The following is a 72,089-nucleotide window of genomic DNA, read 5'->3' as shown; positions in this document are numbered from 1 at the left end:
TCATTGATAGTTTCTCGTCGAGACAAGCATGTGGTGCGGCTGGACTATTGTCAGTACAAGGCCAAGTACAGGAAAAGAACGAGGCTGATGACCAACAACCCGTTCGTCGGACTGATGTGCAACAAGAACTGCCCGAGTATTGTGAAGGGCAAACACATAGAGGTAGCTCAGAGAGGCCCTCGAGCCTACACCAAAGCATCAACCCGGGACACTGGCGCAAGATATCACACTTTGGATCAACTTCACGCGTATCCGCCGGATTTGGTCGATGTTATATTCGAGCATGTGGCTTCTTCCCCTGCGCAGGGGAGAGATGGTGTACACTCTGCTCAAGCGGAACCTGTGTTGACGAACGTACATGTGTAGTGACTTGGGTGTATTTGGGTTTTTTTTTGTTTTTTTAGTGAATGTACCCATAGGAAAAATGAAACAATAAATGCCAAGACAAACTTTAAACTGTGTGTAGAGTATATTTATTCTTTCCACATTCGGATAACTTGAAGATGGGGTGTGAACAACAGCATATGCACTTTCATTCGTATTGCTACACAGCAGTAGTGTCAAGGTACAAAGCATTTATATTTGGTGTGCGTAGCAAACACAAGAGCACTAAGTTTACACGTAGAATGTACTCTATTGTGTATCGGACAAGGATACGTTGTCGATTTATCAGTGGCCTGCACACAACACAACCCGGCTCCAGTTTTCTTTACAGTCACAGGCACACCCCACAAAAGCATAAGTCTTTTCGCTTCCTCCTGCACCCGTGCGTTATCGGGGGTCTCCTCAGAGTTTAATTCCATTGCAGGCTTAGAATACCTGTACTCTTCCAACATACCTAGGAATCGTTTACCCAGGAACGTAACATCATCCGATATAGGATTAGATGAAAGTCCCACCGAAAGAGAAAGATGATCGTCGAACCCGGAAGCTGGTAGCTTCACCTGATCGTTAAACGTCTCCACGTATTCGAATCCGGTGCCCTCTTTGTAACAGTTGGGTAATCTGACCGACTTTCTCAAAGAATAGGGCGCCTTGTCGATGGCCGAGCGCCTGTTTTTACAAAGCTCAGCGCTCAACCGTAGACACTGAATGTTCGAAGCGGTCCGCAATATGGCCTTGCTCAGATCGCAGAGGCCGCAGGACCGCGAGTCCTCTGGGTATGACAGCAAGACGTAACGAAGAGATATCTTCTCCATTTCCTGAAGCAGAGGCCTGTACACTTCTATCCCGCGAACACTGCACAACTCAACGGGTAGATACCATAACATCCTAAGGCTCAACTTCGACTTAGCTGGTGACGATCTGACATACACGGATATCTTTCCGATGGCTCCGATTAACTCTCTGAGGTCCGCGTCATCCGAGCTATCGGCTGGTTTTGACATGCGGAGCAACGATTCTGCTATCACTAGCAACAGGCTAGAAGCCATCGCCTGGCTCACTTTACGTTTTGTGACGTCGTCGGCTTTCACGGCGAACCTTTCATGACAAAGTGTGCAACACTTCGTGTCCACATCCAGATTCAGCCGACTCACAGGTCTTCCCGGTAGGAACACCTCGTTGTAACAACGCACGCGGTCCCGCTGGGTTGTCATCGTACTGAGATGACCTCTCGATGTTATAGTGTATGAATGGACCGATTTCCCCGTGACGGGGTCCTGCGTGTCCTCCATCAGCAACACCGGATTCACAGAGCCCCATTCCCTGCGAGGTGGTAGCGACCCGATCTGTTTCTCCGGTCGTCGCGTTACACAGTAGTCCACCAGGTCATTGAATGTGACGCCCTGTCCGGTGTGCACGTTAAAGTTGTAGGGAAAGGCTACGGGTCTATCGGTCAAAGTTCCTGGGTGGTTGTTGAATGAGCGTATCGCGAAAACAGCGTTGTCGTCCAGCGGACGAGCCGAAGTGTCCGAAATGTGCGGCTTCTTGCCCGTCTGGCGTATCAGTCCGCCAGTGCGTTTGGGGTTTTTGTATGCACGTGTCAACTGCTCATTCACAGTGGTGAAATCATCATAGTCACGGGGCTGGACCTCACGTTTCGAGTGAGGTTTCACAGAATCCACCTGGGCTCGGTCGCTTATGTTGCTCATTAGACCGAGCGTCGCTTCATCCTTGACATGAGGGTAGTTCCACTTTGTGAAGGTTAGGTGGTCCATACCGGTGACGGAAAGCCCATGTACGGACTCATGCTCGCGAACACTCCTGTCCAGCAGCCCTCTCAAATCCCTCACATCATGGAGCGAGGGAAGACTGGGGGTGTCATTCTCTGAATAGTACATGCTGACCACCCGGTTGAATAATGGGTAGTGATGCATTATATCGTATTTTCTGAGAAGCATTTCCTTTATCACACTAACGAAGAGCGAATGCATTTGTCGACCGAGATCCAGTTCGTCATTGCTCTCGGATTTCACGTACTGCTCGAGGAATGTAGCACACTTGATTCCCTTTGACATGCACCTGCTTACCAGCTCAGTGTCCACAGCGATCGCAGATATGTCGATTGTAGGGTCCAAAAGCTCTATGTCGTGTCCAGTGATACACTGTTGATTCAGCCCAGAAACCGTGATGTCCCTAGTGATACGAACGCGACACCGTGTAGTGCTTTCCATGTCCAAAATCACCAAATGGACACAGATGAGCTCGTCTTTGTGCAATGACAACGCTACACTAGATGTATTCCACACATGCCACTGGGTTAAAGTTGCTCCTCTGGTCAAGAAACAGTGTTCGTTTGGCGCAGGTGTTTCACCCACACTCTTTTCTACATGTGCGTCTTTGGTGTCAGGGTCCATGTTGAGCGGAGTTCACACAGCGCAGTGAAGCTGTCATACATTACCATGTAGATGATCACTTACCTGGACACATATATACTGTGCGTGTGCGTGCATCTGCGAACACTACACAGTGTCATCAAATGTAACAAAACACAAAAGTACACATGAAACAAACAAGATTAAGGACAAAAAAAACCCACGTTAAAATACTTACATCATTACTAGACGATAGGAAATGAACAAAGGAGGTCCCCTTGTATCCTTCTCGGAACTTGTAGATTCTATTCTCGGGACTGCCGTATACTCCAACTGGCCTCTCGGCCTCCGTGAACGACGGTAAACACTGTAATTCGCCCATCGCAGACTCTACGCCTAGTCTCAACGTCGTGCACATGTGGTTATTTTGAGCCTGAACCATGACGTTGATGTCCAAGTGTAGCAACACCGACGCTAGAAGCAGCCTCATCATCAGACTTTTTCCACATTGTCTCGGGGCTAGACAAAGAGTATATGGGTTTGCATAACGCGCAAATTCTCTCTCTACGTGATACCAGTGGCTGTGGGTCGGCTTCACGTAGTCAAATGCCTCGGATCCAAGAGGCGCTAGTCCGAGTTTCGACAATAGCGCGTGCTTATACTTGTAGAGATTATCACCTAACTGAGTGGCTGTTACACCTAACACTACGCCTCGCAGGAGTTCTATCTGAAACGGCTCCAGTCTCATGCCTTTCACTTGGAAATATTCAAACACCCGGTCGATCATACGACTGAACCTGCACATCACAGAATCCGAGTCTTGTTTCCTCGAGGCGTTGTTCAGCCGCAACGTTCGCATCCTCGCTCTGGCCCCTTCTAAACCGATTCTCGCTATCAGCAGGGCTTGCGCAGTGCGATCCGTGAGCAGCTGCGCATACTCGCTGGTTACTTCGTTCTGTTCTCTCTCCCGCTCGCTGTCTCTCGTCATCTTGGAGAGTCTGATTCTGATACAATCGACCGATACTCCAACGGCTGCGCATTTGGATTTATCGATGGGATCCCTAGTTAATTCTTTCAGTAACCACGCTGTGTCATCTGGGTTACGGGATAAAGCTCCTCGGTGCAGCATCGCTCCAGAGCACGAGTCAGAATCGTATTGCGCTGAGGACGACACCCCGGAACTCTGCCCAGTTCGACTTCTCACTGACAGTTACGCGTTATGCCACACAGAACATGAACTAAAGTGTCCGTCGAAGGCCTTCCTCATGGAGTTTGTGCTCCCAACTAAAATATACTTTAGATACTGCTGGTTGTTTTCGGGTATGCCCGTAAAAGACTGCGGCTATTCTGCTAGGGGACACGCCTCGCTAACCGATCGCGAATCGGTTAAATACAACAGGATTTTGATGACAGCTCAGCTACCTGAAAACAATGACTGTGATCTGCGGTTTTTGCCTACCAGTACAATAAAAGCTTTCTGGTTAACCACACAAGGTAAATTGGTCTACGTGAATAGTAGTTCAGAAGACATGAAATTTAGATCCATCAGAGATAGGAACCGTAGCGTGGCACTGTCGATGTGGACCAGTAACCCGGAGCTGTGCATGCAGACGTTGCGCAACGCGTCCTCGGCCTACTCTAACCTCGTACGCATATGCGCCCAGGCCTGCGCAGCTAGCAGCGGGAAGTTCTATAACCTGTATGCCAAGTACCCACTTCCTACCGAAGGAGAATCGGATGAATGCGGGGGTACGAATTTAGATGTGTTTCAGGAAAAGGATGTGTATTCAATTGAGATACGCGACGGAAGGCAGCTGTTAGAACAACTGCATACGATGTACAATGCATATTTCGACTTCATAACAGAAGAAAAAACCTCGGTTGAACTAAGAGATCGAGTGGAGATGCTCGGGGCCTGGTGGTTAGTCGATCAAGATCGAAACGAAGCGATAACCTCCTTACGTGTCAGGTACAGTTGGTTCACAAGGATTTGCATTCGACTGGCGCTTTTATTGTCCGCGTGGTAGTCACAACGACCTGACAATGAGATCGAAATATAAATGTAGCTAAAGGATAAACAGACGAAGCATCTTACTACTAACATTCACGAGACAGTTCACGACAGATGTAAACTCTACGTGACCACACCGTGCGGATGTGCCACGCGAAAACAACATAACCTTTCAGCATGAACACGTGGCCTAACAGAAGAGGAGCTTTGAAGCTCAAGCGATCTGGACGCGACGAGCTTTTGTTCAATTGGCGCCGTGATGCATTAGATTCCGGGGTCGAGTATAACCATAATATGAACGCACAGGAGGCTTTAGCTCGTACTGTTAGCACCGTCCCCGGATACACTTTACTGATACCAGGAGAAAGACTCGATGCATTCCAGTTGTTGATCAGAGGCAAGGGAACCACATTGAAATACGCAATCGGTGCAGACGACACGTACACACGATACATCCTATCGCCTACCACGCAGTCGCCTCACCAGCTTACGTTCCGAGACATGCGATCGCTCGTACGTTATTGTGTGAAGGATGCGAGCAAGCTCTCAGATGGCAAAGAAGACTACGACATGATCAGAGAACTGGAATGTCACGAGACTCAAAGCGCCGATCAGATCGAGATCTGCGATAAGCTCGAAGGCTTAAAACTGAGATCAGATCCGCGCTGCGAGGTAATAGACCGGCGTACAGACCTCAGAGGGCCACCTGTCGTTCACAGGGATCTAAAACATAGAACACGTAATACAGACACAGTGATCCTGAGGCTGGCGTCGGACAATCCGCCTGTTGTTCACAGAAGCGGGGCTGTACAACCTACGGATTTCAGAGGACCACCTGTTGACAGGGATCTAAAACCCAGGAAGTGCAATAAAGACACAGTGTTCTCGAGGTCGGCGTCGAACAATCCGCCTGTCGTTCACAGAAACTTGAAACCGAATAATGACACTCGCACACTCTTCGCCGAAGCGACACCCCGGCCTCTGCCCGTTAGAAACACCAGCTCATCTGAGAAGGACCCTGTCAGATTCGGGGAGGGTTACGCTTCCCTGGCAGCTTATTATAACTACGGGAAAAACGTGGACCGACAGTCCGAAGTGAACCAAGATCCAGTCAAACGCAACCGCCTCCAAGATGGAGCACCTGTAGAATACGGAATCCGTCAGATACGTTACTGGACCCCTAAAGCTAAGGGTAGCGTTAACGATCGTGAGCCCTACGAGTAAGAACACAGCTGTGACACGGACTTTTGATTCTCCCGCACCCATTTTATTAGTGTTTGTGAAGACACGTGAAGATAGAAGTGAAATATTACACTTTTGTCTGTATGATATTGAACGACACAGTGCTGGCAAAGTATTACATTTCTTTATTTAGGTAAAGTTCACAAGTCAAGGTACATCACCATCACATGCAGGCTAGTTCGCTAACCAACAAGCTACGGGTTACCATTATTCCCAATATAAGTCGAGACTGTCCGAATGCAAAAAGTTATCCAGTTCATCAATGGACAGTAGGTTCGAGCACGGCCCGTATTCCACACACTGATTGCACTGTTTTAGGTAATCCAGCACGTCCACTGAAGCCCCATCGCCGCGCAGTCCATGCAGAGGAGACACTGTAGGCGTAATGACATCTGTCGTGTGTGGCCACAAGCCCCGGTCGGCCGAACAGGAATCAGGTTGAAACAAACCGTCATAATCACCAACGTCAGCGCATTCGGTCTGCATCATAATCTCCGTCAGTGTTTGGTGGGGTATACTACCCAGGAACTCCTCGAGGTCCTGGCAAATGGCGTTGGGCAGCACGTCGTCTACCACCTGATCACAGCGGTTCATGTTTGAGCTTAAAGTGGCAACAACGGGTCACCTTGAGGCGTCGTGTTATAAGATGTCGGGCTATACGACTAGGCCACGGTGCAAGGAATCCGCGTCGATAATATGTTGTATTTAGCATATTCAGTCAAAACGAAGCCTCTGTTCATCACATCGACCAACCAGTATGGATCCAACAGGTCTCATCACCGCAGTGATCCTGGTCTATGTGACATCGTGTGCAGCTACTTCAGACTTAACAGAAGAAGACCCATTCTGGATAGCTCTGTACAACCGTAGCTAACGACTACGTGTACATATTGAATGTGCACCCATTTTCAAGTAATAAGAGTGGATGAATTACTCGAATGTAATGTGGCTTATCGTGGTGTGCTACATGTAAAGTGCAACTTATTTCAAATAAACACCTTGTGTATACATGACATATGAGCGTCAATGTGTTTCCTTACACATGCAGCCACAGATTATATAGCTGAAATTCATCTACAAGGTGAGTGTTTCCAAGTGTCCAATGTGATGCACAACACCCCACACGAACATGAAATGTGAACACTTTTATTCAAGCAAGGTTGTTACAAGTATGGAAAAACAGTTTATACCCCCCCCACATCTAGTCATGGGGCCCGAAATAATAATAGGAATAACCATCATCGTCATAAGGAGGGGGACCGAATAACAATAATTCATACTCATCATCGTTGCTGCCGTCACTATTCCATGGTAAACTATAACATGGTGAAGAAGGTGGTCCCAAAGACCAATCCTCTGTTTCCCACGTAGGTTCCTCTGTACATGGCAGGTATTCGTTCGGGTTCCTTTTGTCCACACTATGATCAGTGGTGCTTGCGCCAAGCTCCGGTGGTAGTACCCTGGATGTAGTAGTAGTAGTAGTAGTAGTAGTAGTAGTAGTAGTAGTAGTAGCAGTAGTAGTAGTAGTAAGAGGACACTCCGATACCGGTTCTGTGTCTTTCAAGCTGGTGGTAACAGCGGGTAAATCCGCAGCCAAATCAGGGTTTGATAGTTCCATGGTTTCTTCCTTCTGTAAAGCACCAAGCTTGTTTTTTTTTTTTACAGGATGTTCTCTCCCAGCTTGGAATGTTCACATGAATGTATTCTGTGAGCTGCTCTGTAATCTGTAACCCCAAAAACAAATCTAGCGCCAGTGTGGATAGGTATTCCTCAGATGATAAGGTTTCCTTTTGTAAAGCACCAAGCTTTCTTTGCGATACGTTTTCTCCCAGCTTGCAATGTTCACACGGATGTGCTCTGCGAAGTCCTTGGTGATCTGCTCCAACAGGTTACATGGATTTGTGTGTCCCTCCACAGATATTTCGCCTGTGAATATTATATAATCACCGCGAAAGTTCTTGATCACATCCTCGTACCCGACAGCTCCAAAGCAAGGAAACGTGAACATGAGCCCCGCTGCGTGCTTGTATCGGGAAATGGCATCCGAGCAACATAGCTTTTCGACTAGGTCGTTGCCAGGTTCTATGTCGGTCAGATGTACCGACCTAGCACCAAATATCTTGTGGGCTACATAGTAATCCGTGAGCCCGTCACCGCTTCCAACCGACAATACCTCACGAATGGTGGGGAATGCGATGTATCGTGCGTTGTTGATTAAATCAGACAGACAGCTGTTGCCGTAAGTGAACCGAACTGGAGTAGTGGTCATTAGAGATGATATACTACCACAGATTCTCTTCCAGAGATTTGTAGGATTTGCATTTGGATATGCAGGAGTAATGTTAATTGTATCCTTGCAAAGGGCCACGTGCGTATTAGGATGCTCACACTGTTCACGTAAAACCCAGTAGCTGGCCATTGTAGTTCTTGTGTGAGAATGTGTCTTGAGTGAACTAAAGTACAGCCACCTACAAGCAATGAAATACACATGGTAGCGCTCGGTCGGGGAAATGAACCTCGGTCGGGAAACCGACTGTCAGTCGGGAGTGGGCGACTTACGCTCGGTTGGAAAATGTACCTTGGTTGGTACGCAATGCGCTGCTTTTTGCGTATTGTATCATGTAAGCCACATCCATTCAGTTGTGTATTGTTGATTTCACAAGACCATGAAAAACTGTCCTCTGTTTGCAATCGAATATTATAACATTACTGTACACTGCTGTCTGTGTAAATTTGCACACTTCCTTTTGTATGTATGAAAGAAGCTTCCTTTCGTATTAAAGAAGGTCAGTGACGCGACACACAGAGGCTATATGTGTTGTTTTATTGTTGGATACAAACTGAGCATCGTACATCACAAGGTAACAATTCACTAAAAATAGACACAACAGAACAAATACCGACAAAGAGAGTTGTTCACCATATGCACTAGCGTATAGTCTAACCACTTCTATGTCATCGGGAGTCATATGGGACAGTCTACTCCATTCAGTGTCCTCTAATAACATGCGAGCCGTGAGTCTGTCTTCCGTTTAAACACGACTCTCTTGACAGGTTTGCAACCCATAACGTTGGGCATTACAGTGCTAAGGCCCAAGTTGTCACCGTGTTCTTCGAAACATAGGGTCTTCCAGATGATTTGATGCGTGGAAAATTCTTCGGGTGTCGTTCGGCTAATGAAGGTTGGCGTGGCTTCCACTGCATCTACTATCATGACGCCCAGGCTCCAAATGTCAATAGTGCATGTGTACTCCTTGTACTCCGTGATGCACCTAGTGCTGAATAATTCCGGAGCTCTATAGGGTTCTGTAACAACAGTGGAACTCATCCGTTTCGCAGCATACCTAGAAAGGCCCATGTCAGCTACTACGGTGAATGGGTCTGTCATCGGTCAGGAAAGTGCTCCTGGTCGGGAAACTTCTCTCGGTCGGGAAACTGCTCCCGGTCGGGAAAAGTTGGGATGTCAGTGTAAAGAGAGGTGTACTGTTTCAAGTATTCTGAATAATGCAAATGAAATAAATGAAATGGAGTGCTTCAGTTCATAAATTCAGGGCATCTAGTCATGAGACTTGCATACATGAGGTACAGTGTACAAGGCACTCTGAAAATATGGACAAACCGATTCCGTTCAGCGAATACTTTCCTGAAATCTATCCCCAGCGTAGAACTGTTCATCTTGATCGTGAACCAACATTAGTTGGAGTGTTGCTCAAGTCGGTTTTCTATCACAAAGAATCGCTGCTGTGCAGGGGACTTGTGATCCGCTCGAGATGTGCCACGCCGTTGTACAAAACCGTGAACATCAAGGTCACCGATATAACACCTGTAGTGGGATACGATATCGAGCTAGATGACGACGACACGGAAAATTGGAGTATGGTGAAAGCTACGTGGTCAAAGTATTTTGCTGCGGAGCCAGTCTTCATCAGTGTTTCGCATGAAGACATCAAGCGAAAAGTGAACGCTGCCGTCTTTCCCCTGAAATCAATATCCATAGCCTCTGCGTACATGAAACGTGTCAGGGGAGCGCTTACATTTGGAGACTTTTGCCCCGATAAGGGTTACTACCTTGCCAGAGATGGTAATACTCCGGCGCTGTGTTCAGATGTAATGTTCGGAAGAATGTATTTCGTTCCGTTCCGCAAACTCAACCAAGCTGTGTCACCCAGAGACCTCATATACGACCACGAAGCTTCGCAGCTCGAAGCTAGATCGTTCGACACTGTTCACGTGGATCGTTTCTACAAAGCGGCCTGTTTGGACATCGAAACTGTGTTTGCTGACGCTCATAGGGATGGTTCCGTGAGGTCAGAGTCCTTCGCTTACAGGTTCCCTTATTGCACAGAGGCTACGGTTACAGATATGACTAAATACCGCAATACGTTGACGTCGACTTTGAACGAACAGAGAAAGCGCCTTCCAAAACAAAGCAAACAGGTGTCGATCCCCAGCCTGCCCTCTGACATGCCAGGACAACAGCACGAGATAACGTGCGTGTCCATTGTAATCCTGAATGCACATCTACCCAAACCACACACAGGTCACAGGAAGAAGTTGCTCGTGGCATACAACAAAAACAAATCCGCCCGGCATGGCTATCCTGAAGCGGACCTTGAGTTAGCTAAAGGAGCTGGTATAGACGATGTGGATCGCGTCGAGTTTCACGCTTGCCCCGGGGAACTCTCGTTGCTGGAGAGAACAATTTCCCTTCTGCGAATCCACGAAATCGAACTCCTGTACGTGTACAACGCAGAGTTTGACATACGCGTTCTGGACCAGAGGGTACACTTTTACACCGACCCCAGTTACACAAAACTGTTGGACCCGACTGTCAGAAAGCGAAGCGAAAAGCTCAGGGACTTGTGGACCGGCTTGTTTGTCACAAGAGCTCTCAGTAGAGACGCAGAGCCGATCTTCCAGTTTGAAAACGTGCGTTATTTGGACATGTACAGGGAGATGCTGAAAAACGTGGGTTCCGTGATATCCAACGGCGCGTTGACTGAATACAAACTGACGCAGATATCGACCCACGTAGAAAAGTTCAACAAAGACAAGGCTAAGCTGGGTCACTTCAAAATGAACAGCTGTGGTATGAACGTGATAGATTTGTATAGAATGGCTGAGACAAGAGACATCAAGTACGCGTGCACCAGCATGAAACTCAACGACGTCGCGCCGTACGTCGTCACCAAGTTCAGGGAGATACACAAGAAACCCACGAAAGACCCGAGAAAACTGTATAAGGTGGCAGACGTGAGCTATGACAAAATGGACGACATGATCAGCGCGGGAGGCAAAAGCCTGTTCGCGGTGCTCATATACAACTTGGTCGATGCACAGTTGTGTTGCCGATTAGCTAAGGTCCTCAAACCTGTGTCGGCTCTGTTTCACCGATGCAGGACTACCCTTAATATAGATGTCGTAGTTCACGGCAGAGGGGACATGTTCGGCGGATTCGTCCAAAGTATCCATTCCGTGCAAATACCGCAACTGAAGTTCACGCTCGACACCCTTAGAGTGAAAGCGGGGCCGGTAGGCTCCGAACAGCAACTCAGACTGAGATGGGACCCCAAATTACAATTGCCCGATGGAGACGGTGAAACCTGGAAGGGAGGCGCCGTGTGCGAACCTCTAACCGGTCTGCATTACTCGGGTCCGGGTATGGGATTAGAGCTATCCTTTGACTTTTCCAGCATGTATCCCTCTATCATGTGCGCGCTCAACATATCGCCCGAAACGACCATACCGTGGCCCCCGGTCGATTTCCCTCACGACCTATCGGGTTGGGTTTGCTACAGCTGGGAAGCGGAAGGATTCGAGTACGCGTCCCTGATCCTCAGGTACGACGAGAGCACCGGGTCGTACGTCAGGGCGCCCGGGGTGTTCGCATCGTCGGTTGAGTATTACCTGAATCGACGCTCGGAGTTCAAAGTCAAGCTAAAGGACCCCGCCGCGAGTGACGCCGAGCGAATGTACTACAAGTTACAAGAGGGAGAGTGTAAAGTTTTGGCCAACTCATTCTACGGAACCGCTCCGCATCCTTGTGGACCTCTCACATCTGGCCACGGACGGCAGCAGATCGCAGTCGTAAACAAATGTGTTTCGGACTTTTACCATCACAAATGCCCCGTGATATACGGGGACACGGACAGCGTCATGGTAGCGGTGGGCTACGGGCCCGGTGAGTCAGCAGAGATGGATGTGCCGGACGCTGTTCGCGACAGGCAAATGAACTCTCAGCAAGAAAAGGCCTCGCTTCGACAGTTTGCCTACAAGGCAGGCGAAGCCATAAGGTCGAAGCTCAGGCGAGCTGGACGGCAAGTGCCCGATTTCCTGAAGTACGTGCACGTGGCTCTGGTGGAGGATGTTTTGAGACGAATGTACGTGATCGGTCGCGGTAACAAACACGAAGAGCTCCACCGTGACCCGCAGGGTAGCCTCACGAAAGAAGGTTACCCCGTGTATCTAGCGCGAGTCCCTGATGCGCATGTTTCAGTCCCTGTAACCGAGGCGTTTGTGAAAGACAGACGGGTGAAACTAGAATACGAGAACAGCTGCTCAATATATTGTCACGTTGCAAAGAAAACGTATCTGGCGCTGACCCACACGGTAGATAGTTTGGGTGAGCAACTGTCTTCGGTATCGGTTAAGGTGAGAGGACTGGCCGCGTTCAAGAGCATGCGATCCCCTTGCGACTCAGCAGTTACGGACGCGTTCATATCATGCGTGATGAGAGGCGACTGCGTCAAATTGGAAAGCGATCGAGCGTCATGCTTTTCTACGGTACCCTGGCATCAGCTTCAGACCGGAGATGAAATACTCTACGTGAAAAAAGACCCCACGTTCAACGAATCAAGCAGATGGACTGAACTGCATGAGGCGGCCTCGTTCCTAACGCCTCACAGAGTTCTTTCCGTCATGACGCTCCAGCTAGCGTCGGGGTTCAGCGCGGTGTCGGTCAAGCTGGAAAACGCACAGGCCGAGGGTGCGGGTACTGTATACTCCCTGAGTATGTACAAGGACGGGCTTTACTGTATGAATCACATCTTTTCCAGAAAGGAAAGTCTCCTGAGGGACTTGCTGGCGGTGAGAGCGTCTGAAATCATCGCGTCCAAAATGGGCTTAGGGTTTTTCCCCTGGAGTACCCTGATAAAATCCGCGAAAAACAAACACTTTAGCCAACAGACGCTGGCTCGTCTAAAAGTCAACAATTCTAATGTGAAAACGACGTACGTCGAGCTCACCAGGACCTGGTTACAGCGCATCACCGGCCTTACGGTGAAGCCGGTAGAATGCTACGAGTTTCACAAATGTAACCCGTGCGAAGCCACTTTCTACAGGTACCCGTTGGCTTTGCAGGCCATGTCGGGTTGCGTGACGGCCATGTTCGGAGGGTCGTTATTGTGCGAAATAGCTGACACCTCAATGGATGCGCAGATTGACCCTGACCGAATAGACCTATCCTCATGTCCGCTCACAGTTAGTCCTCTCGGCGAGGGTTTACCAGACAACGACCTGATTGAACACCCGTATCAACCGGGCAACAGGTGCTACGCGAACTCCAGAGTGTTGACGGCCCACCACGCAGATCGCACTTTGGTCAATCGATCTGGGAAACTTGTAGCGCATTGCGTCATAGACTTTTGTCTACCTCGATACATGTACGGCAGTAACTCTGAGAATCGGGCCATCGAAGACTGTAAGCACTGGTTACTCGTATTGATTCGCTCTATCAGAAACAGACTCAAAAGGGCAGACGCTGCCTTCAACTCTATCATGAACACTTGCCCCGAACATATGATACCCGCGTGTGGACAGCACGAGTTGGATTGGATCGCGGCAAACAGAGAAACTGTAAGCCGTCTCCCCGGTGAAAAACTGACCGCTTGCATGAACGTCGTGATCGACGACATGCAACTAAGTCCAGGGGATGTGTACGCTAACCTCGCTCGCACACTGGGAGAGTCTCTAACCAGGCTCATCGAACAAGGGGCAGTTTCAGTTGCTCAGACCCAAACCCGCGACGATAGCAAAATTTCAATAGTGCTACCAACTGTCATGTTAAATCACCCTGGAGTCATATGTGCGGAGGGAAGACTTTTCATTTCCAGCAGCGGACTCCACGAAAAGCCCTCCGTTGACCTAGCGGGTCTTGTTTATCAAACCACACTCATGTTGCAGATGCACAACCCAGACGCGTTCACCCCTTCCACAAACACACTGTACCCAGAAACCGCGCTCTGTATCATGCCCTACTCCACTGCCGACGTGACAGCTATGTCGAGGTGGATAGATGAGTTCAAACAGAAAAAGTGGCTCGTCGTGAAAACCACGGCTTATGACAAAAGAAAGCCTGGTGTGTGTTGTGACACCAAACAGGTTAGGTACCACTGCACAGGCTGTAAAAATTTCTACAGAGATCTTCTCGATAACAACGTGCCCGTTAACGAAGTTGTCGCGCGCGTATACGGTCCTGACAAGAAACGTAGAATTGGACGTTGTGTGAACGAAAAGCCCTGGCTGTACGGTGGCGAACAATTGTGAAACAAGACGCCTGCTGACGTGGGCCTGCAAACAGAATAAAGTGTTTTATATACAGTATAAAGAGGGCGCACCCTCCAGTAAAAGCCACAATGGCGTTTAGTCAAACCGACTTTATTTTCTCTCACACTGTGAAGAAGGCCACCGATTCTAATCAGCCCGTGATATTCTCCTTGGATGTAACGGACCTTATACAGCTCACCGGTCACAGCGCTCTGTTCACGATCGACTCGATGACAGTTACAGCCTATAGGCAGGGAGCGTGGAACAAGGTACCTGTCAAATTCGCAGTTTTGAACGGAAACAAGACAAGGTCCATAACGTACGATCCTAACAAACTTTCATCCAAGTGGTCCGTGGACCTTGGAATGTCTCATGCCGGTTTGGACGAGCGACGCTCAAACAGTGAGCTGACCGTCAAGATAGCCGGCACTGACAGCGAACCCTTCAACCGTTCGCTGTCCGTGTACGACGAAGCGAACAAACAAGCGACTCTGAATGTGTTGCAATTCATGATGTCTGAGAGCCTGTGGGTTGCGGACAGAGCTAGAGGGGCTCTAGATGTCTTAATGTCCTCTGACGATAGCGAGTTCCCTATCGATTGCAAAGGCTGTTCAAAACGGGGTGTTGTTTGTGTCAAGAAAGATTCAAGTGGAGCGTTCACATTCATTTTTCCACAGTGTGAAGAAGATATGTCCGTATGCGTTCCCTCTCACAATCCTGCACACCGACAAGTGGAATATCGCGCTTTGTCTGATATCATGGCTCTTATCCGATGTGCTTGTTTTGACAATCTGGATATCCTGACACATTTCACTAGGATGGTAGGTTCGGGACTACCTGCATATGATGGACTACACTTTGCGGATTTTCCACCTAGAGACCATTTCCGCGGAAAGATTGTCATCCCTCACATGCTCATGAAACAAGTCACGTCTCTGTATCAGACAATGAGCGAATACGCAGACACCTTTGCCATAGTGGATACGGCTACGCCCCACGTTAAGGTGCTGATAGAGAGCCCCTGTGATAACATAGGTTTGGTGACAGGATCTCTAGGTATTACGACGATATACGGATCTAGCGTCCGCGACATATACAACGGGCTGTTGAAACAGGAAAGACCTTACGATGTAGCCGAAGAAGGGCAACACGACGCCCTCATCCACATCGCTCAGTTCACGAAGGAGGTGTTTTTGAGACGATCGCCCTTGACTTTTGCCGTGTGTGGTGAAATGGACCTGAACACGTGGCGCAATTACTTCTACAGACGGGACTCTGCATTTCATTGTTGATGAAATTGGATGAGTTTGCATACAAATGTATACGCTCACGCAATGCAAGATATGGTTTATTGTCAGAGTAACATGGAGGTGATACAATGTCAAATAAATGTTACACTACGATGGAACAAAATGTTGTTGGAGTTGCATTACTTTTTTGTGAAATGTATAAGCTCACGCAATGCAAGATACTGTTTATTTTCAGAATAAGATGGAAGTGATACAATGTCAAATAAATGTGAAACGATGATGGAACAATGACTGTGTTTTATTCGTTTTGTGTTTGGTGATCTGTTATAACACAACTCAAATCACAATTTCATGTAAGGTTACACGGAAACACGCTGTCAGCGCATACAAATCCAATGCCTTTACTTTCACACATGCAGCAAAGCACATCTTCCATACTCCAAAACCGTAAAGTGTCGCTACAGTCGGAGATGATGTACCCGTATCGGTCGAATGTCACAAACAATATGTTCTCAGCTGTAACTACGTCAAATAGGTACCCGGGTACATCCCTGGTAACGTTATACAAAGCGACTCCAGCGACACGTGATACTTTTTCTAGTTCTCGTTGAACAGTACGTGGTGTCATTTCACAATCGGGAAACTCGCCGCATGGTACGTCGAACCATATGGGTAATCTTGTAAGGTCCACTGTTTCATCCATCGCCGTCGATACAGACACGTGTTGATGTTCCACGTTCTCCACTGTAATGTCACAACAGGGAAACGTCCCACACGGCACGCCAAACTTTACGGGCGATCTCTTGCGGTCCACCGTCTCATTCGTCGACGTCGATACAGAATTGAGTTTGTGTTCGACTTTCCGAGTTGCAGGTCTCGCCATTATCCGTGGATTGCTTACGGTGGCTAATATCTTGCAGACACAGGTCGTTGGGGAGCGAAAACTCTCATCCGATATTGCATCGCAGACATAGCTGCAACCTCGGAGAATGATGTGATACGCGACCGTGGAAAAGGATGAACGTACGGTTACAGAACAGACGTTGCCAGGTTCGCCAGACAATCCTGCAGTCACAGCCACGTCGCCATCCGTACCGTAGAGTAGCATGCAAGTCACTACACTGGATACACAGACGTCACCCCACCAGCAATCGTCTAGCTGTTCTATGAAAGGATACCATGTCTCGTTGAATAAAGTCCACGGTCTCAAATCTTTATTGTACTTGGGGTCGAGATGTTCGTCGTAATCGTGATTGTCAGAACCGTGGAAATGAAACCGTGTGTCTGTCTGTTCTTTCACTTCGGTTGAGTGCTGCACTCCTAACACCGTGTCTGTTTCGGGTGGTCGAGACGTAGGATAGCGATGCGACTCGGCCGCCACGTCGTTGTAGTCAGGTGTTGCATCGCCTTTGTAGGAGTCGCGACATGCAGCGCAACCATTTTTCGATTTCACGCACAACACCAAGTCATAGTGCGCACCGTTGTTATTGAGATATATACCCTTTTCCCATATCACATCTCGGGAAGTAAAGCGCAACCATCGGTTTTTATAGTACGTGTATACCGGTAACTGTAACATGTCTGACAATGCTTGTATCTCAACCTCGGTCGCCCAAACACCCAATCGATCCATACGCTTGGTGTTGATGTAGTCGGAGCTGGATATGCCCTCAGGTGCAATGTGGCCACGTTTTGAGTCTATTCTACTTTTCAAAAATGACACAATCGCTTCCCTAATTTTAGCGTGACTGTCCTCATTGTGGCAAAGGGCCTGACTGATAGCCCGGAAGAAACAGTTTCCATCTGGTTTTACTGTCTTGAGTTTACAAGGTGGACCCAAATCTACTATATCGGTTACGCGGCGCTTGGAATTATCCTCTACATAGGGCACCTTTACCCTCTTGCAAGCAAATTCTCGGTAAAGCTCGCATATGGGATTGAATTTGAAGGCAGGACCAACTGAGTTACCGACATGCTCGCAGTCTGAGTCTCGACCGCTGTGAGTTCCAGAGTTGAACGGGGAAGCCATTCGCCTAACTGTTGCGACTACCGAGTGATACACATGACAATACAGATGTCCGACGCTGTAAATACTGGTATTTCCTGAAATTCAATTCAATTCAATTTTATTTATATAGCGCCAAATCACAACAAACGTCACCTCAAGGCAAAATGCAACCTATGTGGTACAAGAAACATGAAAACGAGTTTACGCGAACCCACAGTTGTATTCCTAAAAAGACCTTGACACTAGGTAGTTCATGCCACCACTTCATAAATGTATTCGAATAACGCTCATACTGCCCAAGACCACATCCGATAGGATTTCTTTCGCTTGAGAGATTTGTAGTATGCCCTTAGTTTACTTCCGAGACCCAGTTCGCCAAACCAGCCCCCATGCAATACACGTGAACAACAAATGTGTCTTTTGTATCAGTCTTTAATCATCGCCATTAGTCTTTTCAACACAACAGTTACATGTAATCCTGGTACAAACTAAGGTATTCACATGATATTATATATAGTGAGTATCTCGATCGGATTGAACATATGACACAGTGTATCGGCCATTCGCAATGATGCGGTTGAAAATACACAATGGGTCCCAGTTGTGCTCTCCAGTGTCTAGAGTCTCTCGGGTATCATGGGCTCTGAACGGTTTTGTGACCAGACATGTGGTCATGATAGGTATCCGCTGCCTCTTTCAAAAGGGCATGTAGTTGATCGAGTAAATCTTCTATCTTAGCGCAGGTTTCCCTCCATCTGTACTCGAAGCAGGTGTGACGCTGGGTTAGAGAGATAGCTATCTTCTGCCGATCAAAGTCTTCCTCCGCGCGGCACAGTGGCTTCACGTTAACTGTGAACGACGATCGCTCCTCGTGACCATCATCTATAGTTGTTTCCGCAGTAATCTTCCACCTGAGCTCTGGTTTGTAATCCTCGGACATGGCACAGATGCGCCCGCGCTCGTCGGTTGTGCGGTTCATCCTCTGTGAAGTTGTGCCTGCAGAGATAGTCATAAACGAGTAATCAGTCCGGTGTAGCTCTACATATATTGGCACTGCACGCACACCCGCATTATTAGGCAACGTAAATATTAGTATTACTTGCAATACTATCTAACATCTCAGCGTTCCTAGTCTCCGGTTCCTTTCTACAAAAAACACCTGAAATGGCAACTTCGCATACCTCTTACTTTGAGCAGGTTAAAGAATTTCTTCATCGTAACTTTTCCGGGTTTCGGTTGGACAACAGCTATCGAAAGCTGACTACGAACCTCGTGTTTCACACGTGGGTTGCTGTACGGAAGACAGGAATCCCAGACGGAACTATCCTGCTCGGTGGAGTTTACCTAGATTATATATCCAAACTCAAAGCTCAGGCTGCAGAGTTGGAGGTGCAGGGAATCCCTGTCATGATCGCGTACTCTCGCCTGAACCTACCCCGTACCGAGGAGACGAAGATGGTGTTCAACTTCAAAGATGAGAGTAACGTCGTCATGTTGTGCTTGGAGGACATACCAGACGCCATACCTCCTGCCAGCTACGAACACCTTTACACGGCGGATCTGAACCTGATGGATCATTTGCGTATAGCTGTGATTAATCATGCCCCGGGGGTAATACGAGAACTTCGGCGTAAAGCGTGCCATGAGGGTAAAGAACAGTATGCGACGTCACTGGACACCAACGAGGGGAACGCGATCATGTACGCCGACATGGATATTGTGTTCACGGCGAACAAGGTTCCTGTAGTGTATGCCAAGCACGGTATGTGTTCATGGCCTAAACTCTGCCATCTGTTCACACACTCCCACTGCGATCTAGACAGCCTGGATCTGCAACTGGCAAAAGTGATAGACGACCACACCGGCGTTTTCCGTAAGGGTTCGGAGGCTATTATCCGGTACGTGTTACACGGAAAGGCCTACGAAACAGCAGAGCTCATCGCCGAGGCCCGGGGAAAAAGATGCAAACCCTGCATCGCCACGGGAGAAAACTCGATGTTGCTCATAGCGTATTCCGCGATACCTCTTTTCCGGAAGACGGTGCTGGATGACAGTATAATTGTAGATCTGCACACGAACCCAGAGCGAAGCTTACAGATGACGAGTGACCCGTTCTACAGAGAGAATCACACCCTCGTATACCTTCAGCTGCGTCCGTACATGGACCATTCCAATGACAGGACCTGGGTCTCAAATTGATGGATGCGGTGGAAAAGTTGGTTGGCTCATGAGTCGCGAAACCCAAGTTATGTGCATACCAACCCTTATTCCTTAGAAAGGTACTTTTTCTGTCTTCTGTACACTTGACTCGTTTCTTTCAAGAAATAGAGCCTCAGCCGAAACCCCACCCATGTTAAAAAATATATAAAAATGAGCCCCGCGGTCAAAGTGCACCGACATTCGAACGAGTGTCCCAGACATAGAATCTGCAGACGGTAACGTTATAACACGAATAAACAAGATGAATCCCCATGGTCACCTAGTGCTCTTGGAGGGTACGCAACTGCGATCGAATGCTCCCTCGAAAAAGGAGGTCCTGTATGAGAGATTAGCAGAATTCGCCAAGACGGCCGATCCATTCACTGTGACTTTCAAGGTCATGATGTCTAACAGGTTTCTGTATAGACAGTCGATGACTGGTGGGGGAAGCAGTTGGTGTCTGGCTATGCTTCATTATGTGCACAAATACCCTCAGGACCACTGCGATTATGCTAAGGATCTTTACATCACTGCTAATACAATCGTAGACTTTCGGGATAAGTTACGCAAAGCTTCAGGTGATTTGCTTTATCCGAAGTCATATGCAAATGCTGACAACGTGGAATTAGCCGAGGACGAATACGAACTGTGGTTCACCTATGAAATGGACCACGATTTCACGGTGAGGACCAAGGTCGAGCCTACAGCTAAGTGTCCTAGCGAGACCGCCCGTGTCTTGAGAGAAGGTGTTGTGGATATAGAACCTGTGTGGAAGATGATGAAAGAGATAACAAGCTACATCTGCCTAGGCGCCCTGGAGGCTGCTCAAAAGGCCGCTGAGAGGGCCGATACAGCAGAGAGGCCCGACGCCGCTGAGATCTCAGACAATGGTGAGAGCACTGACACAGCTGAGAGGGCCGAAACGGCTGTGAGCGCCGACACAGCTGAGAGGGGCGACAACAGTGAGAGGACCGATAACTCAGAGAACGAGGACACCTCGGAGAGCGCAGACACCTCAGAGAGCGAAGAAACTGCAGAGAACGAGGATACCTCCGAGAACGACGACACCTCCCAGAGCGAAGACACCAGCGTATTGCACCTGAGAACACGAAAAGTCCTCAGAATGCCCACAAAATCAACACGTCACACGACACTTTAACCCTGATTTCTCCAAGTGTAAAAACAATATGAGTCATACATAATGTCTGCACTCTATTATTGTTGTCAATAAAACCCGTGATAAAAATGTCTTTCTTTGTGCATGTGTGGTGTTTTTTCCAAAAATACAATAAACTGTACAATCATTGGATGCAACGTTCGTTAATTTGTACAGAATACTTTCAGAGAAAGTGAAGAGTGTTGCAAATCGGGACAATAACCAACAGCTTAACAAGAAATGACCATTCCCTTTTGACAGCACCATCTCTGGGTTCAAGTGTATGTGAGTTAGGACGAGCTGGTGCTTCCACAGGCACAAAAAGTACGGTGCTCGCCACGAAGCCGTGTCGATGACTTTGTACATGCTTTATTCTGATGCTTGTAATGTCTTAACCGCATGTGTATGTACATGTGTATGGTTGTGAGGAAGAGGAGCTTCATTTAGTGACTTTGAGTTTCAAGCAGCTACTATTTCAGGGAATAAAGCATCTGTGATCCAAGACTTATTACGAAGGGCAGGCTTTCAAAGGCATGACCGAAAATGATTGGTAAGGGATAGGGAAAAGCCCAAGGGGAGGAGGTTGGATGAAGAAAGCCTATGTACTTCATGAAACACAACCAGATACTTAGAGGTTGTTCATATTTCTTGTTTTGTTGTTTCTCTGCAGCTGCGAGGGATTACTCTGAACTGGAGAAAACAACATCGGTCTGTGCTTTGCACTGACAACAGCTCTGCTTGCTTGTTTTTTCCCCTTGTAATCAAGCGATGCATTTGCAGAAGTAGACCTTTCCAAATGAAATTATGAGACTGAGATTCTTTGCTTCTGAAATTTATTACAGGGTTCAAATAAAGGCTTACACTGCCACAATTACCACTGTATTTGTATTGTGTTGTGCTCAACATATCAGCTACATGGGCCACTTTCTGTAAGACGTTACAAACATTCGTGGTTATAATCATAAGAATACATACATACATACATACATACATACACGCACCCAAACAAGGTATCAAGAAAGTATCCCTGCGTATATTCGTACACTTTCAGATAGTTTATTTGAAAGCAGGCGGCATGTGGTTACATTTGTGGTTATAATTGTAAGAATACATATGGTTACATTTGTGGTTATACTCGTAAGAATACATACGGTCACACAAGCAAACAAGGTTAAGAATGCATATTCTTCATAATCACCAGTGCTGTACAACAATACGCATAGATTCTTTGATGCATGCAAACTATTCCATGCGTTGAAAGAGATTACGCTTACAGGCTGTCCTTCTGCTGCCTCTGCGGTCGAGGAGAGCGAATAGGAAGCAGAGAGCCTCTATGGTCATACTGCTCGATTGACTGTGGGGACCAACTTTTCCTTGTCCGTTTCATGTGCCAAAATGCCCCCATCGCAATCGCGAGCACGGTGGCTAGCATCAGCCCCAGCCCCAACAATATTCTCATGCAAGAGCCCCCGGTGATGCAGCCGAGCCCGTCCGAAGGCCTTATCGCCGACTCAGGACGATTTTCGATGCTCCCGACGGACCCGTTCGAGGGGTTGGGCAAATAGCGGTACATCAGTCTGTTGTCAAAGTAAGCGCTTCGATCTTCTTTGCTCCGAAAGCAAAAAGCTTTGCAAGACTCTGCTCCCGTGACTCGACACGACGTGATGGTTTCCGCTGCCCAGGGGCCATGTAGGGCCGATTGTCCGCAGTCGGCTCGGTGAACTCCTTCGGTGGCGACATAACTTTCTCTAACCACGTACTCAGAGGTGAAGTTTCCACCAATGGTGCTAGCGAAACACCCGACGGCGAAATTGTCCGCATTGACAGTTATCGTGCTCGGGGGAGACTCGGAGAACTCCTCTTTGGTTCCATGTTTTTCAACAGTCCACGTGACTTTGGTTGGCTTAGGACCCCGCCGAGTCGAGTCCGCGAAACAGGTAAAAGTGGAATTGGCTCGCTCTAGGATTACGCGTGGGTTGTCTGCAATGGTGACATTTATGTCGTATTCAGAACTGTCGATTGAGGTCGAAATGAACAGTCTGTATGGACCTATGTCGCTTTCGGTGAAATTGTAAATGACGAGGTCGGTGTTCCAAGGGGCTCCTGGGGAATCGAATTTCTTGCCATCTTGGTACTCCGGGTTCAGGAAATCTGGACGAGGAGCCGTCAAGTAAAAATAATAGACTTTTTTCCAGTTTGAATACCAGTGGATGACCGGGTCTCGGCCTCCCGGATAAGGTAATCCGGGCACCACGCAGGTGGAAAAGGGTTTGCAGAACACATCGTTCGCGGCTCCGGGAACGAGAAGCAGTAAACTCACAAAGAAAAACATTATGCTTCGCATCCAGTTCTAAATGCAGGCACTTATTTTGGTCTATCGCAAAGCCGACCGAGATTCCTTCCCGACCGGCGTATATATCCCATCCTAAGTGTACCGACCGGGGTAAGGCCGCTCCGACCGAGGGCTGTTTTCTGAGGAAGGGCTGTTTTCCGACCGAGGGCTGTTTTCCGACCGAGGCGTGGTATCCGCGGAGGGAAATGATGATGTACGGGGGGCATACCATTAGGGACATGCGCAACAGGGGAGTGCGTTTTTAAAACGCCCCCCTGTGGCTGAATTTTTTTTTACAATATCAACAAACTGTCCGTGTTTCAGGCGCTCGATCCCTTAACCCTTGTGCAGCCCTGGGCCTGGACCAAAAGAAAAAAAAAAGAAAACGCTCGGGGAGCGGGGTCACGCGGACCCCCAGCTCGTGGTGCAGCTGGATCTTGCGCGGAGGCTCGGTGAGGGGGGGTTGAGGGAGAGAGGTGTGTGCGTGTGAGGGGGTCACGCGGACCCCGGTAGCGCGGAACCAGATCTCGTCACGAAACGGAACAAAGGGCTGCGGAGGCAGCTTGGGGTGGGGGAGGTGGGGGTCAGGCGGACCCCCGGTTAAAGCGGGTCCCGTCGCAGCATCAGACAAAGACACCTAAACGGCTGTAACCCTCCATCGATTGCGACGGCGGCCGCGCGGTTGCGGCGGATCGAAAATCCACGCATAGTGTCGGAAGACGTCTCTCGCTGTTTCTGGGGTGGCGTTTGAAGCGCGCCGGGTTTTCTCGACTCTGCAAACGGAACACGCGCACGTCCCGTCGAACGGAGCCACGGCTTGAACCGGTGCGTTTCTTTTGTGTTTGTCCCAGTAGCGACTGGCGGGTGATCCCTGAAGCACACGGGGACGCTCGTTCGGTTTCCGCGACGATCGCTCCTCCCCCGGTTCGCGCTCTCCAATCGGTCCGATTCGGTCCGATTCAGAGACCGGGATCCCCTCGTCGCCGTTCTCGCCGTCGTTGCTGCTGTCACGACCGTACGTGTCCATTCCCAGTGACGTGAGCTTTGGAGAAGGAGCTCGTGAATGTCCCGAGTCGTCGACGCAGACGCGCTCGGCCTACGAGTAGTTGGTGTGTCAATAGGTAGCTTTTCTCGACCATCTTCGGAGGTGGAGAGGGAGAGAGAGAAAGGAAGAGGGGTCAAGCAGACACAGGTGGGCCCCGGCGCTCGTCGTCGTCGGAGGGGTCTCGTCGCGAAACCGGACAGCGGGCCGCGGCGCAGTTGGGGCAGTACGTGAGCGCGCACCTCGAGCACACATGCACGTGGCAGGCGAAGCAAACGATCTTGGTCTTGACGTCCTTGCTCCTGGGACAGACGCGGCACCTCTGCCTCTTGACCGGGGTTTCCCGCGGTTCGTCGCGGCGGGAATCAGGAGTGGAGACGGCTTCTCCTTCTCCTTCTCCTTCTCCTTCTCGCCTTCCTCCTCGCGTTCCTCGTCGTCCCCTGGCCTCGAGCGTCGGGAGAACGAGCGCTTTGCCCAGACGCTCAAGGAACAGCCTTCGTTTGTTGAGTTTGCCCGACATCCAGTCCGGGTGGATCTCCCTCCAGAGGACGAACGCGTTGTAGGCCGCCACGTCCACCATGTTGTGGAAAAGGGCCACGGGCCACCTAGAAGTCTTTCTCCTGCAGCTGTAGGTCCCCACAACCTTGTCTAGGTTGTCGACGCCTCCCTTGGTGCGATTGTAATGCAGCACCATTGAGGGTTTCGCAGAGCCGCCCCCGCCGCCGTCGGGGTTGCTGCTCGGCTCCAGCGGCGACCCGGAGGGCCCGACGTAGCGCGGAGAGGTGGTGAGGAGTAGCACGTTCTTGTTCTTTTTCGCCACATAGGACAGGACGACCGCGTTGGGTGACCAGCCGTCCGGGCCGCCGCGGAGCACCGCGGCCTGGGTGGAGCCGACGGCCCTGCCCTTGACGCAGCGCAGCTCTCTGGGGATCTCAGGCCTGTTGGCTCGGAGGGTGCCCAGCAATGTGTGGCCTCTTTCGCGAAAAAGCCTCGTCGCGAGCTCGCGCGACGTGAAGAAGTTGTCGCAGGTGACGTTGCGTCCAGGCGCCAGTCCCTCGGTGAGGTCCATGACCACTCGGGCGGCCAGGTTCTTTTCGGGAGGACCGAGCTTGTCGGGCTTGCCGGCGTACACCTGCATTTTCCACGCGTAGCTGGACTGGGCGTCGCACGCGACCCATATCTTGATCCCGTACCTGGCCGGTTTGCTGGGCATGTACTGCCTGAACGGACACCTTCCTGTGGGTGATACGACAAGAAACCAAGAGAGAGTTCAGAAGCTGTCCCAGTTTCACAAACACGCAGGCAGAAATCCACACAAAAGTACACAAAAAATATACATTGAGGAATTGAGGAAAGCCTAATATCCGTCCCATACATGCCAATATCATCACAATCACCACAGAGAGACAGTCGGACACACATGCACCAAGCGAGTGAAAGAGTTCAGAACGTATCTCAGTTTCACAAGCACACAGGGAGAAAAACCAAATAAAAGCCCCCCCCCCAAAAAAAATACAAAAAGTACAAAAAAAAATACAGTGAGGAAAACCGACTATCCATCCCATACGTCCCATCATCATCATCATCATCATCATCATCACACAAACCTCTAAACGGCACCAGTCTCTCATCCACGGTGACCTCGGGTCCCGGTCGGTACATGAGAGGCAAGCGCCCGCACCACTCATCCCACACCGCTCTGACCGGGGCCAGCTTGTCGTATTGACCGCGGTCGTTGCGACGCCTGGCCTCTCTGGTCTCTCGGTCGTCGAACCGCAGGGCGCTCGAGTAAGCCCGGAAGGTCTTGAGCGGCATCGTGGCTCTGAACACAGACCTGCCGCTCTCTGCGTCCCACAGGCTCTCGCAGGCCTCGCCTCGCGACCTGTACACGCCGGCGAGTATCAGCAGCCCCACATAGGCTCGGAACTCGGCGCGGCCCATGGGCTTCCAACCGTCGATGGCGGTGCGGCGCCTGGACGCTTCCAGGTTGGTCATCGCGACCACGGCGTCCTCTATCTCGGGCGGAAAGTACGCCATGAACGAGGACGCCTCATCTCGGACCGCGGCTAGAGCCTCTTCGGTGGGGCCTCCTCGCTGCTCTAGGTCGCGGGGTTTGGGATAAATCGACTGCGACGATTGCTCGTCCTCTTCTTCTTCTTCTTCTTCTTCTTCTCCATCGTAGTCGTCGGTGTCGTCTTCGTCGCTACCATCTTCGTGATAATCGTCATCGCCGCCACCTTTGTGGCAATCGCCTACAGCTTCGTCGTAATCTACGTCGTCGTCTTCACTGTAATTATCATCGCGACCATCATCACCGCCATCCTCAGTGCCCCCCATAGCATCCTCGTCGCGAAGCTCGGCCTCAGAGTGCTCGTTGTCATCTTGCGACTCTTTTTCCGAGTCATCTTCCGAGTCATCTTCCGAGTCATCTTCCGAGTCGTCACCCTGGTAATGTTGCGATGAGATTTCAAAGCCGGATGCTTGCGCCTCGGCCCAAACAAAGGCAATTTTCTTGTCATGTTCAAACTCGTCAGTTAGATGGACACTGACTTCTTCTAATTCTTCTTCTTCTTCTTCTTCTTCTTCTGTCTTTCTGGAGAAGGTTTCGTGTTCGGACCTGTCTATTATGTGACCACCGCCGACCGTGTTGTCTTCTGCGTCTTTGCTGGCTAGGCCTTGATAATGAAATGTAGCGGGTCGTAATAGAGTAGCAGGAGCAGCAGCAGCAGCAGCAGTGCACGATGTGCCTAAGTTTCTTCCGCTGAAGGAGCCGCGGTTTCCCCAAGAGGTTTGCGACGCTGACGCAGATGTTGATGCCGTTGATGCTGCTACGCCTCGATCCCTCCTCGCCACCCACGGCCTGGTGCGGGACATGTCCTTGTCAGTGGTGTGCACTCTTTCTGTCTTTCTGGCTGGCAATTTGTCCGCAACCCCGACACGCTTAGTAACTCGTATTTCGCTACCTTTACCGATGTTGTGGTGGGGTATTTCGCTACCCCGCGTTGCTCGCAACGGGGTATTTCGTTACCCCTGTCTCATCACCTCGGGGGTATTTGCCGACCCCTTAGTAGCCACAATGGGGGGGGGGGGGGGGGGTATTTCGTTACCGCTGTCTCATCACCTCGGGGGTATTTGCCGACCCCTTAGTAGCCACAATGGGGGGTGTTTCGCCACCCCAACGCACATTCGTAAGTTACGATGGCAAACACTGGGGTCTGGAGGGACCCCGAACCGCCGGGGCAAACAACTCTCAACTTCACATCATCGTCATCATCATCATCTTCTTCTCCTTCTCGGTTGTGTTCGCGTAAACCGACCTAAGCGAGGACCTCGGACTCTGCCTGCATCAGCATCCTCCTTTCTCCTTCTCCTCGGTTCTCCTGCGCCTCGCTGTCGGACGCTTAGCTTTGCAGAGGGCAGTATTCGCGTAAACCGGCTTCCATGAGGACCTCGGACTCCCCCTGCATCCTTATCCTCCTACCTCCTGCTGCTCTGTTCTCCTGCTCCTCGAAGGCGAGCTCTTAGCCGGATGGGCCCCGGGTTACACGTTACTCCCTGTCCTCTTTCCTCCTTCTGGTCCGTTGTCTTGCGCCTCGCAGGTGAGCGCTTTGCCGGATGGGCCCCGAGTTACGTGTAAACCGGCCTAAGTGGGGACCTCGGGCGCTCTGTGTTCCGTGGGTACTGTGTGACCCCTTAGTAATCACGATGGGGTATTTCGCAACCCCAATGTACATTCGTAAGTTACGATGGCAAACACTGGGGTCTGGAGGGACCCCGAACCGCCGGAGGAAACAACTCTCAACTTCACATCATCATCATCATCATCATCATCATCATCATCATCGTCATCGTCGTCTCTTTCTTGGCAGTGTTCGCGTAAACGTCCCTAAGTGAGGACCTCGGACTCTCCCTGCCTCCAAGTCCTCCTTCCTCCTTCTGTTCCGTTCTCCTGCTCCTCACAGGGGAGCGTTTAGCCGGATGGGCCTCGGGTTACGCGTAAACCGGCCTTCGAGAGGAGCAGGGATGTTTTCTACTCCACGATTACTATGGGGTCAAAGCGTACCCACGATGGGGTATTTCGCAACCCCAATACACATTCGTGAGTTACGATGGCAAACACTGGGGTCTGGAGAGACCCCGAACCGCCATTCGTAAGTTACGATGGCAAACACTGGGGTCCGGAGGGACCCCGAACCGCCGGAGGAAACAACTCTCAACTTCACATCATCATCATCATCATCATCATCGTCATCATCGTCGTCTGCTTCTCAGCAGTGTTCGCGTAAACCGGCCTAAGTGAGGACCTCGGACTCTCTTTGCCTCCTAGTCCTGCGACCTCCTTCTGTTCCGTTCTCCTGCTCCTCACAGGCGAGCGCTTACCGTGATGGGCCTCGGGTTACGCGTAAACCGGCCTTCGAGAGGAGCAGGGATGTTCTCTACTCCACGATTACTATGGGGTCAAAGCGTACCCACGATGGGGTATTTCGCAACCCCAATACACATTCGTGAGTTACAATGGCAAACACTGGGGTCTGGAGGGACCCCGAACCGCCATTCGTAAGTTACGATGGCAAACACTGGGGTCCGGAGGGACCCCGAACCGCCGGAGGAAACAACTCTCAACTTTAGATCGTCATCATCATCATCATCATCATCATCATCGTCTCCTTCTCGGCAGTGTTCGCGTAAACCGGCCTAAGTGAGGACCTCGGACTCTCTTTGCCTCCTAGTCCTGCGACCTCCTTCTGCTCCATTCTCCTGCTCCTCGCAGGTGAGCGCTTTGCCGGATGGGCCTTGGGTTACGCGTAAATGGGCCTGAGTGAGGACCTCGGGCTCTCCGTTGCTCCTCGTCCTCCTTGCTCCTTCTCCTTCGTTCTCAAGCGCCTCGCTAGTGAAAGAGAAGCTGTTTGGCCTTCCTATTACGCGAACACCGCCCTCCAGTTGGACCTCGGGCTCTCCGTTGCTCCTCGTCCTCCTTGCTCCCTCTACATCGTTCTCAAGCGCCTCGCTAGTGAAAGAGAAGCTGTTTGGCCTTCCTATTACGCGAACACCCCCTATGGTGAGGACCTCGGGCTCTCCATTGCTCCTCGTACTCCTTACTCCCTCCACATCTTTCTCAAGCGCCTCGCTAGTGAAAGAGCAGCTCTGTGGCCTGCCTACTACGCGAACACCGCCCTCCGTTTGGACTTCAGACACTCCTTGCCTCCTCCTCATCCTTGCTCCCTCTACATCTTTCTCAAGCGCCTCGCTAGTGAAAGAGCAGCTCTGTGGCCTGCCTACTACGCGAACACCACCCTCCGTTTGGACTTCAGACACTCCTTGCTTCCTCCTCATCCTTGCTCCCTCTACATCGTTCTCAAGTGCCTCGGTAGCGTACGCTTAGGTCTGCGGAGGGCGGGTTACGCGAACACAGCCTTTCGTTTGGACCTCGGACCCTCGCTCTCACGGGCCTAGCTGGCGAGCCCTTAGCTTTGGGGAGGGTGGGTTTCGCGAACACCACCGTCTTTGAGGAACCCAGAACCTCCTACACACACACACACACACACACACACACACACACACGAGGCAGTGAGGAGGAGAAGGAGGTTGTTGCTACGCCTGCGTCGCGAAACCAGGGCTCATTGTGTGCGCGCCCGGAGTAGCTACGGGGAAACACGTGGGACAACCGACCAGTTTGGGGTCATGGTTTATTCAACGCGTATTTTCGGTGTGGTTTAACTTGGTAATCTGATCTGAAAGACTTTCCCTGAATGTGCCTTAATTTCACCTCTTTTTCCTTTCTCCTTTTCTTAGCTTACTGAAAATGTTGGCGACCAAAGGCCGGATTCAGGGACGTGTGCTGCTTGTGCTACTCGCGTTACGTGGGCAAACTGCTCGCTGTCATCATCGATACAAAGGTAAAGTGCAATCCCAGGGTTGTGTGCTGCTTGTGGTACTCGCTTTATGTAGACAAACTGCTTGCTGTCAACATCGATACAAAGATAACAAAAGAATAGCCTAGTGTAACGTAGTGTTTCATGTTTTGTTTTGTTTTTTTCTAGAATGATTCAAATGTAACCATCGTTTCCCCAACCCCGCAGGCTCTGCGACCCGTGAAGAACTGAGACTCCTTCTGGTCGGTATAACAGGCTCGAGAAAGAGTGCGTCCGGAAACACCATCCTGGGGGATGCGTACGCTTTCAAAGAGGACGTTTCGCCCGAGTCTCTCACCGACAGCTGTCTCAGAAAAGAGGCAGAGGGCGACAAACTGGTGGGAGAGGATGTGGTGAAAATCGGCCAGCTGCGGCTGGTCACAGAGTGTTACAAAGGAGATTACTGAGATTCGTTTGTAACAAAAGGCTGATTCTTTCAATGCACGCATCCTACGGTGAGATTTATATCATGTATTCACAGCCACCAGAGGCGCTGTACAGCACCGAGTGCCTGAAACACAGACAGTTTGTTGATATTTTTTTAATGTAAACCTTCTTTTTTTTTCATGTAAACCTGTTCTTGACATATCTACTGAGATTCGTTTGTCTTGAAAGGCTGATTCAACCCCGTTGTTGACTTTTATTTTGCCTTCCAGATTGCCTCAGTTGTATCGTGAGTGTAATTTCAAATAAAATAAAATAAAACTCAGAAGCATCTGTGTGTTGTATTCTTCTTCTTCTTCTTCTTCTTCTTCTCATTATTATTATTATTATTATTATTATTATCATTATTATTATTATTATTGTGATTATGCTTCATTTTCATGTGCTGGGGTATCAATGACCCCCATGGTGCCACAGCAGCTTCTGTGCGTGGTCCCCAAGTGCTACGTTTTCTTTCCCGATCCCCTGACGAACCCATTAGAATCGCTCTGGGGCACTCTTCGACCCCAAATGATCATTCTGGGTTTTTTTTAACATTTTCATTCACCGGTCTCTACTGAGGTTGGGGTACTCTGGGACCCCCGGGGTCTGGGGCTGCCCCGAAGGGAAGCATGAGGGTTAACATTTTCATTCACCGGTCTCTACTGAGGGTGGGGTACTCTGAGACCCCCGGGGTCTGGGGCTGCCCCAAAGGGGAGCATGAGGGTTAACAGCGGCCTCCCATGGACGAACGCCATAGAGCCTGCCCGAAACTAGGAGAAAAATTGAAACGGGAGTGGCATCCGGGGAGGGAAACGTGGGTGTACGGGGCGCGGGAGCCAACCCTGATGCACGGCCTGTGAAATACGACCCAGTGGAGAAGGCGACGTGAGAGGATAGTGCTTGTATTACGCGAAACTCCCTGGCTTGTGGAGGACAGATGTGTGATAAGCATGAACACAGGCTCATGAACACAGGCTCATGAACACAAGCTCATGAACACAGGCGCAGGTCTCATGGAGAGGGTCTGAAATTGAGTCTCATGCGCTGAATAAAAAAAAAAAAAACAAATTAGGCAAGGTGAAATTGTAGGCCGGGAGTGATATTGGGTTGGTTCTGTTTTTTTTGGGGGGGGGTTGTGCAAAACACACACGGAACAGAGTGTGGTGGAGGCTGGGACACGGACAGAGCACAGCTTTCGTGTAGCTTGCGTGTCGCTTCACCGTATTGTCTGTTACCACACGCGGGAGCCAACCCTGATGCGCGGCCTGTGAAATACGACCCAGTGGAGAAGGCGACGTGAGAGGATAGCGCTTGTATTACGCGAAACTCCCTGGCTTGTGGAGGACAGATGTGTGATAAGCATGAACACAGGCTCATGAACACAGGCTCATGAACACAAGCTCATGAACACAGGCGCAGGTCTCATGGAGAGGGTCTGAAATTGAGTCTCATGCGCTGAATAAAAAAAAAAATAACAAAAACAAATTAAGCAAGGTGAAATTGTATGCAATCTTTATATATGCAGGGCAGTGAAATATCACAAAGTACAATGCTGACTAGTACAACAAGTAACATTAGGCCGGGATTGATATTGGGTTGGTTTTTTTTGGGGGGGGGTGTTGTGCAAAACACACACGGAACAGAGTGTGGTGGAGGCTGGGACACGGACAGAGCACAGCTTTCGCGTAGCTTGCGTGTCGCTTCACCGTATTGTCTGTTACCACACGCGGGAGCCAACCCTGATGCTCGGCCTGTGAAATGCGACCCAGGGGTACTCTGGGACCCCCGGGGTCCGGAGCTGCCCCGAAGGGGAGCACGAGGGTTTTCCCGACCGAGAGTCCCGACCGAGAGAGTTTTCCCGACCGAGAGTCCCGACCGAGAAAGTTTTCCCGACCGAGAGTCCCGACCGAGAGTCCCGACCGAGAAAGTTTTCCCGACCGAGAGTCCCGACCGAGAGAGTTTTCCCGACCGAGAGTCCCGACCGAGAGACTTTTCCCGACCGAGAGAGTTTTCCCGACCGAGAGTCCAAATGAGGAAGTTTTCAAACAGGCAGTGTGTTTCACAAACTCAGGCTGGTATTTTCAGATCAGCTGCCATTTTCATTGTTTCATTTTATCATGGGTATGTGAAATGTTGTGCCGTGGTTCATCTTACACAATGATGATTGCTAAGCCAGATATGAGTCCTGAACGCCACACAGGCATTTGTAGGAAATCATGGTCAACTTTTGTATCTGTATCGTTTTTAACATTGTAAAAGCTGTAAAATGTAGATGAATGTGTTGAGAATAATAAAAAAAACGAAATCCAAGGTATAACTTTGACTTGACATTTTTTTCTTTTGCATCACACAAAATCCATGCCATTTCACGTACATTACACAGAATCCATGAAAATGGGAAAGTTTTCCCGACCGAGAAAGTTTTCCCGACCGAGAGTCCCGACCGAGAGAGTTTTCCCGACCGAGAGTCCCGACCGAAAAAGTTTTCCCGACCGAGAGTCCCGACCGAGAGACTTTTCCCGACCGAGAGTCCCGACCGAGAAAGTTTTCCCGACCGAGAGTCAAAATGAGGAAGTTTTCAAACAGGCAGTGTGTTTCACAAACTCAGGCTGGTATTTTCAGATCAGCTGTCATTTTCATTGTTTCATTTTATCATGGGTATGTGAAGTGCCGTGGTTCATCTTACACAATGATGATTGCTAAGCCAGATATGAGTCCTGAACGCCACACAGGCATTTGTAGGAAATCATGGTCAACTTTTGTATCTGTATCGTTTTTAACATTGTAAAAGATGTAAAATGTAGATGAATGTGTTGAGAATAATTAAAAAAACGAAATCCAAAGTATAACTTTGACTTGACATTTATTTCTTTTGCATCACACAAAATCCATGCCATTTCACGTACATTACACAGAATCCATGAAAATGGGAAAGTTTTCCCGACCGAGAAAGTTTTCCCGACGGAGAGTCCCGACCGAGAAAGTTTTCCCGACCGAGAGTCCCGACCGAGAGACTTTTCCCGACCGAGAGTCCCGACCGAGAGAGTTTTCCCGACCGAGAGTCCCGACCGAGAAAGTTTTCCCGACCGAGAGTCCCGACCGAGAGCGCTTGTATTACGCGAAACTCCCTGGCTTGTGGAGGACAGATGTGGGATAAGCATGAACACAGGCTCATGAACACAGGCTCATGAACACAAGCTCATGAACACAGGCGCAGGTCTCATGGAGAGGGTCTGAAATTGAGTCTCATGCGCTGAATAAAAAAAAAAATAACAAAAACAAATTAAGCAAGGTGAAATTGTATGCAATCTTTATATATGCAGGGCAGTGAAATATCACAAAGTACAATGCTGACTAGTACAACAAGTAACATTAGGCCGGGATTGATATTGGGTTGGTTTTTTTTTTTTTTGGGGGGGGGGGGGGGGGTGTTGTGCAAAACACACACGGAACAGAGTGTGGTGGAGGCTGGGACACGGACAGAGCACAGCTTTCGCGTAGCTTGCGTGTCGCTTCACCGTATTGTCTGTTACCACACGCAGGAGCCAACCCTGATGCGCGGCCTGTGAAATACGACCCAGTGGAGAAGGCGACGTGAGAGGATAGCGCTTGTATTACGCGAAACTCCCTGGCTTGTGGAGGACAGATGTGTGATAAGCATGAACACAGGCTCATGAACACAGGCTCATGAACACAAGCCCATGAACACAGGCGCAGGTCTCATGGAGAGGGTCTGAAATTGAGTCTCATGCGCTGAATAAAAAAAAAAATAACAAAAACAAATTAAGCAAGGTAAAATTGTATGCAATCTTTATATATGCAGGGCAGTGAAATATCACAAAGTACAATGCTGACTAGTACAACAAGTAACATTAGGCCGGGATTGATAATGGGTTGTTTTTTTTGGGGGGGGGGTGTTGTGCAAAACACACACGGAACAGAGTGTGTTGGAGGCTGGGCGACGGACAGAGCACAGCTTTCGCGTAACTTGCGTGTCGCTTCACTGTATTGTCTGTTACCACACGCGGGAGCCAACCCTGATGCTCGGCCTGTGAAATGCGACCCAGGGGTACTCTGGGACCCCCGGGGTCCGGAGCTGCCCCGAAGGGGAGCACGAGGGTTTTCCCGACCGAGAGTCCCGACCGAGAGAGTTTTCCCGACCGAGAAAGTTTTCCCGACCGAGAGTCCCGACCGAGAGTCCCGACCGAGAAAGTTTTCCCGACCGAGAGTCCCGACCGAGAGAGTTTTCCCGACCGAGAGTCCCGACCGAGAGACTTTTCCCGACCGAGAGAGTTTTCCCGACCGAGAGTCCAAATGAGGAAGTTTTCAAACAGGCAGTGTGTTTCACAAACTCAGTCTGGTATTTTCAGATCAGCTGCCATTTTCATTGTTTCATTTTATCATGGGTATGTGAAATGTTGTGCCGTGGTTCATCTTACACAATGATGATTGCTAAGCCAGATATGAGTCCTGAACGCCACACAGGCATTTGTAGGAAATCATGGTCAACTTTTGTATCTGTATCGTTTTTAACATTGTAAAAGCTGTAAAATGTAGATGAATGTGTTGAGAATAATAAAAAAAACGAAATCCAAAGTATAACTTTGACTTGACATTTATTTCTTTTGCATCACACAAAATCCATGCCATTTCACGTACATTACACAGAATCCATCAAAACGGCCAAACTTTCTTTACACCAAAACTTTCCCGACCGAGAGTCCCGACCGGGAAAGTTTTCCCGACCGAGAGTCCCGACCGAGAGTCCCGACCGAGACAGTTTTCCCAACCGAGAAAGTTTTCCCGACCGAGATAGTTTTCCCGACCGAGAGAGTTTTCCCGACCGAGAGTCCCGACCGAGAAAGTTTTCCCGACCGAGAGTCCCGACCGAGAGAGTTTTCCCGACCGAGAGTCCCGACCGAGAAAGTTTTCCCGACCGAGAGTCCCGACCGAGAAATTTTTCCCGACCGAGAGTCCAAATGAGAAAGTTTTCAAACAGGCAGTGTGTTTCATAGACTCAGGCTGGTATTTTCAGACCAGCTGTCATTTTCATTGTTTCATTTTATCATGGGTATGTGAAATGTTGTGCCGTGGTTCATCTTGCACAATGATGAAACGCCACACAGGCCTACAAACGCCACACAAGCATTTGTAGGAAATCATGGTCAACTTGTGTATGTGTATCGTTTTTAACATTGTAAAAGATGTAAAATGTAGGTGATTGTGTTGAGAATAATAAAAAACGAAATCCAAAGTATTGCTTTCCCATGACATTTATTTCTTTTGCATCACACAAAATCCATGCCATTTCACGTACATTACACAGAATCCATCAAAACGGCAAACCTTTCTTTACACCAAAACTTTCCCGACCGAGGGAGTTTTCCCGACTGAGAGAGTTTTCCCGACCGAGAGTCCCGACCGAGAAAGTACATTTGGTGTACACGTTTTAAATTTTGAGCTCGATGCACCAACTCAGTGGAGGTCTCTTCGAGCAAAGTATACTGATAGTTTGACCTTAACAGAGAGGGCAAGCTGTAGGCAAGAGCAAACCCAAGCGGAAGAAGAAATTGAAGCGATGCCCGAGCCTGTTGCAGACTCTGAAGAAGAGTCTTTAGCCACAGCAATAACTGCGTCTTTCAATAAACCTCAACCGGAGCCTCAGCCAGAGCCTTCAACTTCAACTTCCTCCGCGCTAGCCACTGTGGGGTCACATGGGACATGTGCTGACTTGTGTGTGTTGTTGTGAACTTAGACAGATGTACATGTTAAGCTGCGGACATGTTTCCTTTGAGGCATGCATCAAGGAGAACGTGAGGGTAACTGGGAAACGAATGTGTTTTATGTGTAAGGTAGAATGCGCATTTTATCGACCGGTGCACACCAGCTGCGTGTCAGATGTTACCTGCGTTGACTGTAACCAGCGCAGAGTGTACATGATGCTATGCGGTCACGCGACCTGCGCATGTGTGAACAAAGCTTGTTCAGAATGTAACACCAAACATACCGTGAGAAGTTTCTGTGAATGGATTGACAAACTAACAGCTTATCTGTGTGTATGATACATAAAAAACCTACTACAAGTATAGTAGATGTATTGCCATTACAAGTATTGCCATTATGAGTTTGGCTACTGCATCCAACATATTTTTGTATAATAAAGAACCACAAGTATTTCTACTACAAGTGTTATATTTGTGTATAATAAAAACTATTCTAAAATGGTGAATGTCAGTTACATTCTGTATAACATTCATTTATTGTACTGTGTAACAACATACATATTCAAATGTGATGGGCACAATCATTAACCACACAGTCTCTGTGTCTGCAAAGGCATCGGTTTATTGCAGTGTTTAAGAACATACAGATAAAATTGTACACAGTTAAGAAGAGCATAAACTAAACGCAAAGGGTATGTGATGGGCACAATCATTAACCACACAGTCTCTGTGTCTGCAAAGGCATCTGTTTATTGCAGCGTCTAACAACATACAGATACAATTGTGTGCAGTTGAGAAGAGCGTATTTTTTTTAAAAAAAAAGCAAAGCATACAGCTGTACACAAAAGAAAACAATACTTTGATCATAATGTAAAAGCAAACCGTACCGCTGTACACAAAAGACATCCAAGTGAACAACACTTTGCATTTCCCAAAGTGACACTCGTGTACATGAGCTAGTTTTTTGGCGTGAGGCACTTGCTTTTCTTAAGAAGCTGGAGATCTGCGCAGCAGGGCATACTTGCGGTGCAATCCCAGGGTTGTGTGCTGCTTGTGGTACTCGCTTTATGTAGACAAACTGCTTGCTGTCAACATCGATACAAAGATAACAAAAGAATAGCCTAGTGTAACGTAGTGTTTCATGTTTTGTTTTGTTTTTTTCTAGAATGATTCAAATGTAACCATCGTTTCCCCAACCCCGCAGGCTCTGCGACCCGTGAAGAACTGAGACTCCTTCTGGTCGGTATAACAGGCTCGAGAAAGAGTGCGTCCGGAAACACCATCCTGGGGGATGCGTACGCTTTCAAAGAGGACGTTTCGCCCGAGTCTCTCACCGACAGCTGTCTCAGAAAAGAGGCAGAGGGCGACAAACTGGTGGGAGAGGATGTGGTGAAAATCGGCCAGCTGCGGCTGGTCACAGAGTGTTACAAAGGAGATTACTGAGATTCGTTTGTAACAAAAGGCTGATTCTTTCAATGCACGCATCCTACGGTGAGATTTATATCATGTATTCACAGCCACCAGAGGCGCTGTACAGCACCGAGTGCCTGAAACACAGACAGTTTGTTGATATTTTTTTAATGTAAACCTTCTTTTTTTTTCATGTAAACCTGTTCTTGACATATCTACTGAGATTCGTTTGTCTTGAAAGGCTGATTCAACCCCGTTGTTGACTTTTATTTTGCCTTCCAGATTGCCTCAGTTGTATCGTGAGTGTAATTTCAAATAAAATAAAATAAAACTCAGAAGCATCTGTGTGTTGTATTCTTCTTCTTCTTCTTCTTCTTCTTCTCATTATTATTATTATTATTATTATTATTATCATTATTATTATTATTATTGTGATTATGCTTCATTTTCATGTGCTGGGGTATCAATGACCCCCATGGTGCCACAGCAGCTTCTGTGCGTGGTCCCCAAGTGCTACGTTTTCTTTCCCGATCCCCTGACGAACCCATTAGAATCGCTCTGGGGCACTCTTCGACCCCAAATGATCATTCTGGGTTTTTTTTAACATTTTCATTCACCGGTCTCTACTGAGGTTGGGGTACTCTGGGACCCCCGGGGTCTGGGGCTGCCCCGAAGGGAAGCATGAGGGTTAACATTTTCATTCACCGGTCTCTACTGAGGGTGGGGTACTCTGAGACCCCCGGGGTCTGGGGCTGCCCCAAAGGGGAGCATGAGGGTTAACAGCGGCCTCCCATGGACGAACGCCATAGAGCCTGCCCGAAACTAGGAGAAAAATTGAAACGGGAGTGGCATCCGGGGAGGGAAACGTGGGTGTACGGGGCGCGGGAGCCAACCCTGATGCACGGCCTGTGAAATACGACCCAGTGGAGAAGGCGACGTGAGAGGATAGTGCTTGTATTACGCGAAACTCCCTGGCTTGTGGAGGACAGATGTGTGATAAGCATGAACACAGGCTCATGAACACAGGCTCATGAACACAAGCTCATGAACACAGGCGCAGGTCTCATGGAGAGGGTCTGAAATTGAGTCTCATGCGCTGAATAAAAAAAAAAAAAACAAATTAGGCAAGGTGAAATTGTAGGCCGGGAGTGATATTGGGTTGGTTCTGTTTTTTTTGGGGGGGGGTTGTGCAAAACACACACGGAACAGAGTGTGGTGGAGGCTGGGACACGGACAGAGCACAGCTTTCGTGTAGCTTGCGTGTCGCTTCACCGTATTGTCTGTTACCACACGCGGGAGCCAACCCTGATGCGCGGCCTGTGAAATACGACCCAGTGGAGAAGGCGACGTGAGAGGATAGCGCTTGTATTACGCGAAACTCCCTGGCTTGTGGAGGACAGATGTGTGATAAGCATGAACACAGGCTCATGAACACAGGCTCATGAACACAAGCCCATGAACACAGGCGCAGGTCTCATGGAGAGGGTCTGAAATTGAGTCTCATGCGCTGAATAAAAAAAAAAATAACAAAAACAAATTAAGCAAGGTGAAATTGTATGCAATCTTTATATATGCAGGGCAGTGAAATATCACAAAGTACAATGCTGACTAGTACAACAAGTAACATTAGGCCGGGATTGATATTGGGTTGGTTTTTTTTGGGGGGGGGGTGTTGTGCAAAACACACACGGAACAGAGTGTGGTGGAGGCTGGGACACGGACAGAGCACAGCTTTCGCGTAGCTTGCGTGTCGCTTCACCGTATTGTCTGTTACCACACGCGGGAGCCAACCCTGATGCGCGGCCTGTGAAATACGACCCAGTGGAGAAGGCGACGTGAGAGGATAGCGCTTGTATTACGCGAAACTCCCTGGCTTGTGGAGGACAGATGTGTGATAAGCATGAACACAGGCTCATGAACACAGGCTCATGAACACAAGCCCATGAACACAGGCGCAGGTCTCATGGAGAGGGTCTGAAATTGAGTCTCATGCGCTGAATAAAAAAAAAAAAAACAAAAACAAATTAAGCAAGGTAAAATTGTATGCAATCTTTATATATGCAGGGCAGTGAAATATCACAAAGTACAATGCTGACTAGTACAACAAGTAACATTAGGCCGGGATTGATAATGGGTTGTTTTTTTTGGGGGGGGGGGGGTGTTGTGCAAAACACACACGGAACAGAGTGTGTTGGAGGCTGGGCGACGGACAGAGCACAGCTTTCGCGTAGCTTGCGTGTCGCTTCACTGTATTGTCTGTTACCACACGCGGGAGCCAACCCTGATGCTCGGCCTGTGAAATGCGACCCAGGGGTACTCTGGGACCCCCGGGGTCCGGAGCTGCCCCGAAGGGGAGCACGAGGGTTTTCCCGACCGAGAGTCCCGACCGAGAGAGTTTTCCCGACCGAGAGTCCCGACCGAGAAAGTTTTCCCGACCGAGAGTCCCGACCGAGAGTCCCGACCGAGAAAGTTTTCCCGACCGAGAGTCCCGACCGAGAGAGTTTTCCCGACCGAGAGTCCCGACCGAGAGACTTTTCCCGACCGAGAGAGTTTTCCCGACCGAGAGTCCAAATGAGGAAGTTTTCAAACAGGCAGTGTGTTTCACAAACTCAGGCTGGTATTTTCAGATCAGCTGCCATTTTCATTGTTTCATTTTATCATGGGTATGTGAAATGTTGTGCCGTGGTTCATCTTACACAATGATGATTGCTAAGCCAGATATGAGTCCTGAACGCCACACAGGCATTTGTAGGAAATCATGGTCAACTTTTGTATCTGTATCGTTTTTAACATTGTAAAAGCTGTAAAATGTAGATGAATGTGTTGAGAATAATAAAAAAAACGAAATCCAAAGTATAACTTTGACTTGACATTTATTTCTTTTGCATCACACAAAATCCATGCCATTTCACGTACATTACACAGAATCCATGAAAATGGGAAAGTTTTCCCGACCGAGAAAGTTTTCCGACCGAGAGTCCCGACCGAGAGAGTTTTCCCGACCGAGAGTCCCGACCGAAAAAGTTTTCCCGACCGAGAGTCCCGACCGAGAGACTTTTCCCGACCGAGAGTCCCGACCGAGAAAGTTTTCCCGACCGAGAGTCAAAATGAGGAAGTTTTCAAACAGGCAGTGTGTTTCACAAACTCAGGCTGGTATTTTCAGATCAGCTGTCATTTTCATTGTTTCATTTTATCATGGGTATGTGAAGTGCCGTGGTTCATCTTACACAATGATGATTGCTAAGCCAGATATGAGTCCTGAACGCCACACAGGCATTTGTAGGAAATCATGGTCAACTTTTGTATCTGTATCGTTTTTAACATTGTAAAAGATGTAAAATGTAGATGAATGTGTTGAGAATAATTAAAAAAACGAAATCCAAAGTATAACTTTGACTTGACATTTATTTCTTTTGCATCACACAAAATCCATGCCATTTCACGTACATTACACAGAATCCATGAAAATGGGAAAGTTTTCCCGACCGAGAAAGTTTTCCCGACGGAGAGTCCCGACCGAGAAAGTTTTCCCGACCGAGAGTCCCGACCGAGAGACTTTTCCCGACCGAGAGTCCCGACCGAGAGAGTTTTCCCGACCGAGAGTCCCGACCGAGAAAGTTTTCCCGACCGAGAGTCCCGACCGAGAGCGCTTGTATTACGCGAAACTCCCTGGCTTGTGGAGGACAGATGTGGGATAAGCATGAACACAGGCTCATGAACACAGGCTCATGAACACAAGCTCATGAACACAGGCGCAGGTCTCATGGAGAGGGTCTGAAATTGAGTCTCATGCGCTGAATAAAAAAAAAAATAACAAAAACAAATTAAGCAAGGTGAAATTGTATGCAATCTTTATATATGCAGGGCAGTGAAATATCACAAAGTACAATGCTGACTAGTACAACAAGTAACATTAGGCCGGGATTGATATTGGGTTGGTTTTTTTTTTTTTGGGGGGGGGGGGGGGGGGGGTGTTGTGCAAAACACACACGGAACAGAGTGTGGTGGAGGCTGGGACACGGACAGAGCACAGCTTTCGCGTAGCTTGCGTGTCGCTTCACCGTATTGTCTGTTACCACACGCAGGAGCCAACCCTGATGCGCGGCCTGTGAAATACGACCCAGTGGAGAAGGCGACGTGAGAGGATAGCGCTTGTATTACGCGAAACTCCCTGGCTTGTGGAGGACAGATGTGTGATAAGCATGAACACAGGCTCATGAACACAGGCTCATGAACACAAGCCCATGAACACAGGCGCAGGTCTCATGGAGAGGGTCTGAAATTGAGTCTCATGCGCTGAATAAAAAAAAAAATAACAAAAACAAATTAAGCAAGGTAAAATTGTATGCAATCTTTATATATGCAGGGCAGTGAAATATCACAAAGTACAATGCTGACTAGTACAACAAGTAACATTAGGCCGGGATTGATAATGGGTTGTTTTTTTTGGGGGGGGGGTGTTGTGCAAAACACACACGGAACAGAGTGTGTTGGAGGCTGGGCGACGGACAGAGCACAGCTTTCGCGTAACTTGCGTGTCGCTTCACTGTATTGTCTGTTACCACACGCGGGAGCCAACCCTGATGCTCGGCCTGTGAAATGCGACCCAGGGGTACTCTGGGACCCCCGGGGTCCGGAGCTGCCCCGAAGGGGAGCACGAGGGTTTTCCCGACCGAGAGTCCCGACCGAGAGAGTTTTCCCGACCGAGAAAGTTTTCCCGACCGAGAGTCCCGACCGAGAGTCCCGACCGAGAAAGTTTTCCCGACCGAGAGTCCCGACCGAGAGAGTTTTCCCGACCGAGAGTCCCGACCGAGAGACTTTTCCCGACCGAGAGAGTTTTCCCGACCGAGAGTCCAAATGAGGAAGTTTTCAAACAGGCAGTGTGTTTCACAAACTCAGTCTGGTATTTTCAGATCAGCTGCCATTTTCATTGTTTCATTTTATCATGGGTATGTGAAATGTTGTGCCGTGGTTCATCTTACACAATGATGATTGCTAAGCCAGATATGAGTCCTGAACGCCACACAGGCATTTGTAGGAAATCATGGTCAACTTTTGTATCTGTATCGTTTTTAACATTGTAAAAGCTGTAAAATGTAGATGAATGTGTTGAGAATAATAAAAAAAACGAAATCCAAAGTATAACTTTGACTTGACATTTATTTCTTTTGCATCACACAAAATCCATGCCATTTCACGTACATTACACAGAATCCATCAAAACGGCCAAACTTTCTTTACACCAAAACTTTCCCGACCGAGAGTCCCGACCGGGAAAGTTTTCCCGACCGAGAGTCCCGACCGAGAGTCCCGACCGAGACAGTTTTCCCAACCGAGAAAGTTTTCCCGACCGAGATAGTTTTCCCGACCGAGAGAGTTTTCCCGACCGAGAGTCCCGACCGAGAAAGTTTTCCCGACCGAGAGTCCCGACCGAGAGAGTTTTCCCGACCGAGAGTCCCGACCGAGAAATTTTTCCCGACCGAGAGTCCAAATGAGAAAGTTTTCAAACAGGCAGTGTGTTTCATAGACTCAGGCTGGTATTTTCAGACCAGCTGTCATTTTCATTGTTTCATTTTATCATGGGTATGTGAAATGTTGTGCCGTGGTTCATCTTGCACAATGATGAAACGCCACACAGGCCTACAAACGCCACACAAGCATTTGTAGGAAATCATGGTCAACTTGTGTATGTGTATCGTTTTTAACATTGTAAAAGATGTAAAATGTAGGTGATTGTGTTGAGAATAATAAAAAACGAAATCCAAAGTATTGCTTTCCCATGACATTTATTTCTTTTGCATCACACAAAATCCATGCCATTTCACGTACATTACACAGAATCCATCAAAACGGCAAACCTTTCTTTACACCAAAACTTTCCCGACCGAGGGAGTTTTCCCGACTGAGAGAGTTTTCCCGACCGAGAGTCCCGACCGAGAAAGTACATTTGGTGTACACGTTTTAAATTTTGAGCTCGATGCACCAACTCAGTGGAGGTCTCTTCGAGCAAAGTATACTGATAGTTTGACCTTAACAGAGAGGGCAAGCTGTAGGCAAGAGCAAACCCAAGCGGAAGAAGAAATTGAAGCGATGCCCGAGCCTGTTGCAGACTCTGAAGAAGAGTCTTTAGCCACAGCAATAACTGCGTCTTTCAATAAACCTCAACCGGAGCCTCAGCCAGAGCCTTCAACTTCAACTTCCTCCGCGCTAGCCACTGTGGGGTCACATGGGACATGTGCTGACTTGTGTGTGTTGTTGTGAACTTAGACAGATGTACATGTTAAGCTGCGGACATGTTTCCTTTGAGGCATGCATCAAGGAGAACGTGAGGGTAACTGGGAAACGAATGTGTTTTATGTGTAAGGTAGAATGCGCATTTTATCGACCGGTGCACACCAGCTGCTTGTCAGATGTTACCTGCGTTGACTGTAACCAGCGCAGAGTGTACATGATGCTATGCGGTCACGCGACCTGCGCGTGTGTGAACAAAGCTTGTTCAGAATGTAACACCAAACATACCGTGAGAAGTTTCTGTGAATGGATTGACAAACTAACAGCTTATCTGTGTGTATGATACATAAAAAACCTACTACAAGTATAGTAGATGTATTGCCATTACAAGTATTGCCATTATGAGTTTGGCTACTGCATCCAACATATTTTTGTATAATAAAGAACCACAAGTATTTCTACTACAAGTGTTATATTTGTGTATAATAAAAACTATTCTAAAATGGTGAATGTCAGTTACATTCTGTATAACATTCATTTATTGTACTGTGTAACAACATACATATTCAAATGTGATGGGCACAATCATTAACCACACAGTCTCTGTGTCTGCAAAGGCATCGGTTTATTGCAGTGTTTAAGAACATACAGATAAAATTGTACACAGTTAAGAAGAGCATAAACTAAACGCAAAGGGTATGTGATGGGCACAATCATTAACCACACAGTCTCTGTGTCTGCAAAGGCATCTGTTTATTGCAGCGTCTAACAACATACAGATACAATTGTGTGCAGTTGAGAAGAGCGTATTTTTTTTTAAAAAAAAGCAAAGCATACAGCTGTACACAAAAGAAAACAATACTTTGATCATAATGTAAAAGCAAACCGTACCGCTGTACACAAAAGACATCCAAGTGAACAACACTTTGCATTTCCCAAAGTGACACTCGTGTACATGAGCTAGTTTTTTGGCGTGAGGCACTTGCTTTTCTTAAGAAGCTGGAGATCTGCGCAGCAGGGCATACTTGCGGTTGAAAAAACCTCGGTTGAACTAAGAGATCGAGTGGAGATGCTCTGCCTGGTGGTTAGTCGATCAAGATCGCAACGAAGCGATAACTTCCTTACGTGTCAAGTACAGTTGGTTCACAAGGATTTGCAGTCGACTTCTTGTTGTTGATCAGAGGCAAGGGAACCACATTGAAATACGCAATCGGTGCAGACGACACGTACACACGATACATCCTATTGTCTACCGCGCAGTCGCCTCACCAGCTTACGTTCCCAGACATGCAATCGCTCATACGTTATTGTATGAAGGATGTGAGCAAGCTTTCAGATGGCAAAGAAGACTACGACATGATCAGAGAACTGCAATGTCACCAGACTCAAAGCGCCGATCAGATCAAGTTCTGTGATAAGCTCGAAGGCTTAAAACTGAGATCAGATCCGCATTGCGAGGTAATAGACCGGCGTACAGACCTCAGAGGGCCACCTGTCGTTCACAGGAATCTAAAACCTAGAATGCGTAATACAGACACAGTGTTCCCGAGGCTGGCGTCGGACAATCCGCCTGTTGTTCACAGAAGCGGGGCTGTACAACCTACGGATTTCAGAGCACCACCTGTTGACAGGGATCTAAATCCCAGGACGTGCAATAAAGACAGTGTTCCCGAGGTCGGCGTCAGACAATCCACCTGTCGTTCACAGAAACTTGAAGCCGAATAATGACAGTCCCACACTCTTCGCCGAAGCGACACCCCGGCCTCTGCCTGTTAGAAACACCAGCTCATCTGGAAAGGACCCTGTCGGATTCGGGGAGGGTTACACTTTGCTGGCAGCTTATTATAACTACGGGAACAACAGTCCGAAGTGAACCAAGATCCAGTCAAACGCAACCGCCATGAAGACGGAGCACCTGTAGGATCCGGAATCCATCAGATACGTTACTGGACCCCTAAAGCTAAGGGTAGCATTAACGATCGTGAGCCCTACGAGTAAGAACACAGCTGTGACACGGACTCTTGATTCTCCCGCACCCATTGTATTAGTGTTTGTGAAGACACGTGAAGATAGAAGTGAAATGTTACACTTTTGTCTGTATGATATTGAACGACACAGTGCTGGCAAAGTATTACATTTCTTTATTTAGGTAAAGTTCACAAGTCAAGGTACATCACCAATACATGCAGGCTAGTTCGCTAACCAACAAGCTACGGGTTACCATTATTCCCAATATAGGTCGAGAATGTCCGAATGAGCTTAAAGTGGCGACAACGGGTCACCTTGAGGCGTCGTGCTATAAGACGTCGGGTTACACGACTAGGCCACGGTGCAAAGAATCCACGTCGCTAATATGTTGTATTTAGCATACTCAGTCAAAGCGAAGCCTCTGTTGATCACATCGACCAGCCAGTATGCATCCAACAGGTCTCATCACCCCAGTGATCCTGGTCTATGTGACATCGTGTGGAGCTACTTCAGAAGAAGGCCCATTCTGGATAGCTCTGTACAACTGTAACTAACGACTACATGTACATATTGAATGTGCACCAAATTTCAAGTAATAAGAGTGGATGAATTACTCAAATGTGATGCGGCTTATCGTAGGTGTGCTAATTGTGAAGTGCAACTTATTTCAAATAAACACCTTGTGTATACATGACAAATGAGCGTCAATGTGTTTCCTTACACATGCAGCCACAGATTATATAGCTGAAATTCATCTAAAAGGTGAGTGTTTCCAAGTGTCCAATGTGATGCACAACACCGCACACGAACATGAAATGTGAACACTTTTATTCAAGCAAGGTAGTTACAAGTATGCCACAACAGTTTATTTTTATTGCAATCAAGCGCACCCGATATAATCATAGGTCGGTCAGGAGAATCATATGGCGGTCGGAAGACCGAGCGCGGTGTCGATATTGAACTGTACAAAATATTGGCCTGCACGAAACTAGGAGAAAAATTTAAATGGGCGTGGTATCCACGGAGGGAAATGATGATGCACGGGGGGGCATACCATTAGGGACATGCGCAACAGGGGAGTGCGTTTTTAAAACGCCCCCCTGTGGCTGAATTTTTTTTTACAATATCAACAAACTGTCCGTGTTTCAGGCGCTCGATCCCTTAACCCTTGTGCACCCTGGACCAAAAAAAAAAAAAAAAGGGAGGGGGGGGGGGGGGGGTCACACAGACCCCGGCAGCGCAGACCCAGGTCTCGTCGCGAAACAGGGCCCCGGCTCGGGGTGGGGGCGGATGGGGGTCAGGTGGACCCCCTGCTATAGCGGGTCTCGTCACAGCGTCGGACAAAGGCACCTAATCGGCTGTAACCCTCCATCGATCGGGTAAGTTACGATGGCAAACCTTGGGGTCTGGAGGGACCCCCAAGCGCCAAGGCAACAACTCTCAACTTCACATCATCATCTTCATCATCATCATCATCGTCTCCTTCTCGAGAGTGTTCACGTAAACCGGCCTCAGTGAGGACCTCGGACTCTCCCTGCCTGCTAGTCCTCCTACCTCCTTCCTCTTGGTTCTCCTGCTCCTCGCAGGGTAGGGCTTAGCCTTACGGGCCCCGGGTTACGCGTAAACCGGCCTAAGTGAGGACCTCGGACCTTCCATGCCTGCTGGTCCTCCTTCCTCCTTCTGCTCCATTCTCCTGCTCCTCGAAGGCGAGCACCTTGCCGGATGGGCCCCGGTTTACGCATAAACCGGCCTAAGTGAGGACTGGGGTAGCTCTCTACTCCGTGGGTACTCTGTGACCACTTAGTAATGGCGATGGGGTATTTCGCAACCCCAATGCACGTTCGTAAGTTACGATGGGAAACACTAGGGTCTGGAAGGACCCCCAAGCGCCACGGCAACAACTCTCAACTTCATATCATCATCTTCATCATCATCATCATCATCGTCTCCTTCTCGGCAGTGTTCGCGTAAACCAGCCTAAGTGGGGACCTCGGACTCTCCCTGCCTGCTAGTCCTCCTACCTCCTTCTGCTCTGTTCTGCTGCTCCTCGAAGGCAAGCACCTTGTCGGATGGGCCCCGGGTTATGCGTAAACCGGCCTAAGTGAGGACCTCGGACTCTCCCTGCCTCCAAGTCCTCCTTCCTCCTTCTGTTCCGTTCTCCTGCTCCTCACAGGGGAGCGTTTAGCCGGATTGGCCTCGGGTTACGCGTAAACCGGCCTTCGAGAGGAGCAGGGATGTTCTCTACTCCACGATTACTATGGGGTCAAAGCGTACCCACGATGGGGTATTTCGCCACCCCAATACACATTCGTGAGTTACGATGGCAAACACTGGGGTCCGGAGAGACCCCGAACCGCCGGAGGAAACAACTCTCAACTTCACATCATCATCATCATCATCATCATCATCATCGTCGTCTCCTTCTCGGCAGTGTTCGCGTAAACGGGCCTAAGTGAGGACCTCGGACTCTCCCTGCCTCCAAGTCCTCCTTCCTCCTTCTGCTCGGTTCTCCTGCTCCTCACAGGGGAGCGTTTAGCCGGATGGGCCTCGGGTTACACGTAAACCGGCCTTCGAGAGGAGCAGGGATGTTTTCAACTCCACGATTACTATGGGGTCAAAGTGTACCCACGATGGGGTATTTCGCAACCCCAATACACATTCGTGAGTTACGATGGCAAACACTGGGGTCTGGAGAGACCCCGAACCGCCATTCGTGAGTTACGATGGCAAACACTGGGGTCCGGAGGGACCCCGAACCGCCGGAGGAAACAACTCTCAACTTTAGATCATCATCATCATCATCATCATCATCATCATCATCGTCGTCGTCTCCTTCTCGGCAGTGTTCGCGTAAATGGCCCTAAGTGAGGACCTCGGACTCTCCCTGCCTCCAAGTCCTCCTTCCTCCTTCTGCTCCGTTCTCCTGCTCCTCACAGGGGAGCGTTTAGCCGGATGGGCCTCGGGTTACGCGTAAAACGGCCTTCGACAGGAGCAGGGATGTTCTCTACTCCACGATTACTATGGGGTCAAAGCGTACCCACGATGGGGTATTTCGCAACCCCAATACACATTCGTAAGTTACGATGGCAAACACTGGGGTCTGGAGGGACCCCGAACCGCCATTCGAAAGTTACGATGGCAAACACTGGGGTCCGGAGGGACCCCGAACCGCCGGAGCAAACAACTCTCAACTTCAGATCATCATCATCATCATCATCATCATCATCATCATCAATGTCTCCTTCTCGGCAGTGTTCGCGTAAACCGGCCTAAGTGAGGACCTCGGACTCTCCCTGCCTCTCCATCCTGCGACCTCCTTCTGCTCCGTTCTCCTGCTCCTCGCAGGTGAGCGCTTTGCCGGATGGGCCTCGGGTTACGCGTAAATGGGCCTAAGTGAGGACCTCGGGCTCTCCGTTGCTCCTCGTCTTCCTTGCTCCTTCTCCATCATTCTCCTGCGCCTCGCTAGTGAAAGAGCAGCTGTTTGGTCTGCCTATTACGCGAACACCATCCTCCGTTTGGACTTCAGACACTCCTTGCCTCCTCCTCATCCTTGCTCCCTCTACATCATTCAGATGCTCCTCGCTAGCGTACGCTTAGGTCTCCGGAGGGCCGGTTTCGCGAACACCCCCCTTCGGTGAGGACCTCGGGCTTTCCGTGCCTCCGTGTCCTCCTTGCTTTCTCTCCATCATTCTCAAGTGCCTCGCTAGTGAAAGCGCAGCTGTTTGGCCTGCCCATTACGCGAACACCGCCCTCTGTTTATGCTCCTCGCTAGCATACGCTTATGTCTGCGGAGGGCCGGTTTCGCGAACACCCCCTTCGGTGAGGACCTCGGGATCTCCGTTGCTCCGCGTCCTCCTTGCTCCTTCTCCTTCGTTCTCATGCGCCTCGCTAGTGAAAGAGAAGCTGTTTGGCCTGCCTAGTACACGAACACCGCCCTCGGTTTATGCTCCTCGCGAGAGTGGGCTGAGGTCTGCGGAGGGCCTATTACGCGAACACCGCCCTCCAGTTGGACCTCGGGCTCTCCGTTGCTCCTCGTCCTCCTTGCTCCCTCTACATCCTTCTCAAGCGCCTCACACCGCCCTCCGTTTATGCTCCTCGCTAGCGTACGCTTATGTCTGCGGAGGGCCGGTTTCTTGAACACCGCCATCGGTGAGGACCTCTGGATCTCCTTTGCTCCTCGTCCTCCCTGCTCCCTCTCCTTTGTTCTCAAGTGCCTCGCTAGTGAAAGCGAAGCTGTTTTGCCTGCCTATTACGTGAACACCGCCCTCCAGTTGGACCTCGGGCTCTCCGTGTCTCCTCCTCCTCCTTGCTCCCTCTCATTGTTCTCAAGTGCCTCGCTAGTGAAAGAGCAGCCGTTTGGCCTACCCATTACGTGAACATGGCCCTCCATTTATGCTCCTCGCGAGCGTACGCTTAGGCCTGCGGATGGCCGGTTTCGCGAACACCGCCCTCTAGTTGGACCTCGGGCTCTCCGTTTCTCCTCGTACTCCTTCCTCCCTCTACATCTTTCTCAAGCGCCTCGCTAGTGAAAGAGCAGCTCTGTGGCCTGCCTACTACGCGAACACCGCCCTCCGTTTGGACTTCAGACACTCCTTGCCTCCTCCTCATCCTTGCTCCCTCTACATCGTTCTCAAGTGCCTCGGTAGCGTACGCTTAGGTCTGCGGAGGGCGGGTTACGCGAACACCACCATTTTTGAGGAACCCAGTACCTCCTACACACACACACACACACACCCACACACAGACACACACACACACACACACACGAGGCAGTGAGGAGGAGAAGGAGGTTGTTGCTACGCCTGCGTCGCGAAACCAGGGCTCATTGTGTGCGCGCCCGGAGTAGCTACGGGGAAACACGTGGGACAACCGACCAGTTTGGGGTCATGGTTTATTCAACGCGTATTTTCGGTGTGGTTTAACTTGGTAATCTGATCTGAAAGACTTTCCCTGAATGTGCCTTAATTTCACCTCTTTTTCCTTTCTCCTTTTCTTAGCTTACTGAAAATGTTGGCGACCAAAGGCCGGATTCAGGGACGTGTGCTGCTTGTGCTACTCGCGTTACGTGGGCAAACTGCTCGCTGTCATCATCGATACAAAGGTAAAGTGCAATCCCAGGGTTGTGTGCTGCTTGTGGTACTCGCTTTATGTAGACAAACTGCTTGCTGTCAACATCGATACAAAGATAACAAAAGAATAGCCTAGTGTAACGTAGTGTTTCATGTTTTGTTTTGTTTTTTTCTAGAATGATTCAAATGTAACCATCGTTTCCCCAACCCCGCAGGCTCTGCGACCCGTGAAGAACTGAGACTCCTTCTGGTCGGTATAACAGGCTCGAGAAAGAGTGCGTCCGGAAACACCATCCTGGGGGATGCGTACGCTTTCAAAGAGGACGTTTCGCCCGAGTCTCTCACCGACAGCTGTCTCAGAAAAGAGGCAGAGGGCGACAAACTGGTGGGAGAGGATGTGATGAAAATCGGCCAGCTGCGGCTGGTCACAGAGTGTTACAAAGGAGATTACTGAGATTCGTTTGTAACAAAAGGCTGATTCTTTCAATGCACGCATCCTACGGTGAGATTTATATCATGTATTCACAGCCACCAGAGGCGCTGTACAGCACCGAGTGCCTGAAACACAGACAGTTTGTTGATATTTTTTTAATGTAAACCTTCTTTTTTTTTCATGTAAACCTGTTCTTGACATATCTACTGAGATTCGTTTGTCTTGAAAGGCTGATTCAACCCCGTTGTTGACTTTTATTTTGCCTTCCAGATTGCCTCAGTTGTATCGTGAGTGTAATTTCAAATAAAATAAAATAAAACTCAGAAGCATCTGTGTGTTGTATTCTTCTTCTTCTTCTTCTTCTTCTTCTCATTATTATTATTATTATTATTATTATTATTATTATCATTATTATTATTATTATTGTGATTATGCTTCATTTTCATGTGCTGGGGTATCAATGACCCCCATGGTGCCACAGCAGCTTCTGTGCGTGGTCCCCAAGTGCTACGTTTTCTTTCCCGATCCCCTGACGAACCCATTAGAATCGCTCTGGGGCACTCTTCGACCCCAAATGATCATTCTGGGTTTTTTTTAACATTTTCATTCACCGGTCTCTACTGAGGTTGGGGTACTCTGGGACCCCCGGGGTCTGGGGCTGCCCCGAAGGGAAGCATGAGGGTTAACATTTTCATTCACCGGTCTCTACTGAGGGTGGGGTACTCTGAGACCCCCGGGGTCTGGGGCTGCCCCAAAGGGGAGCATGAGGGTTAACAGCGGCCTCCCATGGACGAACGCCATAGAGCCTGCCCGAAACTAGGAGAAAAATTGAAACGGGAGTGGCATCCGGGGAGGGAAACGTGGGTGTACGGGGCGCGGGAGCCAACCCTGATGCACGGCCTGTGAAATACGACCCAGTGGAGAAGGCGACGTGAGAGGATAGTGCTTGTATTACGCGAAACTCCCTGGCTTGTGGAGGACAGATGTGTGATAAGCATGAACACAGGCTCATGAACACAGGCTCATGAACACAAGCTCATGAACACAGGCGCAGGTCTCATGGAGAGGGTCTGAAATTGAGTCTCATGCGCTGAATAAAAAAAAAAAAAACAAATTAGGCAAGGTGAAATTGTAGGCCGGGAGTGATATTGGGTTGGTTCTGTTTTTTTTGGGGGGGGGGTTGTGCAAAACACACACGGAACAGAGTGTGGTGGAGGCTGGGACACGGACAGAGCACAGCTTTCGTGTAGCTTGCGTGTCGCTTCACCGTATTGTCTGTTACCACACGCGGGAGCCAACCCTGATGCGCGGCCTGTGAAATACGACCCAGTGGAGAAGGCGACGTGAGAGGATAGCGCTTGTATTACGCGAAACTCCCTGGCTTGTGGAGGACAGATGTGTGATAAGCATGAACACAGGCTCATGAACACAGGCTCATGAACACAAGCTCATGAACACAGGCGCAGGTCTCATGGAGAGGGTCTGAAATTGAGTCTCATGCGCTGAATAAAAAAAAAAATAACAAAAACAAATTAAGCAAGGTAAAATTGTATGCAATCTTTATATATGCAGGGCAGTGAAATATCACAAAGTACAATGCTGACTAGTACAACAAGTAACATTAGGCCGGGATTGATAATGGGTTGTTTTTTTTGGGGGGGGGGGTGTTGTGCAAAACACACACGGAACAGAGTGTGTTGGAGGCTGGGCGACGGACAGAGCACAGCTTTCGCGTAGCTTGCGTGTCGCTTCACTGTATTGTCTGTTACCACACGCGGGAGCCAACCCTGATGCTCGGCCTGTGAAATGCGACCCAGGGGTACTCTGGGACCCCCGGGGTCCGGAGCTGCCCCGAAGGGGAGCACGAGGGTTTTCCCGACCGAGAGTCCCGACCGAGAGAGTTTTCCCGACCGAGAGTCCCGACCGAGAAAGTTTTCCCGACCGAGAGTCCCGACCGAGAGTCCCGACCGAGAAAGTTTTCCCGACCGAGAGTCCCGACCGAGAGAGTTTTCCCGACCGAGAGTCCCGACCGAGAGACTTTTCCCGACCGAGAGAGTTTTCCCGACCGAGAGTCCAAATGAGGAAGTTTTCAAACAGGCAGTGTGTTTCACAAACTCAGGCTGGTATTTTCAGATCAGCTGCCATTTTCATTGTTTCATTTTATCATGGGTATGTGAAATGTTGTGCCGTGGTTCATCTTACACAATGATGATTGCTAAGCCAGATATGAGTCCTGAACGCCACACAGGCATTTGTAGGAAATCATGGTCAACTTTTGTATCTGTATCGTTTTTAACATTGTAAAAGCTGTAAAATGTAGATGAATGTGTTGAGAATAATAAAAAAAACGAAATCCAAAGTATAACTTTGACTTGACATTTATTTCTTTTGCATCACACAAAATCCATGCCATTTCACGTACATTACACAGAATCCATGAAAATGGGAAAGTTTTCCCGACCGAGAAAGTTTTCCCGACCGAGAGTCCCGACCGAGAGAGTTTTCCCGACCGAGAGTCCCGACCGAAAAAGTTTTCCCGACCGAGAGTCCCGACCGAGAGACTTTTCCCGACCGAGAGTCCCGACCGAGAAAGTTTTCCCGACCGAGAGTCAAAATGAGGAAGTTTTCAAACAGGCAGTGTGTTTCACAAACTCAGGCTGGTATTTTCAGATCAGCTGTCATTTTCATTGTTTCATTTTATCATGGGTATGTGAAGTGCCGTGGTTCATCTTACACAATGATGATTGCTAAGCCAGATATGAGTCCTGAACGCCACACAGGCATTTGTAGGAAATCATGGTCAACTTTTGTATCTGTATCGTTTTTAACATTGTAAAAGATGTAAAATGTAGATGAATGTGTTGAGAATAATTAAAAAAACGAAATCCAAAGTATAACTTTGACTTGACATTTATTTCTTTTGCATCACACAAAATCCATGCCATTTCACGTACATTACACAGAATCCATGAAAATGGGAAAGTTTTCCCGACCGAGAACGTTTTCCCGACGGAGAGTCCCGACCGAGAAAGTTTTCCCGACCGAGAGTCCCGACCGAGAGACTTTTCCCGACCGAGAGTCCCGACCGAGAGAGTTTTCCCGACCGAGAGTCCCGACCGAGAAAGTTTTCCCGACCGAGAGTCCCGACCGAGAGCGCTTGTATTACGCGAAACTCCCTGGCTTGTGGAGGACAGATGTGGGATAAGCATGAACACAGGCTCATGAACACAGGCTCATGAACACAAGCTCATGAACACAGGCGCAGGTCTCATGGAGAGGGTCTGAAATTGAGTCTCATGCGCTGAATAAAAAAAAAAATAACAAAAACAAATTAAGCAAGGTGAAATTGTATGCAATCTTTATATATGCAGGGCAGTGAAATATCACAAAGTACAATGCTGACTAGTACAACAAGTAACATTAGGCCGGGATTGATATTGGGTTGGTTTTTTTTTTTTGGGGGGGGGGGGGGGGGGGGGTGTTGTGCAAAACACACACGGAACAGAGTGTGGTGGAGGCTGGGACACGGACAGAGCACAGCTTTCGTGTAGCTTGCGTGTCGCTTCACCGTATTGTCTGTTACCACACGCAGGAGCCAACCCTGATGCGCGGCCTGTGAAATACGACCCAGTGGAGAAGGCGACGTGAGAGGATAGCGCTTGTATTACGCGAAACTCCCTGGCTTGTGGAGGACAGATGTGTGATAAGCATGAACACAGGCTCATGAACACAGGCTCATGAACACAAGCCCATGAACACAGGCGCAGGTCTCATGGAGAGGGTCTGAAATTGAGTCTCATGCGCTGAATAAAAAAAAAAATAACAAAAAACAAATTAAGCAAGGTAAAATTGTATGCAATCTTTATATATGCAGGGCAGTGAAATATCACAAAGTACAATGCTGACTAGTACAACAAGTAACATTAGGCCGGGATTGATAATGGGTTGTTTTTTTTGGGGGGGGGGTGTTGTGCAAAACACACACGGAACAGAGTGTGTTGGAGGCTGGGCGACGGACAGAGCACAGCTTTCGCGTAACTTGCGTGTCGCTTCACTGTATTGTCTGTTACCACACGCGGGAGCCAACCCTGATGCTCGGCCTGTGAAATGCGACCCAGGGGTACTCTGGGACCCCCGGGGTCCGGAGCTGCCCCGAAGGGGAGCACGAGGGTTTTCCCGACCGAGAGTCCCGACCGAGAGAGTTTTCCCGACCGAGAAAGTTTTCCCGACCGAGAGTCCCGACCGAGAGTCCCGACCGAGAAAGTTTTCCCGACCGAGAGTCCCGACCGAGAGAGTTTTCCCGACCGAGAGTCCCGACCGAGAGACTTTTCCCGACCGAGAGAGTTTTCCCGACCGAGAGTCCAAATGAGGAAGTTTTCAAACAGGCAGTGTGTTTCACAAACTCAGTCTGGTATTTTCAGATCAGCTGCCATTTTCATTGTTTCATTTTATCATGGGTATGTGAAATGTTGTGCCGTGGTTCATCTTACACAATGATGATTGCTAAGCCAGATATGAGTCCTGAACGCCACACAGGCATTTGTAGGAAATCATGGTCAACTTTTGTATCTGTATCGTTTTTAACATTGTAAAAGCTGTAAAATGTAGATGAATGTGTTGAGAATAATAAAAAAAACGAAATCCAAAGTATAACTTTGACTTGACATTTATTTCTTTTGCATCACACAAAATCCATGCCATTTCACGTACATTACACAGAATCCATGAAAATGGGAAAGTTTTCCCGACTGAGAAAGTTTTCCCGACCGAGAGTCCCGACCGAGAAAGTTTTCCCGACCGAGAGTCCCGACCGAGAGAGTTTTCCCGACCGAGAGTCCCGACCGAGAGACTTTTCCCGACCGAGAGAGTTTTCCCGACCGAGAGTCCAAATGAGGAAGTTTTCAAACAGGCAGTGTGTTTCACAAACTCAGGCTGGTATTTTCAGATCAGCTGCCATTTTCATTGTTTCATTTTATCATGGGTATGTGAAATGTTGTGCCGTGGTTCATCTTACACAATGATGATTGCTAAGCCAGATATGAGTCCTGAACGCCACACAGGCATTTGTAGGAAATCATGGTCAACTTTTGTATCTGTATCGTTTTTAACATTGTAAAAGCTGTAAAATGTAGATGAATGTGTTGAGAATAATAAAAAAAACGAAATCCAAAGTATAACTTTGACTTGACATTTATTTCTTTTGCATCACACAAAATCCATGCCATTTCACGTACATTACACAGAATCCATGAAAATGGGAAAGTTTTCCCGACCGAGAAAGTTTTCCCGACCGAGAGTCCCGACCGAGAGAGTTTTCCCGACCGAGAGTCCCGACCGAAAAAGTTTTCCCGACCGAGAGTCCCGACCGAGAGACTTTTCCCGACCGAGAGTCCCGACCGAGAAAGTTTTCCTGACCGAGAGTCAAAATGAGGAAGTTTTCAAACAGGCAGTGTGTTTCACAAACTCAGGCTGGTATTTTCAGATCAGCTGTCATTTTCATTGTTTCATTTTATCATGGGTATGTGAAGTGCCGTGGTTCATCTTACACAATGATGATTGCTAAGCCAGATATGAGTCCTGAACGCCACACAGGCATTTGTAGGAAATCATGGTCAACTTTTGTATCTGTATCGTTTTTAACATTGTAAAAGATGTAAAATGTAGATGAATGTGTTGAGAATAATTAAAAAAACGAAATCCAAAGTATAACTTTGACTTGACATTTATTTCTTTTGCATCACACAAAATCCATGCCATTTCACGTACATTACACAGAATCCATGAAAATGGGAAAGTTTTCCCGACCGAGAAAGTTTTCCCGACGGAGAGTCCCGACCGAGAAAGTTTTCCCGACCGAGAGTCCCGACCGAGAGACTTTTCCCGACCGAGAGTCCCGACCGAGAGAGTTTTCCCGACCGAGAGTCCCGACCGAGAGACTTTTCCCGACCGAGAGTCCCGACCGAGAGCGCTTGTATTACGCGAAACTCCCTGGCTTGTGGAGGACAGATGTGGGATAAGCATGAACACAGGCTCATGAACACAGGCTCATGAACACAAGCTCATGAACACAGGCGCAGGTCTCATGGAGAGGGTCTGAAATTGAGTCTCATGCGCTGAATAAAAAAAAAAATAACAAAAACAAATTAAGCAAGGTGAAATTGTATGCAATCTTTATATATGCAGGGCAGTGAAATATCACAAAGTACAATGCTGACTAGTACAACAAGTAACATTAGGCCGGGATTGATATTGGGTTGGTTTTTTTTTTTGGGGGGGGGGGGGGGGGGGGTGTTGTGCAAAACACACACGGAACAGAGTGTGGTGGAGGCTGGGACACGGACAGAGCACAGCTTTTGCGTAGCTTGCGTGTCGCTTCACCGTATTGTCTGTTACCACACGCAGGAGCCAACCCTGATGCGCGGCCTGTGAAATACGACCCAGTGGAGAAGGCGACGTGAGAGGATAGCGCTTGTATTACGCGAAACTCCCTGGCTTGTGGAGGACAGATGTGTGATAAGCATGAACACAGGCTCATGAACACAGGCTCATGAACACAAGCCCATGAACACAGGCGCAGGTCTCATGGAGAGGGTCTGAAATTGAGTCTCATGCGCTGAATAAAAAAAAAAATAACAAAAACAAATTAAGCAAGGTAAAATTGTATGCAATCTTTATATATGCAGGGCAGTGAAATATCACAAAGTACAATGCTGACTAGTACAACAAGTAACATTAGGCCTGGATTGATAATGGGTTGTTTTTTTTGGGGGGGGGGTGTTGTGCAAAACACACACGGAACAGAGTGTGTTGGAGGCTGGGCGACGGACAGAGCACAGCTTTCGCGTAACTTGCGTGTCGCTTCACTGTATTGTCTGTTACCACACGCGGGAGCCAACCCTGATGCTCGGCCTGTGAAATGCGACCCAGGGGTACTCTGGGACCCCCGGGGTCCGGAGCTGCCCCGAAGGGGAGCACGAGGGTTTTCCCGACCGAGAGTCCCGACCGAGAGAGTTTTCCCGACCGAGAAAGTTTTCCCGACCGAGAGTCCCGACCGAGAGTCCCGACCGAGAAAGTTTTCCCGACCGAGAGTCCCGACCGAGAGAGTTTTCCCGACCGAGAGTCCCGACCGAGAGACTTTTCCCGACCGAGAGAGTTTTCCCGACCGAGAGTCCAAATGAGGAAGTTTTCAAACAGGCAGTGTGTTTCACAAACTCAGTCTGGTATTTTCAGATCAGCTGCCATTTTCATTGTTTCATTTTATCATGGGTATGTGAAATGTTGTGCCGTGGTTCATCTTACACAATGATGATTGCTAAGCCAGATATGAGTCCTGAACGCCACACAGGCATTTGTAGGAAATCATGGTCAACTTTTGTATCTGTATCGTTTTTAACATTGTAAAAGCTGCAAAGTGTAGATGAATGTGTTGAGAATAATAAAAAAAACGAAATCCAAAGTATAACTTTGACTTGACATTTATTTCTTTTGCATCACACAAAATCCATGCCATTTCACGTACATTACACAGAATCCATGAAAATGGGAAAGTTTTCCCGACTGAGAAAGTTTTCCCGACCGAGTGTCCCGACCGAGAGAGTTTTCCCGACCGAGAGTCCCGACCGAGAAAGTTTTCCCGACCGAGAGTCCCGACCGAGAGACTTTTCCCGACCGAGAAAGTTTTCCCGACCGAGAGAGTTTTCCCGACCGAGAGTCCAAATGAGGAAGTTTTCAAACAGGCAGTGTGTTTCACAAACTCAGTCTGGTATTTTCAGATCAGCTGTCATTTTCATTGTTTCATTTTATCATGGGTATGTGAAGTGCCGTGGTTCATCTTACACAATGATGATTGCTAAGCCAGATATGAGTCCTGAACGCCACACAGGCATTTGTAGGAAATCATGGTCAACTTTTGTATCTGTATCGTTATTAACATTGTAAAAGATGTAAAATGTAGATGAATGTGTTGATAATCATAAAAAAAAAACGAAATCCAAAGTATAACTTTGCCATAACATTTATTTCTTTTGCATCACACAAAATCCATGCCATTTCACGTACATTACACAGAATCCATCAAAACGGCCAAACTTTCTTTACACCAAAACTTTCCCGACCGAGAGTCCCGACCGGGAAAGTTTTCCCGACCGAGAGTCCCGACCGAGAGTCCCGACCGAGAGTCCCGACCGAGAGACTTTTCCCGACCGAGAAAGTTTTCCCGACCGAGAGAGTTTTCCCGACCGAGAGTCCAAATGAGGAAGTTTTCAAACAGGCAGTGTGTTTCACAAACTCAGTCTGGTATTTTCAGATCAGCTGCCATTTTCATTGTTTCATTTTATCATGGGTATGTGAAATGTTGTGCCGTGGTTCATCTTACACAATGATGATTGCTAAGCCAGATATGAGTCCTGAACGCCACACAGGCATTTGTAGGAAATCATGGTCAACTTTTGTATCTGTATCGTTTTTAACATTGTAAAAGATGTAAAATGTAGATGAATGTGTTGAGAATAATTAAAAAAACGAAATCCAAAGTATAACATTGACTTGACATTTATTTCTTTTGCATCACACAAAATCCATGCCATTTCACGTACATTACACAGAATCCATGAAAATGGGAAAGTTTTCCCGACCGAGAAAGTTTTCCCGACGGAGAGTCCCGACCGAGAGAGTTTTCCCGACCGAGAGTCCCGACCGAGAAAGTTTTCCCGACCGAGAGTCCCGACCGAGAGAGTTTTCCCGACCGAGAGTCCCGACCGAGAAAGTTTTCCCGACCGAGAGTCCAAATGAGGAAGTTTTCAAACAGGCAGTGTGTTTCACAAACTCAGGCTGGTATTTTCAGATCAGCTGTCATTTTCATTGTTTCATTTTATCATGGGTATGTGAAGTGCCGTGGTTCATCTTACACAATGATGATTGCTAAGCCAGATATGAGTCCTGAACGCCACACAGGCATTTGTAGGAAATCATGGTCAACTTTTGTATCTGTATCGTTATTAACATTGTAAAAGATGTAAAATGTAGATGAATGTGTTGATAATCATAAAAAAAAAACGAAATCCAAAGTATAACTTTGCCATAACATTTATTTCTTTTGCATCACACAAAATCCATGCCATTTCACGTACATTACACAGAATCCATCAAAACGGCCAAACTTTCTTTACACCAAAACTTTCCCGACCGAGAGTCCCGACCGGGAAAGTTTTCCCGACCGAGAGTCCCGACCGAGAGTCCCGACCGAGACAGTTTTCCCAACCGAGAAAGTTTTCCCGACCGAGATAGTTTTCCCGACCGAGAGAGTTTTCCCGACCGAGAGTCCCGACCGAGAAAGTTTTCCCGACCGAGAGTCCCGACCGAGAGAGTTTTCCCGACCGAGAGTCCCGACCGAGAAAGTTTTCCCGACCGAGAGTCCCGACCGAGAAATTTTTCCCGACCGAGAGTCCAAATGAGAAAGTTTTCAAACAGGCAGTGTGTTTCATAGACTCAGGCTGGTATTTTCAGACCAGCTGTCATTTTCATTGTTTCATTTTATCATGGGTATGTGAAATGTTGTGCCGTGGTTCATCTTGCACAATGATGAAACGCCACACAGGCCTACAAACGCCACACAAGCATTTGTAGGAAATCATGGTCAACTTTTGTATGTGTATCGTTTTTAACATTGTAAAAGATGTAAAATGTAGGTGATTGTGTTGAGAATAATAAAAAACGAAATCCAAAGTATTGCTTTCCCATGACATTTATTTCTTTTGCATCACACAAAATCCATGCCATTTCACGTACATTACACAGAATCCATCAAAACGGCAAACCTTTCTTTACACCAAAACTTTCCCGACCGAGGGAGTTTTCCCGACTGAGAGAGTTTTCCCGACCGAGAGTCCCGACCGAGAAAGTACATTTGGTGTACACATTTTAAATTTTGAGCTCGATGCACCAACTCAGTGGAGGTCTCTTCGAGCAAAGTATACTGATAGTTTGACCTTAACAGAGAGGGCAAGCTGTAGGCAAGAGCAAACCCAAGCGGAAGAAGAAATTGAAGCGATGCCCGAGCCTGTTGCAGACTCTGAAGAAGAGTCTTTAGCCACAGCAATAACTGCGTCTTTCAATAAACGTCAACCGGAGCCTCAGCCAGAGCCTTCAACTTCAACTTCCTCCGCGCTAGCCACTGTGGGGTCACATGGGACATGTGCTGACTTGTGTGTGTTGTTGTGAACTTAGACAGATGTACATGTTAAGCTGCGGACATGTTTCCTTTGAGGCATGCATCAAGGAGAACGTGAGGGTAACTGGGAAACGAATGTGTTTTATGTGTAAGGTAGAATGCGCATTTTATCGACCGGTGCACACCAGCTGCGTGTCAGATGTTACCTGCGTTGACTGTAACCAGCGCAGAGTGTACATGATGCTATGCGGTCACGCGACCTGCGCGTGTGTGAACAAAGCTTGTTCAGAATGTAACACCAAACATACCGTGAGAAGTTTCTGTGAATGGATTGACAAACTAACAGCTTATCTGTGTATGATACATAAAAAACCTACTACAAGTATAGTAGATGTATTGCCATTACAAGTATTGCCATTATGAGTTTGGCTACTGCATCCAACATATTTTTGTATAATAAAGAACCACAAGTATTTCTACTACAAGTGTTATATTTGTGTATAATAAAAACTATTCTAAAATGGTGAATGTCAGTTACATTCTGTATAACATTCATTTATTGTACTGTGTAACAACATACATATTCAAATGTGATGGGCACAATCATTAACCACACAGTCTCTGTGTCTGCAAAGGCATCGGTTTATTGCAGTGTTTAAGAACATACAGATAAAATTGTACACAGTTAAGAAGAGCATAAACTAAACGCAAAGGGTATGTGATGGGCACAATCATTAACCACACAGTCTCTGTGTCTGCAAAGGCATCTGTTTATTGCAGCGTCTAACAACATACAGATACAATTGTGTGCAGTTGAGAAGAGCGTATTTTTTTTAAAAAGAAAGCAAAGCATACAGCTGTACACAAAAGAAAACAATACTTTGATCATAATGTAAAAGCAAACCGTACCGCTGTACACAAAAGACATCCAAGTGAACAACACTTTGCATTTCCCAAAGTGACACTCGTGTACATGAGCTAGTTTTTTGGCGTGAGGCACTTGCTTTTCTTAAGAAGCTGGAGATCTGCGCAGCAGGGCATACTTGCGGTTGAAAAAACCTCGGTTGAACTAAGAGATCGAGTGGAGATGCTCTGCCTGGTGGTTAGTCGATCAAGATCGCAACGAAGCGATAACTTCCTTACGTGTCAAGTACAGTTGGTTCACAAGGATTTGCATTCGACTTCTTGTTGTTGATCAGAGGCAAGGGAACCACATTGAAATACGCAATCGGTGCAGACGACACGTACACACGATACATCCTATTGTCTACCGCGCAGTCGCCTCACCAGCTTACGTTCCCAGACATGCAATCGCTCATACGTTATTGTATGAAGGATGTGAGCAAGCTTTCAGATGGCAAAGAAGACTACGACATGATCAGAGAACTGCAATGTCACCAGACTCAAAGCGCCGATCAGATCAAGTTCTGTGATAAGCTCGAAGGCTTAAAACTGAGATCAGATCCGCATTGCGAGGTAATAGACCGGCGTACAGACCTCAGAGGGCCACCTGTCGTTCACAGGAATCTAAAACCTAGAATGCGTAATACAGACACAGTGTTCCCGAGGCTGGCGTCGGACAATCCGCCTGTTGTTCACAGAAGCGGGGCTGTACAACCTACGGATTTCAGAGCACCACCTGTTGACAGGGATCTAAATCCCAGGACGTGCAATAAAGACAGTGTTCCCGAGGTCGGCGTCAGACAATCCACCTGTCGTTCACAGAAACTTGAAGCCGAATAATGACAGTCCCACACTCTTCGCCGAAGCGACACCCCGGCCTCTGCCTGTTAGAAACACCAGCTCATCTGGAAAGGACCCTGTCGGATTCGGGGAGGGTTACACTTTGCTGGCAGCTTATTATAACTACGGGAACAACAGTCCGAAGTGAACCAAGATCCAGTCAAACGCAACCGCCATGAAGACGGAGCACCTGTAGGATCCGGAATCCATCAGATACGTTACTGGACCCCTAAAGCTAAGGGTAGCATTAACGATCATGAGCCCTACGAGTAAGAACACAGCTGTGACACGGACTCTTGATTCTCCCGCACCCATTGTATTAGTGTTTGTGAAGACACGTGAAGATAGAAGTGAAATGTTACACTTTTGTCTGTATGATATTGAACGACACAGTGCTGGCAAAGTATTACATTTCTTTATTTAGGTAAAGTTCACAAGTCAAGGTACATCACCAATACATGCAGGCTAGTTCGCTAACCAACAAGCTACGGGTTACCATTATTCCCAATATAGGTCGAGAATGTCCGAATGAGCTTAAAGTGGCGACAACGGGTCACCTTGAGGCGTCGTGCTATAAGACGTCGGGTTACACGACTAGGCCACGGTGCAAAGAATCCACGTCGCTAATATGTTGTATTTAGCATACTCAGTCAAAGCGAAGCCTCTGTTGATCACATCGACCAGCCAGTATGCATCCAACAGGTCTCATCACCCCAGTGATCCTGGTCTATGTGACATCGTGTGGAGCTACTTCAGAAGAAGGCCCATTCTGGATAGCTCTGTACAACTGTAACTAACGACTACATGTACATATTGAATGTGCACCAAATTTCAAGTAATAAGAGTGGATGAATTACTCAAATGTGATGCGGCTTATCGTAGGTGTGCTAATTGTGAAGTGCAACTTATTTCAAATAAACACCTTGTGTATACATGACAAATGAGCGTCAATGTGTTTCCTTACACATGCAGCCACAGATTATATAGCTGAAATTCATCTAAAAGGTGAGTGTTTCCAAGTGTCCAATGTGATGCACAACACCGCACACGAACATGAAATGTGAACACTTTTATTCAAGCAAGGTAGTTACAAGTATGCCACAACAGTTTATTTTTATTGCAATCAAGCGCACCCGATATAATCATAGGTCGGTCAGGAGAATCATATGGCGGTCGGAAGACCGAGCGCGGTGTCGATATTGAACTGTACAAAATATTGGCCTGCACGAAACTAGGAGAAAAATTTAAATGGGCGTGGTATCCACGGAGGGAAATGATGATGCACGGGGGGGCATACCATTAGGGACATGCGCAACAGGGGAGTGCGTTTTTAAAACGCCCCCCTGTGGCTGAATTTTTTTTTACAATATCAACAAACTGTCCGTGTTTCAGGCGCTCGATCCCTTAACCCTTGTGCACCCTGGACCAAAAAAAAAAAAAAAAGGGAGGGGGGGGGGGGTCACACAGACCCCGGCAGCGCAGACCCAGGTCTCGTCGCGAAACAGGGCCCCGGCTCGGGGTGGGGGCGGATGGGGGTCAGGTGGACCCCCTGCTATAGCGGGTCTCGTCACAGCGTCGGACAAAGGCACCTAATCGGCTGTAACCCTCCATCGATCGGGTAAGTTACGATGGCAAACCTTGGGGTCTGGAGGGACCCCCAAGCGCCAAGGCAACAACTCTCAACTTCACATCATCATCTTCATCATCATCATCATCGTCTCCTTCTCGAGAGTGTTCACGTAAACCGGCCTCAGTGAGGACCTCGGACTCTCCCTGCCTGCTAGTCCTCCTACCTCCTTCCTCTTGGTTCTCCTGCTCCTCGCAGGGTAGGGCTTAGCCTTACGGGCCCCGGGTTACGCGTAAACCGGCCTAAGTGAGGACCTCGGACCTTCCATGCCTGCTGGTCCTCCTTCCTCCTTCTGCTCCATTCTCCTGCTCCTCGAAGGCGAGCACCTTGCCGGATGGGCCCCGGTTTACGCATAAACCGGCCTTAGTGAGGACTGGGGTAGCTCTCTACTCCGTGGGTACTCTGTGACCACTTAGTAATGGCGATGGGGTATTTCGCAACCCCAATGCACGTTCGTAAGTTACGATGGGAAACACTAGGGTCTGGAAGGACCCCCAAGCGCCACGGCAACAACTCTCAACTTCATATCATCATCTTCATCATCATCATCATCATCGTCTCCTTCTCCATCTCCATCTCCATTGAGACTGTGTCAGCTCCCAAACAGACAAAAAACAAACCAAAAACCAGCAATAAAAAACTTAAACATAAAAAATCAAAAAGAAAGAACAATACAGAATCCACATCTGAACCAAAGAGTAAAACAGTGAAATGTGGATTATTAAATATTAGGTCTCTCTCCTCCAAGTCTCTGTTAGTACATGACTTAATAATTGACCAACAAATCGATTTACTCTGCCTTACAGAAACCTGGTTGCAGCAGGATGATTATGTTAGTTTAAATGAATCAACACCCCCGAATCATTCTAACTACCAGAAACCTCGAAGCACAGGCCGAGGGGGCGGTGTGGCAGCAATTTTTCACACCAGCCTATTAATTAACGAAAGACCAAGACAGACTTTTAATTCATTTGAAAGCCTGATGCTTAGCCTTGTCCACCCCAGCTGTAAAACTCAGAAACCAGTCTTACTTGTTATCATCTATCGTCCACCTGGGCCTTACACAGAGTTTCTCTCTGATTTCTCAGACTTTTTATCTGATTTAGTGCTCAACTCAGATAAAATAATTATTGTGGGTGATTTTAACATCCATGTAGATGCTAAAAATGACAGCCTCAAAATTGCATTTAATCTGTTATTAGACTCAATTGGCTTCTCTCAAAATGTAAAAGAACCCACCCACCACTTTAATCACACTCTAGATCTTGTTTTAACATATGGCATAGAAACTGAACATTTAACAGTGTTTCCTGAAAACCCTCTGCTGTCTGATCATTTCCTGATAACATTTACATTTACAATAATTGATTACACAGCAGTGGAGAGTAGACTTTATCAAACTAGATGTCTTTCTGATAGTGCTGTAACTAAGTTTAAGAATATAATCCACCCACTGTTATCATCTTCAATGCCCTGTACCAACATAGAGCAGGGCAGCTATCTGAACGCTACTCCAACAGAGGTCGATTATCTTGTTAATAATTTTACCTCCTCACTACGTACGACTCTGGATACTGTAGCTCCAGTGAAAACTAAGGTCTCAAATCAGAAGTACCTGACTCCGTGGTATAATTCTCAAACACGTAGCCTAAAGCAGATAACTCGTAAGCTGGAGAGGAAATGGCGTGTCACAAATTTAGAGGATCATCATTTAGCCTGGAGAAATAGTTTGCTGCTTTATAAGAAAGCCCTCCGCAAAGCCAGAACATCTTACTATTCGTCACTGATTGAAGAAAATAAGAACAACCCCAGGTTTCTCTTCAGCACTGTAGCCAGGCTGACAAAAAGTCAGAGCTCTACTGAGCCAACAATCCCTTTAACGTTAACTAGTAATGACTTCATGAACTTCTTCAGAAATAAAATTTTTATCATTAGAGAAAAAATTACCAATAATCATCCCACAGATGTAATATCGTCTACAGCTACTTTTAGTACCATTGATGTTAAGTTAGACTCTTTTTCTCCAATCGATCTTTCTGAGTTAACTTCAATAATTACTTCCTCCAAACCATCAACGTGTCTTTTAGACCCCATTCCTACAAAACTGCTCAAAGAAGTCCTGCCATTAATTAATTCTTCAATCTTAAATATGATCAATCTATCTCTAATAATTGGCTATGTACCACAGGCCTTCAAGGTGGCTGTAGTTAAACCCTTACTTAAAAAGCAATCTCTAGACCCAGCTGTCTTAGCTAATTATAGGCCAATCTCCAACCTTCCTTTCATATCAAAAATCCTTGAAAGAGTAGTTGTCAAACAGCTAACAGATCATCTGCAGAGGAATGGCTTATTTGAAGAGTTTCAGTCAGGTTTCAGAGCTCATCACAGCACAGAAACAGCTTTAGTGAAGGTTACAAATGATCTTCTTATGGCCTCTGACAGTGGACTCATCTCTGTGCTTGTCCTGCTAGACCTCAGTGCAGCGTTTGATACTGTTGACCATAATATCCTATTAGAGCGATTAGAACATGCTGTAGGTATTACAGGTACTGCACTGCAGTGGTTTGTATCATATCTATCTAATAGACTCCAATTTGTTCAAGTAAATGGAGAGTCTTCTTCACATGCTGAGGTTAATTATGGAGTTCCACAGGGTTCAGTGCTAGGACCAATTCTATTTACATTATACATGCTTCCCCTAGGTAGCATCATTAGAAGACATAGCATAAATTTTCACTGCTATGCAGATGATACGCAGCTCTATCTATCCATGAAGCCAGGTAACACACACCAATTAGTTAAACTGCAGGAATGTCTTAAAGACATAAAGACCTGGATGGCCGCTAACTTCCTGCTTCTTAATTCAGATAAAACTGAGGTTATTGTACTCGGCCCTGAAAATCTTAGAAATATGGTATCTAAGCAGATCCTTACTCTGGATGGCATTACCTTGGCCTCCAGTAATGCTGTGAGGAACCTTGGAGTCATTTTTGACCAGGACATGTCCTTCAAGGCACATATTAAACAAATATGTAAGACTGCTTTCTTCCATTTGCGCAACATCTCTAAAATTAGAAATATCCTGTCTCAGAGTGATGCTGAAAAACTAGTTCATGCCTTCATTACTTCCAGGCTGGACTACTGTAACTCATTATTATCAGGATGTCCTAAAAACTCCCTGAAAAGTCTTCAGTTAATCCAAAATGCTGCAGCAAGAGTACTGACAGGGACTAGAAAGAGAGAGCATATTTCTCCTGTTTTGGCTTCCCTTCATTGGCTTCCTGTTAAATCCAGAATTGAATTCAAAATCCTGCTCCTCACATACAAGGTCTTAAATAATCAGGCCCCATCTTATCTTAATGACCTTGTAGTACCATATCACCCTATTAGAGCACTTCGCTCTCGCTCTGCAGGCTTACTTGTTGTTCCTAGAGTATTTAAAAGTAGAATGGGAGGGAGAGCCTTCAGTTTTCAGGCTCCTCTTCTGTGGAACCAGCTTCCAGTTTGGATTCAGGAGACAGACACTATCTCTACTTTCAAGGTTAGGCTTAAAACTTTCCTTTTTGCTAAAGCATATAGTTAGGGCTGGACCAGGTGACCCTGAATCCTCCCTTAGTTATGCTGCAATAGACGTAGGCTGCCGGGGATTCCCATGATGCATTGAGTTTTTCCTTTCCAGTCACCTTCTCACTCACTATGTGTTAATAGACCTCTCTGCATCGAATCATATCTGTTATTAATCTCTGTCTCTCTTCCACAGCATGTCTTTCATCCTGTTTTCCTTCTTTCACCCCAACCGGTCGCAGCAGATGGCCGCCCCTCCCTGAGCCTGGTTCTGCCGGAGGTTTCTTCCTGTTAAAAGGGAGTTTTTCCTTCCCACTGTCGCCAAAGTGCTTGCTCATAGGGGGTCATATGATATGATTGTTGGGTTTTTCTCTGTATTTATTATTGTGCTATCTACTGTACAATATAAAGCGCCTTGAGGCGACTTTTGTTGTGATTTGGCGCTATATAAATAAAATTGAATTGAATTGAATTGAATTCTCGGCAGTGTTCGCGTAAACCAGCCTAAGTGGGGACCTCGGACTCTCCCTGCCTGCTAGTCCTCCTACCTCCTTCTGCTCTGTTCTGCTGCTCCTCGAAGGCAAGCACCTTGTCGGATGGGCCCCGGGTTATGCGTAAACCGGCCTAAGTGAGGGCCTCGGACTCTCCCTGCCTCCAAGTCCTCCTTCCTCCTTCTGTTCCGTTCTCCTGCTCCTCACAGGGGAGCGTTTAGCCGGATTGGCCTCGGGTTACGCGTAAACCGGCCTTCGAGAGGAGCAGGGATGTTCTCTACTCCACGATTACTATGGGGTCAAAGCGTACCCACGATGGGGTATTTCGCCACCCCAATACACATTCGTGAGTTACGATGGCAAACACTGGGGTCCGGAGAGACCCCGAACCGCCGGAGGAAACAACTCTCAACTTCACATCATCATCATCATCATCATCATCATCATCGTCGTCTCCTTCTCGGCAGTGTTCGCGTAAACGGGCCTAAGTGAGGACCTCGGACTCTCCCTGCCTCCAAGTCCTCCTTCCTCCTTCTGCTCGGTTCTCCTGCTCCTCACAGGGGAGCGTTTAGCCGGATGGGCCTCGGGTTACACGTAAACCGGCCTTCGAGAGGAGCAGGGATGTTTTCAACTCCACGATTACTATGGGGTCAAAGTGTACCCACGATGGGGTATTTCGCAACCCCAATACACATTCGTGAGTTACGATGGCAAACACTGGGGTCTGGAGAGACCCCGAACCGCCATTCGTGAGTTACGATGGCAAACACTGGGGTCCGGAGGGACCCCGAACCGCCGGAGGAAACAACTCTCAACTTTAGATCATCATCATCATCATCATCATCATCATCATCATCATCGTCGTCGTCTCCTTCTCGGCAGTGTTCGCGTAAATGGCCCTAAGTGAGGACCTCGGACTCTCCCTGCCTCCAAGTCCTCCTTCCTCCTTCTGCTCCGTTCTCCTGCTCCTCACAGGGGAGCGTTTAGCCGGAGGGGCCTCGGGTTACGCGTAAAACGGCCTTCGACAGGAGCAGGGATGTTCTCTACTCCACGATTACTATGGGGTCAAAGCGTACCCACGATGGGGTATTTCGCAACCCCAATACACATTCGTAAGTTACGATGGCAAACACTGGGGTCTGGAGGGACCCCGAACCGCCATTCGAAAGTTACGATGGCAAACACTGGGGTCCGGAGGGACCCCGAACCGCCGGAGCAAACAACTCTCAACTTCAGATCATCATCATCATCATCATCATCATCATCATCATCAATGTCTCCTTCTCGACAGTGTTCGCGTAAACCGGCCTAAGTGAGGACCTCGGACTCTCCCTGCCTCTCCATCCTGCGACCTCCTTCTGCTCCGTTCTCCTGCTCCTCGCAGGTGAGCGCTTTGCCGGATGGGCCTCGGGTTACGCGTAAATGGGCCTAAGTGAGGACCTCGGGCTCTCCGTTGCTCCTCGTCTTCCTTGCTCCTTCTCCATCATTCTCCTGCGCCTCGCTAGTGAAAGAGCAGCTGTTTGGCCTGCCTATTACGCGAACACCGCCCTCCAGTTGGACCTCGGGCTCTCCGTGCATCCTCGTCCTCCTTGCAGCTGTTTGGTCTGCCTATTACGCGAACACCATCCTCCGTTTGGACTTCAGACACTCCTTGCCTCCTCCTCATCCTTGCTCCCTCTACATCATTCAGATGCTCCTCGCTAGCGTACGCTTAGGTCTCCGGAGGGCCGGTTTCGCGAACACCCCCCTTCGGTGAGGACCTCGGGCTTTCCGTGCCTCCGTGTCCTCCTTGCTTTCTCTCCATCATTCTCAAGTGCCTCGCTAGTGAAAGCGCAGCTGTTTGGCCTGCCCATTACGCGAACACCGCCCTCTGTTTATGCTCCTCGCTAGCATACGCTTATGTCTGCGGAGGGCCGGTTTCGCGAACACCCCCTTCGGTGAGGACCTCGGGATCTCCGTTGCTCCGCGTCCTCCTTGCTCCTTCTCCTTCGTTCTCATGCGCCTCGCTAGTGAAAGAGAAGCTGTTTGGCCTGCCTAGTACACGAACACCGCCCTCGGTTTATGCTCCTCGCGAGAGTGGGCTGAGGTCTGCGGAGGGCCTATTACGCGAACACCGCCCTCCAGTTGGACCTCGGGCTCTCCGTTGCTCCTCGTCCTCCTTGCTCCCTCTACATCCTTCTCAAGCGCCTCACACCGCCCTCCGTTTATGCTCCTCGCTAGCGTACGCTTATGTCTGCGGAGGGCCGGTTTCTTGAACCCCGCCATCGGTGAGGACCTCTGGATCTCCTTTGCTCCTCGTCCTCCCTGCTCCCTCTCCTTTGTTCTCATGCGCCTCGCTAGTGAAAGAGAAGCTGTTTGGCCTGCCTATTACGTGAACACTGCCCTCCAGTTGGACCTCGGGCTCTCCATGCCTCCTCGTCCTCCTTGCTCCCTCTACATCGTTCTCAAGTGCCTCGCTAGTGAAAGCGAAGCTGTTTTGCCTGCCTATTACGTGAACACCGCCCTCCAGTTGGACCTCGGGCTCTCCGTGTCTCCTCCTCCTCCTTGCTCCCTCTCATTGTTCTCAAGTGCCTCGCTAGTGAAAGAGCAGCCGTTTGGCCTACCCATTACGTGAACATGGCCCTCCATTTATGCTCCTCGCGAGCGTACGCTTAGGCCTGCGGATGGCCGGTTTCGCGAACACCGCCCTCTAGTTGGACCTCGGGCTCTCCGTTTCTCCTCGTACTCCTTACTCCCTCTACATCTTTCTCAAGCGCCTCGCTAGTGAAAGAGCAGCTCTGTGGC

Source organism: Pelmatolapia mariae, linkage group LG12, assembly GCF_036321145.2.
Source record: "Pelmatolapia mariae isolate MD_Pm_ZW linkage group LG12, Pm_UMD_F_2, whole genome shotgun sequence".
In the NCBI taxonomy this organism is placed as follows: Eukaryota; Metazoa; Chordata; class Actinopteri; order Cichliformes; family Cichlidae; genus Pelmatolapia; species Pelmatolapia mariae.
This window is presented reverse-complemented; position numbering follows the sequence as displayed.